Source organism: Muscardinus avellanarius (assembly GCF_963383645.1).
Source record: "Muscardinus avellanarius genome assembly, chromosome: 19".
Taxonomy (NCBI): Eukaryota; Metazoa; Chordata; class Mammalia; order Rodentia; family Gliridae; genus Muscardinus; species Muscardinus avellanarius.
This window is the reverse complement of record NC_137805.1, coordinates 39079438-39151526: the sequence shown is the minus strand read 5'-3', so window position 1 is coordinate 39151526 and position 72089 is coordinate 39079438.

The window sequence follows — 72089 nt, the reverse complement described above, 5'->3', positions numbered from 1 at the left end:
TAATCTCCATACTTGAGAGGCTGAGACAGAAGTATCGCAGGTTCGCGGTCAGCTTCAGCCACTTGGCGAGGCCCTCAACTTAGCGAGACCCCGTTTCAAAATAAAGTATAAAAAATAGGACTAGGGGTGTAGCTCACAGTTAGAGTGCTCCTGAGTTCAATCCCCAGTTCCACCACAAAAACAAATAGACCTTTGAAATTGTGAGTAATCAGAGAAACTCGCCTTCCATATTTAGAATTCTGAGTAAGGCAACAGAAATTTCAAGCACTTATTTATTTATTTATCTTGCCACATAGGGTTCCGGGGATTAAGGCAAGCCATTGAAGGGGCATTGTCCATTCTACCACAGACGCTAAGACAAAATCAGGGGCTGAGTCCAGATGGAGGACAGGAAGGAAGGGAGGCAGAAGGAGAGAGCGGTAGGGTCCTGGTGGAGTGCTTGCTTTGTACCTGACCCTTTACTTTGTTACCACAGATGCCAAGGAAAAAGGGGCAGAAGCGTCCCAATTTTAAGATACAGAGACTGAGACTCAGACACGTAAATGGTATTTTGGAGAGACTTACACAGTTATTCCAAGGAGATCAAAATCTTAGCTCTTTCCACAGCACCATGCCACTGGCTACACCACAAGCATCACACGGCAGATGTGTTTAGTGAGGTTTTATGATTCAGTCAGGGCTGGGCACACATATTAACTTACAGCGGGTGAAGTCTCAAAGCTGAAGGTTGAAATCTTTCATGTTATTCCTCAAAGGTGAAACCTACTTCGTGAAATAGCTTTTCTCTTTAGTGGGGAGAAAGTGAAAACATTCCAACGTTTTTGGCTGAGCCAAAAGAAATGCTGTTTTCAAAGAGTAAGTAGTTTTCACCTGCGCGTACTAGATTACATTTCAGTACTTTAGAGGAGGAGGTTTGTAAGGAATATCCAAAAGAATCAAAAGGTAAAACGTTTTCTATACGGAAAATTATTTTAAATCTCCTAAAATAAGAGGTTAGTCAGGGGTGAGAGAAACGGTGTAGAATTAAATACCAGGTCTCCCTTTCCCCGTGTCTTTGTATTTCTGAGCCAAATTGTATTGAGTTTTAAAAGAAAGAGACTTGGCATTTCCACAAAATTTGGAAGAGAGGAAAACATCTCATAGAAATGCTACGAGAATAAATCATTCTCCAAGACTCCTGGCCAAAGTGTGTGGCCCTCTCCAATCCCCAAATTAGCTAAGAGGTTTTCTTTGAAATAAAATGAACCTTCAAAATTTTGAGTTATTAGAGTAATTCCCATTACATATTTAGAATTTTGAGTAAAGCCAACAATACTTCCAGGCTTTTTTTTTTCCCCTTCTTCATCTTCATTTTTCTATCACACAATATGGTCTTTTACATGGTTCTGGGAAGAGACATGACTGACAGCATCTTATAAAGACTTATTTTGCTCTAAAAAGCTTTACATTTTGTTCTCTGGCCAGATTTAGAGCTGGGCATCTGAGAAAGGCATCTTACTCCTGAAAGTTATTGCCGATTTTTACAAATAAGTCAATAATTCACTGGTTCCAATAATAAGGCTGAAAGCTTAATGGCCACTTGGCCCATTTGCTACACTGACCAGAACATCCAGTCTAGTCAAGGGCCAAATCCCAATTTCAGAAGTAAAGAAAAATGCCTACTTTAGGCAAACTCGTTTAGAATAAATCCAAAGCCAACGTCATATTGAATGGGGAAAAACTGCAAGAATTTCCTTTAAGATCAGCATTAAGACCAGGATACCCATGATCAACGCTCCTTTCCAAGATAGTACTCAAAACTCTAGCCAGAGCAATAAGACAAGAGAAGGATTTCGAAGTTATTCAAATAAGAAAAGAACTAAAATTATCTCCATTTGCACAACAAATTTAGACAGGCATCGGAAAGACCAAGCCTGCGGGGATTATGAGCACTATCTATAATGAGAAGAATAAAAAAAGGTATTAACATTTTTAAAGTATGTATATCTCATCAGTCATGCTTTGAGGAGCGTATCATAACCCTTTTAACAGGTAAAAGAAAAAACTGACGGTCAGAAAGCTTAAGAGACTTTTTCAAGAACGTATTGTATGGAAATAGTTAACTTGAGTGACCCGAGGTCTTTCAAACACAACAGATATTTCCAGTGTCTCTAATAAAAATTTTGCTACATCCTAGGAGAGGCGGAGGCAAATCCGTGAATGTACATAGAGTTTCTACTGAGTTAGTTGCTTTACTTCTTAGAGGGTTATATTGCACTTGAATCATAAACATTTCCAGACTATTCATAAAGGTAATGAATGGTCTGCAGGGAGTCTGCAGGGTCACTTTTTCCTAAGGCTTCCCTTTCAGCTGATTGTTAAATGGCAGTAATTCTCAAATATCACATAGCTTTTTACCTCTAGCGGTGGTCTCTATAATGCTTAGATATTTCATCCCTAGCATTTGAACTTATATGTTCACTTAGTTGGAAATATATGATGTTCAGCTTAATCAATGGATGTTCATGACACCAACTGAAAGATCATTTCAGTCCAAAGCTGGGATATATCTTTGTATATGCTAATAAAAACTGAAAAGGTCTCCTGTGGAGAGAAAAGTAGAGCCCACAATCAGAAGTTAGGAAAAGCCTTCCCAATATCTCTTTAGAGATAAATGCTATTTCCTGCCAGATACGTATTAAACTACAATATATTAATATTAGGCTATGATACACAAAATATACATATTTTGATTACCTTCTTCATATAATCCCCTTACTGAATAAATGAATAGATCATTAGTCTTCTGGAGATACCATAACAAAATATCAGACTGGGTAACTCAAATAATAGAAATTTATTTTTTCCCAGTTCTGGAAGCTAAAAGTCCAAGATCAAGGTGCCATAAAAGTTGGTATTTGGTGAGGTCTCTCTTTCTGGATTATAGATGGCCATTTTCTCCCCGTACACACATATGACTATTTTCTGTGTTCATATGAAGAGAAGCACAACTCTGGTGTCTGTTTCTTCTTTCATAATTCCATCAATCCATCAGATGAGGACCCCTGATAACTGAATTTTGCTGTATCCTAGAAGGAGATGTGATGGTAAAATCCATGAGTATACACAGAGCTTCTACCAAGTTTCTTTACTTCCTCCTGTGTTATATTGCACTTGATTCAAAAACATTTCTAGGTTGGGCATAAAGACAATGACATGGAAGGAGGCACTTTTACAAGGGCTTCACATTCAGCTGAGAGTTAAATTGCTGTAACTCTCAACTTAGCATAAGTTACCCCCTTAAAGACCCTATCTCCAAAGCTCATTGGCAGATGGGCATGGTAGCACAAACCTGTAAGTTCAGTACTTGAGAAACTGACACAGGAGTGCCTCAGGTTCAAGGCCAGCCTTAGCAACTTAACAAGACATTCAGCAACCTAGCAAGACCATGTTTTAAAATAATTAATAATAATAATAATAATAATAATAATAATAATAGTAATAATAATAAACAATAAATTAGGGCTAGGGGTGTAACTCAGAGGTAGAATGACCCATATGATTTCATCTGAGTGTTTTACTTAAAATGTCCCATGAGATATGACTAATAAAATCTATAAAACCTATTTCTTAGAGCTATTATAGCCCTAATAGAAGATCAAGTAATATGATGTATTTAAAATAAACTCTGTTCGCCAGTGCCTACTGCTCTTAGGATTCAGGTCAAGCATCACCTCTTTCGGTAAGTGTCTTTTGTTTGGCCCACTCCCCGGCTCAGCCCTATGAGACAAGACATCTGTTTGTCAGTACTCCCTTCTCCTTGCTCAGACGACAGCATGCTTTAACTCTTGCATCTGTGAGCTCTTTGGAAACAAGAATAATGTGCTATTAATCTCTAGATCTTTAGCAAGCATTACAGTTTCTAACACACAATATTGAATAGATAAATTCAAAATGTATACTCCAGTACCTAGAACATAATATTCATGCCGTTTCATGTCCAGGAAGCATTAAAAACTCAGTGAGCCTTAACTACTAAAATAAGCTGTTTTCGTTACTTCAAGTTATAGAAGGTTTTAAAATGATTAAAACAGTGGGTGTGAAGAATCTTATGTTTCACTTTTATAATGATTTGTTATTTTTGAAATTCACAGCTTGGATAGTAAAAGAAAGGCAAGTTTCAGTTCCAGAACTTTTCACGCTCTACCACAACATTTCCTAACGCAGAATTTATGTCAATTCTCTGTCAAGAGTTTGATGACCTAAAAACAAAGAGGTTACTTTTCCCTATTGTCATTGCTTACTAGTCTTGAAGAAACATTAAGTATTATTTTTGGAAATTCAAATGGGAAAATTTGGTCCACAAAAGCAATGTCCACCGTTCAGCAAAACAGAATCCAGGAGAGGTCCGTGGCTGTATTCAAATAAACAATCAAAGCCCCTGAACATAACAATCCTTTTATTTTCATCAATTTTTTTTCAGACTGGGCATAGTGGAACACACCTGTAATTCCAGTACTTGAGAGTCTGAAACAGAAACATCACAGATTTGAGGCCAGCCTCAGGAATTTATCTAGACTGTCAGTAAATTAGCAAGACCCTGTTTCAATACAAAAAGGTTTGGGGGCGTAGCTTGAAGATAAAATGCCCTTGGGTTCAATCCCCAGTACCAAAAAAGGAAAAAAAAGTTTTCATCATTTTTCCTCTTTCGTGATGTGTCTATTGACTTTTTCTTTCCCCATATAGGGATTTTGAATTCCCTAAATGAATCTGATGAGTCCAACAGATGTATTCCCCACCTTACTTTCCAGAAATTTCCATAGACTCACTCTTAAAACATGCCCCAGGCAGACAAGTACCAAAAAATATTTTTTATGTCTTGGATCCCACATTTACAGAAAAGTTTCTACCACTTAGCAATAAGGAAATTTACCTGTTAGGTTTATGGTAGAATTCTACAGCAGAGAGGATGAAAGGCAGTGATTCCTGCATGTCATCCATAAAGACTTGAAAAATATTGATGCCACCCTCAGAGTAATCCTATGTAACTTGTCTAGCAGCCTGGGCACCAGGACCTTCAAAGTTCCCAGATGTTTGAGGTCCACAGCCTTGTCCTGAGAGCTGCTACACTGAGGTCTGCGTTTGTGGTTCTTATCCTTGGACAACTGTGAAAACAGACATCCAGTCCTTAGCCCCACTCTCTAAGTCAGTGATTCTTAAACTTTAGCCTACACCAGGAACATCTAGAGAACTTTTAAAACACGGATTGCATGTTGGGCGTGGCGGTGAACTCCTGTAATCCCAGTAATTGGGAGGCTGAGACAGGAGGCTCACAGGTTCGAGGACAGCTTCAGCAAGTAGCAAGACTTTCAGAAACCTAGTGAGACTGTTTTTTTTTTTTTACTAATTTTTTATGCTTTTCTAGTGCATTTTACTCTCACATCATAATGTAACTCATAGTGATAGTGACATAGGTGCATACAGGACATGGTGGGCTTTCCTCAGGCTCCCTCCCCACACAGCCTACCTCTCCCATACAGGGTAGAGATTGGCTTGGTATTCTCATGCATGTATATAATGTCAATGGAAGTCAGCCTGTTTCAAATCAAAAAATAAAAAGGGTTAGAGGTGTAGCTCAGAGGTAGAATGCCCCTAGGTTCAAACCATAGTACCACAATACATACATACATATATATGTATGCATACATACATACATACATACATACATTGCTATTCCCATCCCTAAAGGTTTTTTCAGTATATATGGGGTGAGGACTGAGAGTGTACATTTCTAACAAGTTCTTTTGTGCTACTGTGACTAGTCCTTGGTCCCATTTTGAGAGTAACTGCCACAGGTACTAAAATTTATATGGCTCAGGAAATTTTATTTTAATGGACTGAAAATATCTGAAGTCTACACCAAAGCACTATCTCCTAGTCATCATCAATTGGGCCATCTGGTCATTGAAATGGGCAATCTCACCCGTGATTCTAGTTTGAGTAATTCCCATTGCTTTCTGGGTCAGTGTAGTGGAGGGGACAGAGTGCAAGACAAATGTCCTGGAGACACCACTTAGTAGCAGCAACAAAGGGTACATGATGATCCTTTGGTGATCAGCTCAGCCTGATTTTTTTCCAGGACTTCACAGTCTGTAATGTTGAAAGTCTCGTATCCTTGAGCCGGGCGTGGTGGCGCACGCTTGTAATCCTCGCGCTTGGGAGGCTGAGACAGGAGGATCGAAGCCAGCCTCAGCTACTTAGTGAGGCTCTCAGCAACTTAGTGAGACCCTGTTTCCAAATAAAATAGAAAATAGGTCTGGGAGTATAGCCTGGAAGTAGAAAGCCTCTGGGTTCCACCCCCAGTACCACCAAAAATATAAAATAAAATAAAATAAATAAAAAGAAAGTCCTGTATCCTGAGAAACTCCTCAGTCTAGGAAAAACCATGAAGGTTGGTGTTTCGGTAGGCTTTCCCATCACTGTGGCCAAAATACTTGATACATACGACACAGAAGAGGAAAAATTTATTTAGGCTCCGAGTTTCAGAGGTACAGTCCACAGATGGCCAATTCCAAGACAGACTTTACAGCGGCGAGGCACGTGGACAGTGGAGAGCCGTCCACCTCATGGTAGCCAGACTCAGAGAAAGCGACAGTAAGTGACCAGGGACTAGTCGACTCCCCGAGGCCACACCCTGAGGGACCCACCACCTTCAGCCACAGCCTCCTGCCCTGCCCATGATACCAGTAAATCCATTCAAATGATTAAGCCTTCAGTGAACGTATCCATGAGATGAGAGCCCAGATCCAAATATTTCTCCTCTGAATATTGCTGCACTGGGATCATGCTTTCAACATATGAACCTTTTGGAGGACATTCCAAGGTCAAACCACCACAGTTGGTCACCCCCTGTAGACGCCATACTTTACAGCAGAGATAAGAATCTAAGCTTTTAAAGTCCTGTGACACTTTTAAGATAATATGTGAGAGTTAGGGAGAAATGGGTCATAGGAGGAACTCTTGAAAGAGGAAATCCTATAGAGGAGCAAACAAGACAACCTAAAGGAGGAGAAAGGAGGGGGGAAGAGGAAAATCTCTAAAACACACAATGTACTTAAACATATCGAAGCCAACCACTAAGCCGAGCAAGGGAGGGAGGGATGGGAAGGGAATGGGGTGGGAATTGGGTAGGGGCTAAATCAGCAATGAGTACATGTTTGTACACGAGTTTTTTTACCCCAATAAGTTGTATGAATATAATGCACCAATAAAAAATGAAAAAAAAGATAGTACATGTAAGTTGTATGGAGAATTTTTCTTTATAAGAAGTGATGAGATGGTTATGCACCATGTGGACTTTTAGGATGGACTGGGTAAGAGAGGAAAACTCCATGCTTAACCAACCCACCCTTCATAGTGAAGATAAGGCAAGCCTGCTAGTTTGGCCAATCCTTTGAGAACAAAGAGTCTCAGAGTTGTTGCCTATTGGAATGCCCAAAGAAGACTTTACATCCCTTTCCCATACCCAGACCGCAGCCCAGTGGTTAAAGCAGAGGATCTGTCTTTGGAACTCAGACATCAGCATTTCAGCGAGCTTCCTGGGTGATTTCACTTGCAGTTTAAGTGGAATGCCACTGATCCATGTAATGTCGCTCCAAACGTATTCCCCTGACTGGCAGCACTGGTGTGACCTGGGAACTGACTAGACATGCAGATTTTCAGCACTCTCTCCTTCCCTATGGATGTAATTAGAATTTTTGCAGTTGGGGCCCAGAAATCAGTGTTAATCAAGCTCTCTCTTGCATGCTAAAAATCACACTTTGAGTAATACTGTAGCGTTTCCTATTCCTCTATTGATACACTTCTATTTATTATTTTTATTATTGACGAAGAATACCTTTCTAGTAACCCTAGGATAAGTGTTTTTTTTTGGTTTTTTTTTTTGGTTCTTTTGGTGGTACTGGGGTTCCTGGAAGCCCTTCTACCTCCGGGCAACACTCCCAGATCTGTTTTATGGTTTTTTTTTTTTTAATTTGGAAACAGGGTCTTTTAAGCCAGCGCAGCTGGCTTTGAACCTGCGCGATCCTCCTGTCTCTGCCTCCCAAGCGCAGGGTTACAAGCATGTGCCACCACGCCCGGCTAGGATAAGCTTTTTTAATGAGGTGGTATTGTTTTAATATACTGTTAGATTCTATCTGCAAAAGTTTTATTTAGGATTTTTGTATCAATATTTAAAATGAATTTGACCTCTAGTTTTGATTTTGTCCAATCTTTCTCAGATACCAATGTTAGTGATATCCTATCTGGTAAAATTACTTGTAAAGATTATTTTATGTTTTGGATCAATTTTTCTAATACTGAAATTATTTGTTGCCTCAAATACTTGAAATTTAGCCAGGTTTATAATCCCATCTTCTCAGGAGGCTGAGGCAGGAGGATCACAAATTCAAGGCTAGCCTAAAAAACTAGCAGGACCCTGTCTTAAAATTAAAAAAAGAATGATAATGTAGCTCAGTGATACAGTGTTACTGGGTTTGGTCATTAGTCACACACACACACACACACACACACACACACACACACACACTCGCATACACACCACAGATACACATACTCACATACAAACACATACACAATTCATTACCTTTGTCACCATTTGAGGGAGTAGATTTTAAAATATCTATCGCCTATAAGTAGAATTTCTAAAGTTATATTTTTGACCATTTATACTGCCTAAAATATCATCTTGAAATATTTTTTCAAGAGTATGAGATTAGGAAAAATAATGTTTCCTTAAAAGTTTTGTCTCTTAATATAGATATCTTTTATTCCAAACTGCAGAACTAAATGTTTAGTACATTAATCCAAATTTTTATCGGTTAATATGAAATACTTAAGTTCATTAATTTTCTCTGAAAAATAGCTATGGCTGATTCTTACCTTTTTGATAACTTCTATTAATATGGATTTCTAATTATGGAAAGTATTATGATATATAAGCAAATTTTTAAATGTTCTTTGACCATGAAAAATAAGGCATTTTCTTTCTTATTTTTTTTTCTATCTTTTTGTGGTACTAGGGATTGAACCAAGTGGCATTCTACCTTTGAGCTACACTCCCAACCCTATTTTTTTTTTAATGTTGAAACAGGGTCTCACTAAATTGCCGAGGCCTGCCAGGCGTGGTGGCGCACGCTTGTAATCCCCACGCTTGGGAGGCAGAGACAGGAGGATAGCGCAGGTTCGAAGCCAGTCGCGCACGCTGGCTTAGGAGATCCTGTTTCCAAATAAAAATATAAAAATAGGTCTGGGAGTGTAGCCCGGAGGTAGAAGGGCTTCCAGGAACCCCAGTACCACCAAAAATAAAAATAAAAATAAATAAATAAATAAATAAATTGCTGAGGCCTGTCTTGAACCTGTGATCCTCCTGTCTCAGACTCCCAAGTACTGGTATTATAAGATGTACCACCACACCCGGCTAAGGATTTTCTTTTTAAGGCACTGCACAGGACAATATATATATATATATATATATATATATATATATATATATATATATATATGTGTGTGTGTGTGTGTGTGTGTGTGTGTTAGTATATGGATATAAATGTGAATATCAACTTTTAAATGAATATATTTAAATAGATATATATGTAGTACATTGATTGTACATGCTCTAATTTTTATAAATAAAAGAGATTATTAAATTCTTTAGCTGTAATGAATATAAAGTATCATTTTAGTAAAAAAAAGTAATTGGTTATATTAGGGAAACATTCACTTTTAAAATTTTAATTTGCATCTGCCTGGCATAATGAAATAAGATATCTTATTATTTGCTATTTTAAATATTTTTCAAAATTTATGCATGGTAATTGTGGACAAATTTTAGAAGTACTAAAATAAAAGTTCTAACACGCTATGTTGTCCACTCACTGATGCTGTTCTTGTTTGGGATAAAGTCTATATATGTTTTGAGATCTGGATCCTTCATTTTCATTTATTGACTCAAGAAAAATTAAGATATTAAATAAATTTCACTGCATAATCTTAAGTATTTCAGGGAATATCATGTTATAGATATTTATATTTAATACTGCACATATTTTAGATTTTTTAATAAGGTGCATTAAAGCATTGTGCTTCGATTAAAAAGTTAACACTATTTATAACATTTTAATTCATCCTTTTCGATTTCTTTTGCACATGTGTTTATATTATAGTCTATATATTAACTCACAAGTGCATGTACATAGTTCAATTTCAAATAATTAGGTGTATAAAGAAAATGCATAGATGTTTTTAATTTTTTATATTTTAAATAATACTACAATCAATGTGCTTTTATGATGTCCATGTGTATGTACATAAATGATTTTTCTTTAAGCAGAAATGTCTAAAATGAAGCCACACATGGTGGTGGATGTCTATAATCCCAGTACTTGGGAGACTGAGACGGGAGAATTGCAGGTTCCAAGACCAGCTCAGCAACTTAGTGAGGCCCTGAGCAACCTAGCAAAACTCTATTTCAAAATAAAAATAAAAGGGCTGGGGGTATAACTCAGAGGTACAATGAGTTCAATCCCTAGTACCACACACACACACACACACACACACACACACACACACACACACACACACACATCTACAATGGAAAATCACTGGGCTAATTAATGTAAAACAAATTGATAAATTACTGAATATCTTTATTTTAGCTATGTTTCTGTGAAATAGCAGATAGTTGCATTTTTATATTGACCTTAGATAAAGGGCTTAAAAATTCAATAATGATGCTTCGTATGTATTTTTAAGGTTTTTTTCTTCTGTTGTTAATGTTTTAGTTTTTTCTCATTTTGTAGTTTGCTTCCTTTTCTTTGTGGATCTCTGTCATTAATTAACTAAACCTAAACTTATCCCCTAACAATTCCAAAGACATTTTATTTCAAGCATTATACACTCAAACTACGTCAGTCCTTCAGCTCCTAGTCCACACAAAAAGCAAGCAGGCTGCTACCCAAGTTCTCAAAGGGTATCTTGAACCCCTTGCATCAGAATCATTTGGGGCTAATTATTAAAAATGTAGTTTTCATAGATATATTCTGTGGCACATATATGTAATCGAGGCTGAGACAGGAAGATCACAAGTTCAAGGCCAGCCTCAGCAAATTAGTGAGGGCCTCTGAAACTTAGCAAGAGTCTCTCTCACAACAAAATAAATAAAAAGGGCTGGGGGGTGTAGCTCAGAGGTAGAATTCCCCTTTGTTCAATCCTCAGTTCCAAAAACCAATGCAGTTTCCCAAGCCCTACCATCAAATATAATGCACCAGGATTGCTTGTGGTGACAACCTGGGAATTTGTACTTTTATAAGAATCTCAAATAAATCTTGGACATACAGAAATTCTAAAATCTCTGATTTCAATTTTTTTTCCCTATCAGGATATACAAAAAAAAAATTATCCCATAGAGAAATGAAAGCTAAAGCCCACTCTTATCATAAGCAGTACTTTCCACAGTTCCATTGTGCTCTGATTACTTATCTGAATTAAAGTGAGGCAGATATTTGGAGGGTGGCCGGATGGAAACTCTGAGCACTGGTCCTTTAGTGGCTTCTAAAGATACCCTGCGTCTTCTTAAAGAACCTCTGTGAATGACCTCAGTCCTGAGGAGAATGAGGCTGTTTCAAACCAACCACTTTCCTTACTTTTCCTGAAGACTAAGTAACTATTAGAGCAGAAATTAAACCATAACCACCGCTAGCTACACCAGATGACTCAGCTCAGGTTATAATTAGAGGAGAGGGAGCCAGAGGAAAAGTGGGAAGAGACCAGGGCAAGGCAGCTGCTGGAAGGGGGATGTTTCAGGTTTTCCTCCAGAGGAGAGTGAGCTCTCATCAGGGGTCAGCACTGGTCAGCAACTACAGGCTCACCTGACATCCTTCATAAGCCAGCTGGACCCTTGGAATACTCAAGGTTTGGATGGACAAACAGACATAGATCCGGATAGTTAGGTATATTTGAAAACTAGGACCTGTGCATGGTCTCAAATGGGGGGGGGGGCAACGAAAAGCCCCAGGATTTGACAAGAGTCTCAAAGGTTCCATGAATTTTGGAGCTAGAAGAGGTCCGAGCACATAAAGCTCTCCTATCTGACGGGAAGAAGTATGGAGCCAGGAAATAGGGAGAAGAGTTAAACTTCCAAGATAGTCCACCTTAAGTCATGTTAGTTAACTCATTAGAGATGGACAGGTGGGAAGGTGGTGGTGTGTGAGGGACTGCAGAGGAGGAAGACTGGAAAATCTGCAGCAAAGTGATAGGCTTTCGTCCTCTGGACCCTGCGTGCTTCCCCAGCCTGGGCGGTCCTGGGCTCTCTCCTGGAGCTCTCTGCCACATCCTGGCTTTCACAGTCCCTCAGTGTGCCTGCTCCTTCCAGCCTCAAGCCCTTCACTGTTTCTTCAACCTCAACTATTTCAGCTTTGCTTACTCTTGTCTCCACTGTTTCTTGCTGCTGTTTTGAACAGCAGTTCTATTATTTATGAATTTACATAAATACATTTTTTTACCCCATTTGGTGGACACCGATTTCTAACAAAAAAGACGATGTCTCATTCTTTCTTAAAAGGATTCATTTCCTCATTTGTGGCAATATGGGTAGAACTGGAGGACATTATGTTAAGTGAAATAAGCCAAACACAAAAAGACAAATATCAAGTGTTCTCACTTATAAGTAGAAGCTAAAACAATTGATCTTACAGAAGTAGAGATTAAGATAGTGATTCATAAAGGTCAGGGGTAGAGGAAACTTGGGGTAGAAGGAGGTTGTATAACAGATACCAAAGTACAATTAGGTAATAGGAATACATTCCAATGTTCTTCTACAGCACAATAGGGTGATGATAGTTCACAATGATTTATTATACATTTTATGAAGAACTAGAAGAGAGGAATTTGAAGTTTCCCACATTAATAATAATATTTAAGGAAATAGAAATGCTAATTACCCAATTTCTTTATTACGCACAGTATAGATGCATTGAATTATCACTCTATACCTTGTAAAGATGTCTAATTATACTATGGCCAATAAAAAGTATTCATCTTCATAAAGACTTGTGAGACACAACAAAGATTTCTGTTGGTGTCAAGGCAAAAAGTCTAGTTTTTAAATTAGCTAAAGAGGTTTCTTGATCTTCGAACGCTATTTTTAATGGTGTTAGTAAATTCCTGTCCACCTGCAGTGGGGATTGCAGTGAAAATGATCTATTTTCTGCATGAGCTATCCTGGACACTCATGGGTAGAGTCCTGCGCTTCCTGAGGACAATGTCTTCAGGGAAGGCCCAGGGAGTGATGGGAGGTGGTGAGAACACAGAGCCTGCCTGGACTCCAGGCCAAGGCACAGGGCTTTCTTTTGTAAATCTGTCTTTATGCACTTGTGTCAACTGCTCCCTGACCCAGAATCACCCTGTTAAACAAACCAGGGATTACCCTCAAACCTACACAAAGCCAAACCCGCCAGGTCCTTCGTAATCCCTGACACAGCCTCTAAGGATTCACACTCATTAGGCTCTGATAAAACTGCAGTGAAAACTTCCCTTAGGAGACTCTCAGGATGCAGAGATTAGCTCACTTTTCCCTTGAAAATGACACTTTAAAAACCATATGCACAAAGTTTCCTTTGCAGCGGCCCATTGAATTGCAAACGAAACCAGCCAATGGTCCATGTCACTCAGAAGCTATTCTAACCTCAAATGCTTGCCCCAGAAATCATGGCTGGACAAATTTGAAACACCCAAACCTGGATTAAGCCTGTAAGCTTCAATTGACTTCAATTCAAGCCCAGCTCCCTAGTTTTATCATGTATGACATGACATCATTGCATTGAAATGAAACATATAATCAGAAAGCCAGACTTTACTTTCCTCTGGGGCTTTGGAAGCACAATTCCTTTTTAGGGGCAAAAAATGTGAGCTGTGACCTTCTTCTTCATATTGTAGGTCAAGTATCAAACCAAGCATTCGTCCTGTTGAAGAGAGGTTGCCATGTAATCAAGCCAATGTCTGGCTTGTTGATTTATCCTCTACCACCCAAATAACTACTTGGGCAGGGTCATTTTTTTGAGAAGATGGTGGTGAACCACACTTCTCTCATTTGACCTTTTGGAAAGTTTAAGAAGAAAGAGACAGACTTGGAAAGATCGAGTTTCAGGCTTTCTAAAGCTAGACGAGGTGTCAGAGTTTGAGAATATAAGATATCCAGTTGCCCAAGCTCCATGAAAGGGGTATCAGAAACAACCTTTAGGGTATGTAATGTGGGAATAGAGTAGAAGATTAGAGGATAGACACAGAGGAACTTGATGATACAGACAGCAAAACCAAAGTTGGACACAGAACAAGACTGTAATTGGGCCAGAAGCAGCTTGTCTTAGGAAAGGGGTGGACTGCAACAGACCCAGGGAAATCAGAGCTCTTTTGATTAAAAATCTGCCAGCTTCTTCCAGAATTCCAGGTGAGGGCCAAAGCAGAGTGTGCCTGGGCAGGTTCTAGGCCACAGGTCCAAGCATGTAGAACTACATGCAAGTAAGAGAGGATCCCAGGCAGGAGCCAGGCCCCGGACACAAGCTCAGGCAATGATAGCTCTCTTTCTGCAAGTAAGCAACATAAAGCCAGGCAAAGTCTGTTGTCTCAATAATCCTTCAACCATCTGCAAGGAGAGAAGGTGGTTTTGAAGATTTAATATGAAAAAGATGCTTTAAAATATGCAAATCATCCCATTCACAAATAGTTAATAATTTATTATAATCATTATTTGCTGATAATTTAAATATTATGAACTGCAGTATGCCACAAAGCATACCGATACTAGAAGAATGGTATGTGTATTCATCCTAGAGTTTAATTTTTACTTTACTTCTCAGACAAGAAGCAACCTCTCTAAAGGACAAAAAAAAAAAAAAGAAAGAAAGAAAGAAAGAAAGAAAAACTGGCTGCTCTAACTCACACTTCATTCTGGTGGCAGGAGCTGGCAGGGCTCTTTTCATCTGTGAGTCTAGTTTAGGTCAATAATTAAAAGTGTGTTTAATTTAGGCCAGGTACCAAGGGGCTGCTAAGAATATGAGGATGAAACTGACCCAGCTCCCCAAGTGACTTGGGTGAGTCACAGCCATCTGGCTTGGGCAAGTCAATCCTGAACCTCTGTGGCCTCCAATGCACCTGGCCTCCCTTTGAAAAGAGCGGTGTCTTTTCTCACATTGAGACAGAATGATCAGAGGTTCATAGTCAGCCTCAGTGACTTAGCAAAGCTCTCCACAACTTAGTGAGGCCCTGTTACTTTTTTTTTTTTTTTCGGTATTGGGGATAAAACCCAGGGCACTTTACCTCTGAGCTATACCCCCAGCCCTATTTTTATTCTTTATTTTGAAACAGGGTCTCACTGAGTTGCAAAGAGCCTTACTAAGTACCTGAGGCTGGCTGAAAACTCAGATCCTCCTATCTCAGCCTCCCAAATGCTGAAATTATAACGCCACCACGCCTGGCTCCTGTTACACATTTTTAAAAAACAGGGCTGGGAGTGTAATTCAGAGATAAAATGTCTCTGGGTTCAGTCCCTAGCAACACACACACACACACACACACACACACACACACACACACACACCTCAACCAAAATTATAAACATTCTAGACAGCAGGGGAAAATGCCCTTGTTTACTTTTTCTTAGACACAAAAGAATGCAACATAGTGAAGGCCTTGAGGTAGATGACTCTAGGTTGCCATATGAGTTCTTTTTCAATTTATAGGCAGCTCATTTTACTGTTACCTCCTGGGCACTGCTATAAGAACTTGCCACACTTGAGGATAAACTAGTAGTTTTGTCTTCCTTCTATATACCCAGGACCAGAGAGATCTTTTTTTTTTTTTCTCTTTCCTTGAGTCCAAAGCACCCTTTATTAAAACTACCCCAGATAATATTGAAGACATACTTTCTAAAATATGGCCAGGATGCATTGGGAGGGCCCAGTCCTAGCCCACACAATCAGTGGAAGAGGATATAGGCCTACAGCAGAGTGTCCTAGGAAAACATAATTAGTATATGCAGGGCGTAGAAAATAATAGTATGCATTGTGCAGACCAATCAGTGAAATGAAGTGGTATCGGGATGTATCACCAGCCTGTGATTAGGAATGCAGAGTTTGGAGCAGACCTTTGATGAGGGAAGATCAAGAAGACATATAGCGTATGATTGCAGCTATGTTTTATGGAATATAGGAATTACATTTTACCTTAGATCTCAAGACATACATAAATCAACTACAGGACTTTCTTGAACAAGGAAGAGGGCAAAGCCTCTGTATGTAGATGCTTCGAGCCAGGAGATGGCAAAAGCTACCTTTAAACAACATGAATAGGCTAGTCTAGGTTCCTAGAGAACAAACCCAGAGAACATTGATTTTACATGATTTCTAAATGAATATTCAAGGAATCTCCAAATTAAATCGTTTGACAAAATGTCCCAACTCCCGCAGACATTCATATTTGTAATTCTTATACACGGCCAAGAAAGTGACCCATGAATGTATTTGAATGAACTGATGTAAATGAGAGCATAATTAATTTATGTTTCAACAACTGTCCCATGCTAGGTATTGTTTTAGGCACTGCAAGCTTTGGCGAAAGCTAATACTTTTAACTTCCTTATATATTGAGTTTGAGTTTGGAGTACCTGTGGGTTTCCAGATAGAGATTAATTTGCTCTTTAAAAAAATACTAAGAACAAAATATCAACCAGGCACACTGCTAGACACTGGAGAAACAAAGGAAAAAACAGACGCATGTATTATAAGAGCGTGGAGACTAGTGGGGAGAGGGACACAAAAATAATCATAGTAACGTGTAGGAAGCTACTCTATTATAAAAACGGTGATCATAATGAGAATAACAATTTAAAAAATGCTATAATTTCTTCAGCACTTACTCTAAATTTGGCATTTTATATCAACGAGCTCCTCAAATACTATGAACCACTCCATTAAAGTACAGCTTTGTGTCCTCAAGGTATAGGTGGAGAATTCGAAGCTTTTAACCAAGATGAGACACTTGATTAGAAACCTAACAACTTTACAGAAGTAAAGAACTTGGATTTATTAGACCTACAGTGCCATTATGCTATCCACTTACCCCAATATCTTCATCTCCTTTTGAACGCTTGTAGATACAGAGGCAGTGCAAAGGGAGTGCAGAGTGTCTGGGGCCTGGAAGCGTATGAATGCAAAGAGATTTGAGTCAAGGCTTAGAAACGGGTTGACATTTGCTAAGCTGGGAGCCATGGATACTGCGTGGCAATGGAATTTCACGGTAAAGATCTGGAAAGTTTTGGCTATTTTAAGAAACAGAGATTAGTACAGGAGAAAGAAAGGAGATGTTGAAGAAGATGAAAAGAAATGTGACCAGAGGAACGCATTGGGACCAGAGCAACATTGTCCCTGGGGACCAGCAGGTACGCAGAGCTGTGACGATTGGTCTTTTCTAAGCAGTGCAATAATAATAATTCATTACATCTAGAGGATGGGGCCACATCCTTAACGTATCTATTACCCTACTACATGCTTCAGAATCTGCTACAGCGTAGGTGTTTGGTAACTGGTGAGGAACTCATACATAATACATATTCTTTTGGTTTGGGTGTGTGTTTGCGGAACTGGAATTGAACCCAGAGGCATCCTACCTCCAAGCTCTGCCCCCCACCCTTATTTTATTTTTTATTTAGAAACAGGTTCTCACTACGTTGTTGAGGGTCTCACTGTGGTTGAGGCTGCCCCTGAACCTGTGATCCTCTTATCTCAGCCTCACAAGTACTGGGATTATAGGTATGCACCACCCCACCCGGCTAATAAATATTTTCAGTTAATCCATTGACAGCAATGAAGAAGGCATGCTGGAGAAAAAAGAGACAAATAGCAGAAGATAAGGCAGGTGATAGTTGGAAAGATCTAGAAAAAGGCTCCGTGATAGTAAAGGTGATGATGTGGGAGAGCCATGTGAAGTAAAATTACCAGGTCCGAGTAACAGAAGGATCATAAAGTCTCACCGAGAGAGTTTCCAGAGTCAAGAATACAGAAGGAAAAGAGTTGGAATTCTGAGTTTGAGTTGCCTTTGAAGCATTACTGCACAGACAGGGGCCTGATTGGGAGTGACAGGGAAGACAGATTCAAAATGGCTGCCAGCAGGTCACCCTGCCCAGGGTAGTCTCAGACTCTCTGGTCAACCAGGGTGAGAAAGTGTGAACAGAAAACAGGAGCCTAAGGACAGATGAGCTAAGAGTCCACAACCTGAGCCGTCGCAAGCGTGGAGTTATGTGCAGTCGGAGCCCCAGGCAAAGCCAGGGCAGATTTCTTAGCCTTTTCCTGTGGAAAATTTATGAAGCCCAGATTGGAGAAAATGTTCTGATAGTTTTAAGGCTGGCATTTTAAGTTGGAATGCCTTCTCCAAGCAGCGCATAACGGCACAATTCAATAACTCTGACCATTGTGGAAAAATGCCATGTGCCAACAGCGATTTTCCATAATTTTGTTCAGAAAATCTGAAAGAAATGCAGAAAATGGATTTGCAGCCCTGGCAGCAGGCGGAGAAACAGTAGCAGAGGCCTGCAGGCCAGTAATTGATGTTTCAAATATCACTGAGTACTTCGCCTGTAATTTCAGGGGAGAATGATAATAATTAAAAGCACAAACTTACAAGTCATTTCTGAGGGGGGAAAGTGCTGAATGCACTTTTAGTGAAGGGGGTTTGTTGAAATGTTTAACTTTTTCCAGCAAGCTCTCATATGGGCGATGATTAGTTTTATGTTCACAGAGTGACTTTCTCCCCAAATGTTCCGCAGAGCCACAAAATGGTAGAGACTATTAACCCATGGATTCCCTAGCAGGCAATGATAAAGCCTCGTCCCTAGGAGTCTCCAAAGTCCAGACCTGCCTGGGGTGCTGGCTTCTCTCACCAGCAGCATAGTCTCTAAAAATGATGAAGTCAAGCCTTTCTTCTTTCTCGCCAATTATTAAGTCAGCATTATGATAGTCGGCCGTAAGTGAGGTCGGGGTCTCTGCTATGAGACCTACTTGTACTCGGGACCACATCTAGCGTTATTAGCTCTGTGACACTGTGCAGATCACTCAACGTCTCTAAGACTGTTTCTTCACTTGGAAAATGGTTATAACAATAGTATGCACTTCTCAGAGAGTAATTATTGAGGATTACTGGAGAAAGTAAACCGCTACCTACAGCTGTTTTTTTTTCCCCACAGCTTATGAAAAAAATGCTCTCAATAAATATTAGCTATTCCTGAGATTACTGTTGCAGCTAAAATTACAAAGATACAATATTTTATATTTATTATTTATTTTTGCTAACAGAGTGCAATTTCTTCAATTACAGATTGAATAAATCTTTCACATATTGCAATAAAACAACAACAACGACAACAACAACAACAACAACAACAACAACAAAATAGCCCAGGAACTAAACTGAGCCTTGTACCTTTTGCTGCAAGGAATCTCTTTCAGTGATCAAATTCAGGCACTCAGTTTTCCCTATCTCTAACTTTATTGCTGATCATTATCACAGGTCCTGCCATACAGTGAGCATTCTATAAATGCGTATATGTGTATAATATAAATGTGCGCGCGTGCACACACACACACACACACACATATATATATTATATATATAATATATATATATATATAATATATATATATATATATATATATATATATATATATATATATATATTCTAGATAGAAAAATAGCTGTCTCCTCCCTAAAGGATAAAGGACAGGGCCTCTGGTCCCTTACCAGCTTCTGATGGCTGACATCATGCCTCTGCCTACATCAGTAACTGTGACATCTGGCTTTTTTATGTGCAGACTTTCTCTGTCTTCTAAGCCTTGACCAAGGGTGACCTTCTATAGCTTTGTTGACAGATGAGATAATAGGCTTTGTCTGAAAAGACAAAGGCTGTGGACCGTGATTAACAGATGCAGAGAGCACAATGAGCCAATGCCCTAATTGTAGTGGCCCGCCATTAGCACTACAGGAAATGTAGGCATTGTGTATTTTCCATTAGCACCTTCATTCTCTTTCTGGCCTATCAGAAACTGATACTCACTTTCTTTGATTTTCACAGTTGAAATCTGGCCTGTTTGCTCATGATTCTGAATACGGACCAGCAACTGATAGGCGAAGAAACTTAAGAATCCCTCCCACCCACCCACTAGCAGCATCGTTGCTCAAAGCAGCACCTTTTATGCCCCCAGAAAATAATGTACAAGAGGTAGATAGAAAGTGAGATGAGTACATGTTAGGTGGTGGCTTGCATCATCCGGAGAGATGGTGCTGTTTTACTCAGCATGCTTTAGAGGAAGAAGACCCCGATAGTGTTCCCCAGGTCCTCCATAAATAATATATAAGCCATGTGATCCCAGATGGATTTTTGTGCAAGACAAAATTTTATCCAAGTGCAAGACAATTGTTTCTCCAAGTACCTGAGGTATTTTGTAACCTAAAATTTCTCGCCCGGGCCTGGTGGCGCACGCTTGTAATCCCAGCATTCCGGAAGCTAAGACTGGAGGACTGCTGTTTGTAGACAGCCTCAGCTACTAAAGTGAGGCCCTCCCCAACTTAGTGAGACTCTGTTTCAAAATAAGGAATAAAAACAAAAAAGGACTGGGGGTGTAGCTCAGAAGTAGAATGCCCCTTCTATCCCCAGTACCGAAAAAATAAAAATAAAAAGTAAAATCTCTAGACTCGAAGTGAGAGTATAAATGGCTATTTTTTTTCTCCCTGGAAACTACACATTTTGAGGTTCATTAAAGTAAATAACAAATTCAAGGAATGGGAAAAGAGAGCAGGCAGAAGCCACGAGACAATGTAAGTAAGAAGTGATACAATTTCACTGATTTTGATAGGCAAGTTACAGCAAATACAATTAAGTTGGCTCTCCCAAGCCCAATTCTGTGTATTTTAATCATCCTTCAGTGTCAAGATGAAGGTGGCTGAGAACCTGAGATGAGTTAAGAAGGGTGGTACATGAAGTAGGAAAAACTGGGAGAGCAGAGCTGTGAGGGCACTCTCAGCAGGAAGGGAATCCCTGGCCACCCACCCTGGGTGACACGGGACGCTCAGTGAATAGCCAATTTGGTTCCTGTCTCTGCGTCTATGAGGATGACACTTTCATTTAAGAGTCAGGGTCTTTAAAATGTATTCTAGGATCATCCTTGAAATGTGTAACCTTAGAGAAGATTTCATCCGAATTCCCCTTGGTTCACGTCTGGGGCTTAAACAACTCTAAAACACAGAGACTGAGGAAATGGAGGAGATAGATTCTTATTTATATAGAAGATCCCAAAACCTGGTTGGTGTCAAGTCACATCCAGATATTGTTAAGTAGATGTTGAGGCTCCATGTAAGACCATGTGGACACAAGTCTCTGGAGGCAGAGCTTAGTAAAGAATTGCATGGCCGGTCGTGGTGGCACACTCTTGTAATCCCCGCGCTTGGGAGGCAGAGACAGGAGGATCGCGCAGGTTCGAAGCCAGCCTCGTGCGCTGGCTTAGGAGACCCTGTTTCCAAATAAAAATGTAAAAATAGGTCTGGGAGTGTAGCTCGGAGATAGAAGGGCTTCCAGGAACCCCAGTACCACCAAAAAAAAAAAAAAAGAATTGCATGCTTGTAAAGGTTAATTCCAACATGCACTCATACTGCCATGAGTTAGCATATTGGTATTGGGGAAAAAAAATCTTCTTTTTTTTTTTGGTGATAATGGGGTTCCTGGAAGAGCCCTTCTACCTCCGGGCTACACTCCCAGACCTATTTTATTTTTGGAAACAGGGTCTCTTAAGCCAGCGTGGCTGGCTTCGAACCTGCGTGATCCTCCTGTCTCCGCCTCTCAAGCAAGGGGATTACAAGTGTGTAATCCCACCACACCCGGCTTCTTTCCTATCTTTTATAATCATCACCTATTTCTATCACTATACTTTCAGTTTTCTTTCCTTGAATTTTATTCAAGGGGAATGATATGCGCTTGGTCTGGCTGCTTTCATTCAGCATTTCTGTTTTGATACTCACCCATGTCCACAGAGTGTGTTTTAGTAGTTCATTGTTTGTTTATTTATTTATTTATTTATTTATTTATTTATTTATTTATTTTGGTGGTACTAGGGGTGGAACCCAGAGGCTTTCTACCTCTGGGCTATACTTCCAGACCTTTTTTATATTTTACTTGGAAACAGGGTCTCACTAAGTTGCTGAGAGCCTCAATAAGTAGCTGAGGCTGGCTTCGAACCCGTGCAATCCTCCTGTCTCAGCCTCCCAAGCGTGGGGATTATAAGCGTGCGCTACCATGCCCGGCGTTCATTGCTTATGATTGGTGAGTAGTATTCCACATTATGGGTACTATAGTTTGTTTGTCCATTCAAATATTGATGACTATATTGAGTTTCCCCATATTTTGACTGTTATGAATAAACTTCTATTATATTTGTATATAGACCTTTGTTTGAATCTTTAATTTCTCTTGGATGAATATCTGGGAGTGTGATGGCTGAGTCATAGTAGGTATTTATTTAACTTTTTAAGAAACTGCCATATTGCTTTCCCAAAAATTGTTAGACAATATTTCATTCCCTCCAGCAGAGTGTTATAGAGTTCTGGTTTTCCCACGTTCTCACCAGCACAGATATGTTTGGTCTTTTTATTTTAGTCATTCCAATAGGTGTGTGGTTTTTGTTGTTATTATTGTTTTGGTTTGTTTGCTTTTTTCCCGCAAATATATTTTATTTTGAGAGCACTTTTAGTTTCACAGCAAAATTGCGTGGAAGGTACAGAAATTTCTCATATTCTATATGTCCCCGCATATCCACAGCCCCACCCCATCACCATCACTTTCTAGCAGAAACATCTATTTGTCACAAGCAGTGAACCTACAAAGACATATCATTCTCACCCCAAACCCATGGTTTACATGAGCTCACTCTTTGTGTTGTATGTTCTATGGGTTTTGACAAATTTATGATGGCATCTGTCCACAGAGTAATTTCTCTTTCTTAGAAGTCTTATGTACTCTACTGTTCAACCCTATCTTTCCCTTAATCCGAGGAAACCACCGGTCCCTTTTGGTTATAGAATTTTCATTCCCAGAATGACATTTAGTTGGAATGATACAGTGTGTAGCCTCTTCATATTGGGGTTTTTTAAATGTAGGTAATATGAATTTAAGTCTCCTCTGTGCCTTTTTATTTCTTTTTTGTACTGGAGGTTGAACTCAGGGGCATTCTACTTCTGAACCATACTGCCATCTCTATTTACTTTTTTTTTTTTTGGTGGTACTGGGGGTGGAACCCAGAGGCTTTCTACATCCGGGCTATACTCCCAGACCTTTTTTATATTTTATTTGGAAACAGGGTCTCACTAAGTTGCTGAGAGCCTCACTAAGTAGCTGAGGCTGGCTTCGAACCTGTGCGATCCTCCTGTCTCAGCCTCCCAAGCGCGGGGATTACAAGCGTGCGCCACCACGCCCGGCTCTATTTCTTATTTTGAAACAGTGTCTCACTAAGTTGTTGACCATTTTGCTAAATTGCTGATCCCATTCTTGAGTCGGTGATCCTCCTGTCTCAGCCTCCCAACTACTGGGATTGTAGGCTTGCACCACCAGTCCCAGCTCCTCTGTGTATTTGATGGCTCGATAGCTGTGAAATATTCCATTGTCTGACTATGCCACCATTGGTTTTTTCCATTAATCTACTGGGAGATGTCTTGCTTTGCTTCCGAGGTTGTGCAATTATAAATAAAACTGCTATAAACACTCATACACAGACACACAGATTTTTGTGTAAATAAAACTTCTTTGACTCACTTTGGTAAATATGAAGGAATGTAGTAGCTAGATGAACTAGTATGAGGGCGTTTAGTTTTGTAGAAAACTGCTGAACTTCTCTACCTTTCTGCACTCTCTCGGCAATGAATGTGTGTTCCTGTTTTTCCATATCCTGCTGCCATTTGATGCTAGGAGCATTTTGAATTCTGCACATCCTAATAAGTTTGTAGTGAAATCCCATGGTGTTAATTTAATTTGCAATTTTCTTTTTTAATTTGCGATTTTCTAATGACCTATGATGTTGATAACCCTGGAGCTCACCTATTCCCTTCTCTTCCCTGCATGTGATTTGAGACTGCCATTGATGATTCCAGTAATTTCATATAGGTACATAGAGTATCCTTTGAAGTGTTTACTTCATCAAGTCTTCCTCCCCCTTATCTTCCTTGCCTGGATCCCCTCCATTTCTTCACTGAGGTTTCCCCTCCCGTATCTAAAGTCCCGCTGGGCGTGGTGGCGCACGCTTGCGATCCCAGCATTTGGGAGGCTGAGACAGGAGGATGGCAGTTCACAGACAGCCTCAGCTATTTAGTGAGGCCCTTTGCAACTCAGTGAGAGCCTGTTTCAAAATAAAATAGGGCTAGGGGGTGTAGTTTGGAGAGAGAATGCCCTGAGTTCCATCCCCAGTTAAATAAATAAATAAATAAATACATAAATAAATACATAAATAAATAAATAAATAAATAAATAAATAAAATAAAGTTCCTCTTGTATCCTGATTTCTCCCTAGCTTCTGAATATGATAGAAAACAAATAAGCCTTCATTTTCTGTGATTTCTTAATCTATCTTAGCATACTATTCTCTAATTCCATCCACTTTCCTGGAAATGACATCATTTTGTTCTTCTTTATGGCTGAGTAAAATTTACTGTGTGGATATCCCAGAATATCATAATCCACTCATCTGTTGATGGACACCTAGGTTGGTTGAATAATTTGGCTATTGTGAATTGTGCTGCTGTGAACATGGGTATGCATGTATCACTTTAATATTCTTACTTTAATTTTTTTTTGGAAAGATACCCCAAAATGATATGGTTCAATCACAGAGTGGTTCCATTCCAGTCCTCTGAGGAACTTCCACACTGATTACCAAAATGGCTGTGCTCATTTTCAGTCCCACCAACAGTTGATAAGTGTTCCTATTTCCCCACATCCTTACCAGAATTTATTATTTTTTGTCTTCTCAATGATTGCCATTTTCTTAAGTTGGGGTTGAAGTATTGATTTGTGATCTTTCTGATTTTCTAATAAACACTATAAGTTAATCCTAAAAATTTCCCCCAGGTACTTCCAAAATGGCATTCCAAAAAGTCCAATATTTTGTGCTTTCATATTTGATAAATTTAAAAGACATTCTAATTTCTACTTTATTTCTTTATGACTTTTTAAGAAGTGTGTTATTTGATCTAAAAATATTTTATATTCTGCAGGATGTGTTATCAATTACAGATCTTAGCACAGAATTCTATTCTTGATTTTAATATAATTCCATTGTTGCGTGAAAATTTGTTTGGTATGATTTAAACCTTTTATATTTATTGAGATTTGTTTTCTGACCCAGGATGATATGTTCTATAGTGTTAAATAGTGTGTGTGTGTGTGTGTGTGTGTGTGTGTGTGTGTGTCTGGGGACTGAGCCAAGGGCATCTACCTCTGAGCTACACTCTCAGCTCTACTTTTTATTCTTTATTTTAAAACAGGGTCTCACTAAGTTGTGAAGGGCCTCACTAAGTAGCAGAGGCTGGCTGTGAAACTGCGACCCTCCTGTCTCAGCCTTCCAAGTACTGGGATTACAAGTGTGTGCCACCAAGCCCAGGTAGTGGTAAATATTCTAAATGCATTCCTAAAATGTGTACTATAACATTGTTGAGTGCTTTATAAATGCCAATGAAGTAAAGTTGCTTGATATTCCTATTCAAATATTCTTCATATTTGCTGATTCTGATTTACTGATTATGTTTTATCAATTTCTTAGCAAAGAATATTGAAATCTCCAACTACAATTGTGGACTTAACTATTTCTCCTTAATGTTTTTGTTTCATGTATTCTGAAGTTGTTTTAACTGTATAAGCATTTGATATCTTTATATTCTCTTGAAGAATTGGCCTTTTACCATTAAAAATAAAATGTTTATTCATGCTAATATTTAAGCTTAAAACCTACTTTTTCTGATAACATAGCCACTCCATATCTCTCTTGATTAGGATTAATGTATTATATCTTCTCTTTGTGCTCATATTTTAACTTGTGTCATTATATTTTACATGTGCCTTTTATAAGTAGGTTACAATTGGTTCTTCCCTTTTGTATCCAATGTGACAAATGCTTCCTTTTAGTTGGATTATTTAAAAAACTTACTGATGATTTGATTATTGATGTGACAAGATTAAAAACCACCATACTTTTGTACATTTATTCCATGTGCTCTTTCTTTCCGTGTTTTCTTTCCCTGCTTCCTTTGATTAATTGAGTAGTTTATCATTCCATCTTCTTCCCTTGACTGGATTACCATTAGCTACACCTCCTAAAGTGGTTGCTTTAGGGTTTGGTTTACGCTAGGGATCTTCAATGTATCGTAGTCTACCTCCAAGTGATATTATATCAATGTTCTTATGGTAGGAGAATCGTGAAGAGTGTTCCTCTCCTTTTTTTGAGTATTCTTAAACATTTTGCTTTAACATATATAACATATATATACATATACATATACATATATATATATCATATATAACAAGTACCATATTATTTTTTCTTACTATCTTTACACAAATATACTTAAGAGATTTAAGCTAGAAAAAACAAAGTCTTCCATAATTACTCTTTCCAATGTACCTCATTCTTTTGAGTAGATCTGTTAGTTCCATCTAGTATCATGTGTCTTTGACCTCAATGACTTTTTTAGCCTTTCTTGTGATGAAAATGTGCTGGTGATAAACTATTTTAGCTGACACTATTAGATGTGTATCTAGACGTGTCTATAGAAGACACTATTTTGACATCATTTTTTTGTGAAGTTAGTTTCACTGGGTATAAAGTTGTAGACTGACCTTCCCCCGCCCCATACTTTGAATATCTTTCAATGCTTTCTTGTCTCTATTGTATCCTGTGATAAACCTACTCAGAATTTGCACTGTTTCTTTGGATATAGTTCCCTCTCTGTCTGCTTTTCAGATTATACCACCAGTGCTGGATTAATTGATTACAGTGTTCACTGCATGGGGGTTTCTGAAGCTTTTAAATATGTAATTTTATCCAATTTGGAAATGTTTGGGCCATTTTATGTTCACATATATATTCTGCCCTATTTTTTCTTGGTAATTCCAGCTGCATATATATTAGGCTGCTTTAAGATGTCTTACATAGCTGGGTGTGGTGGTGCATGCCTGTAATGCCAGTACTGGGAGGATGAGATAGGAGGATCAAAAATTCACGGCCAGCCTCAGCAACTTAGAAAACTTCTCAGCAACCTATTGAGAACATTTTTCAAAAAAATAAAATAGGAAAGAAGGAGGCCTGTAGCTCAGAGGTGGAATGACCCTTGGTTCAATAACCAGTATAACCAGTATTATCAAGAAAAAAGTCCTACAGATCATGGACTCTATTTTTATCTTATAAGTTAGTACTTTCTTTTTTTTTTTTTGTTTGTGGAAATTTTTTGGTTTGTTTGTTTGTTTTTTAATAGTTTATGTTGATGTGTTTTCAATTTCACTGGTATTTACTCCTGCAAAGTCTAGTTTGCCATGTATTTTATATTATGCTATTTTACATTTAGTTCTATTTGAGTCCTTTTAAAAAATATCTTTCATGTCTCTTCCTAAATTTCAGAAATATCTGAAATACAGTCAAAATAACTGTTTTGCTGCTGTTTCTATGCTAATACTCACATATATATCAGTTCTGGATTAGTTTCAAGTGAAAATTTTATTTTCTCAATATTTTTCTTGCTTCTTGAATTCTTGATAATTTTTTATGAATGCCAGGCATTGTGCATTTTATGTTGTCGAATGCTAGCTAGTTTTGTGTTCTCATAAGCATTCCTGAACTTTGTTCTGGGACGCTTTAATTTACTCAAAAGTTTAATCTTTGAAAGTATGGCTTTTAAGATATATTATATGGGGCCAGAAGAATGCCTAGTATAGAGAGAATTACTCTCCAATCCTGACACAGGACATCACTGTGAACTCCATCTAGTGCCTTGTGAATTTCAAGGTTTTCTGGTCTGGCTGGTAGGAACAGTCAACATTACCAGCTTCTCATCTTTTCACATGGTTCTTTAGCTGACGTCAAGTAGATTTTACACGTGTATACAGGTGTATGCAGATACACACTTCTCATCTGTTTGCAGTTTAATGCTTGAAGGGGACCCTGTGTATGTCTCTGTAATTCTTATTTTTAACACGTTTCTCTCTGTAGTACCGTGTGTGTGTGTGTGTGTGTGTGTGTGTGTGTGTGTGTGTGTGTGTTTTTGCTGGGGTTTGAACCCAGGGGCATTCAACTTCTGATACACGCCCACCCCTATTTTTTTAAAACATTATCTCACTAAATTGCAGAACGTCTCACTACCTTGTTGAGACTGGACTCAAATCTGTGATCCTCCCAAATACTGGTCTACGAGTGTGTGCCACCTACTCAGCTTCTCTCTATGGTGTTTTAGCTCCCTTGGCTTCCTGGGACTTTCAATTCTGTATCCTCATCTCAGGAGCCACATCGCCCTACCTGGGTCCCCTTCATGTGCTTCCAAGCCAAGCACAGAAAAGGGTGCTCAACCTTCGGGGTCTCATCCTTCGGGGTCCAATGTCAAATATCTTGCAAAACCTTTGAAGCTGGGCGTGGCACCTCACACCTGTAATCCCAGCACTTGGGAGGCCGAAGCAGAAGGATTTCAGGTTTACAGCCATCTTTAGCAACGTGGCAAAGTCCTTCACAACTTAGTGAGGCCCTGTTTCAAAATCAAAATAGGTCTGGGGTGTAGTTCAGATGTAGAATAGCCCTGCATTCAGTCTCCAGTACCACAAAAAAGAAAAAAAAATCTTGTTTAATTTCTACTCTACCCCAGTTTTAAAATGTGTTTTTGGTTCTTGAGCCCAGTTTATATCACTGTTTCAGCTGGATGTAGAAATATAGTGTTGCTTTGTTTTGCCCCTGCCTCACACATGACACCAAAGGCTACAACAGCTTGATTTCTCCCAAAGCCGCACAATGCACTTGTGCCAAATGTACCTCAAGACGCCAGAGGAAGTCATAGGGAACATATTATAAACAGCTAACTAAACCACAGGCGCACACGATCATGACCCCACCCTAGCTTGATAGTCCTACAACATAAACTCTTCACCGTTAGCTACAAGCACCCTTACGTTTCTCTTTTGGAGGAATCCAAACTCAGAATTTGGATTCTGGTTCTACAATTGACTAGATCTCTGACCTTGATTATGTTAACTTTGTAAAGGCTTTAATTTACCCACCCCTAAAATGAAAATAATAACACTGCCCGCAAATAGGGTTGATAGAGCTAATGAGATAGATTATGCAAAGCTCTTGGCAGAATGCTATAGACTATTTTTCTCTGTATGTGTTAACCTATATGGTATGTGTGTACTCAATAAAATTTAGTTCTAATCCAAATTCAAATTAAGTTCTTTTTTTCTCTTTATTTTTGTTTGTTTGTTTGTTTGTTTTTTTGGTGTTGGGGATTCTATCTGCTGGCATTAAAACTCAGAGATATACCCTCGTTCTTCATTTATTATTTTTTGTTTTGAAACGGTGTCTCTCTAGGTGGCTGAGTCTTGCTACCCTGCTGAGATTATCCTCTAATCCGTGATCCTCCTGTCTTAGACTCCCAAGTAGTGGGATTACAGGTCTGCACCACTACCCCAGCATGTCCTTGTTGGCATTAAAAAGTTGTATTTTTCCTCTCTAGATTCTTTTTTTTTTTTTTTTTTTTTTTTTTTTTGGTGGTACTAGGGTTACTAGAAGCCCTTCTACCTCCGGGCTACACTCCCAGACCTATTTTATATTTTTGAAACAGGGTCTCTTACGCCAGCGTGGCTGGCTTCGAACCTGCGCGATCCTCCTGTCTCCGCCTCCCAAGCGCGAGGATTACAAGCGTGCGCCACCACGCCCGGCGCCCTCTCTAGATTCTTGAGACATTACACTGACAATGTGCATCCAAAAGCCCTTTAGGAACTCACCCGATCAAGCTGGGCTCCCTTTTGGAAGTTGGCGTGGAGTGTTTCTCTCTTTGCTAGTGAAGTTTCTAGAATTGCTCACCTTCAAAATTTTCTCTACTGATTATTTCACACAGTAGCCATCCCATTGGCTTCCAAAATAAATTGTCCCCAAAATCAATTGTCCCCATTTGTAGTTTGTGAGTTTCTGTTCGCATGCAACAGCTTTATGGGTGTTCAAATGCCTCCTTCCGCTCACCCTCCCCTGGAGCTCCACACGTGGAAATATTCCAGCATCCCTGTGTGTGCGTCACCCCCACCCCGTTACTCACAACCAATGTTAACACAAGAAACCAGAGTGGTGTGATCATTTTCCTCTCTCCAGCCACATGGCGTTAGGGACAAATTTGCATATGACTTTGTTTTTGTGTTTCCATTACATCTATCTTTGGGCTTGATATTAGAAGAAAAAAAATTATTCTTGACCCATATGTATTTGGTAGGTACATACTATTGGTGTGTGTGTGTGTGTGTGTGTGTGTGTGTGTGTGTGTGCATGCACATGTGGTATTGGAGGATTGAACCCTGGGGTATTCTAACTCTGGGTACCCCCAGACCCATTTTTTTTTAAATTTTGAAACCGATCTCTCTAAGTTTCTAAGAGCCTAAGTTGCAGAGGCTGCCTGCAAATTTGTGACCCTCTTGCCTCAGTTTCACAAAGCTGGGTTACAGGCATGTGCCACCACACCAGGTTGACTGGCTGTGGCTTTTTAAAAAGACTTGGAGGGGGAATGAGAAATAGAGGCAAAATGAAGAAATGAGGCGTCTCCGTCTCCTTTGGACCAAGGTATTGTATGTGCTAAGGAAACCAACGGACAAGGGTTAAAGATTTCCACGGTGCACATTACATTTGGGTAAATGATCTCGTTTAACAACCCATCACTGGGGAATCGCACCCTGACTTCACACCTCTCTCTCAACATTCACTGGGACGCTGGACCACATCTTTATTATGTTCCCAGAGAGCAAAGACGTACATGTAAAACTGCAAACAACTCAGCAAAGTTGCTAAAAATAATTGTATTTCAGTAGATGATTCTAAGCAGGAAGAGAGAAAAGAAAAATGCATTTAGCAAAATCAGAAATATCCAATCGACAGTGGAGTAGAACCGAACAAAATCTTATATAAAAATAGCATTTGGGCCCCATCTGAATTTAGCGATAAGGACTGTAACAATACGATACAAATGTACCTTGGGCCGCATTTGTCATCTGACTCTGGCTCTCAGACACTTTATAGCATTAGATAATGCTATTACAGAGAAACCTAATAGCAGAGAGACAGGAAAATTAAAAGACTTAAAGTCAGGTAGGCACAGCGGTGTGTCAAATAAGATTTACCAGCGAATTGGTACGCTGACAAGGAGGCCCAGTGATTCAAAAAGGCACGTAGAAAAAAGAAAACGTTTCAGAAGGAGGAAGACTAGGTTCAAAGAGCATCAGAAAAGAACAAGAGGAAAGATTCAGATCCTGGCCTGGGCAACCGTTGCTGTAATTACTCCCACATACTAGTTTGCCTTTTATCTGCGCTGCGCTCTCAGATATGGACACTGTCGCCTTAACCTTCCATGGGGGTGAGGGGCTGCTCAGAGTGGGAGAGGGGGTGTTTCCATGTCAGATAACAAGCGCCAGAGACAGGACGCTAAGAAAGAAAACCTAACTCATGGTTCTTAAACTTTTTTGCTTTGTTTGTGATACTGGGGTTCCTGGAAACCCTTCTACCTCTAGGCTACGCTCCCAGACCTATTTTTATATTTTTATTTGGAAACAGGGTCTCTTAAGCCAGGGAGGCTGGCTTCGAACCCGTCTCTGCCTCCCAAGTGCGGGGATTACAAGCGTGTACCACCACGCCCATCCACGGTTCTTAAACTTTAATACCCTAGAGACACAGGCAAACACACACACACACACACACACACACACACACACACACACACTCATAATGACCACACATTTCCAGGCAATCTCCGCATATATTTTGACTCAGTAGATCTTGGGTAGAAAATTCAAGGCAGCTGGGGATGGGGGAGAGCGTGGAAACAGGCATGACCATGAAAGGCAGTGCCATGTGACTTGTTTTCTTGGGCAGCACTTGGACAGGGTTGCACAAGAGAAGGAGGTCCTTGTAGTATGAGACTTCCCCAGGAAAGGGGCTGCTGGCGGAAGGGAAGGAAGATGAAGACAAGGGAGGACCTCCGCAGAGAGAGGGATCAAGGAGAGGCAGATGCTTTCAGGTCATCCAGGTGATGTCACTCAGCAGGGAGCCCTGGGGGTCAGAGAATTCCTAAGGGCATTTTGATTATAAAGGCCCAATCTTTGTGCGTGAGGATGGGGTACTGGGGATGGAACCCAAGGGCATTCTACTTCCAAAATACACTTCCAGCCTTTCCTATTTATTTATTTTTGGTTTACGGGTGTGTTTGTTGGTTTTGAAACAGGGTTTCAGTAAGTTACTGAGAGTCTCTTTAAGCTGCTGACACTGTCCGGGAACCTTTGATTCTCCTGTGCCAGGCTCCCAAGTACTGAGATTACAGGTATATATTACCGTATACCACCCTGCTGCAAAGGCCAGTCTTATCAATGGATAACATCTTTTGGATGAGGTTTACTGGGTTCTGTGAAGGAAGTATGCTTTAAATGACTAAAATCTGCTTATTTAATCTTATAAACTAGTCGGATGTATAAAACTTTGCATTTGGTGCTGGCAGGCTTGTGAGCTAATGGTTCTATTCCTACAATGCAGGGCCCATGTGCAGATGTGCCGTTGGCTCCTTCACACGACAGTGGGACCCTATAAGACATAACTTGGTTGCTGTATCACAGACCACACTTCGAGAAAGCAAAACCTGCTCCTGTGCCTGCTCCACCGCACCACAGCCAACTCAAACAACTCAAACAATGAATAAACACGTCCATTGCTGGTTTCCTGGGAGAAGGTGCTGATCTGGGATTCTGAGCGGAATATGCTGAGGAAGGGAGTCTTGATGAGGTGTGCACCTGCTTGATGGGCTTCGGGATCCAGGTTAGGATCTCAGACATATTTTCTTCACCTATTGTGAGTGTATGTATGTTACTGGCGATTGATCCCAGGGGCATTCTACCTCTGAGCTACACGCCCAGCCCTATTTTATTTTTTGTTCGAAACCAGAATCTTGCTAAGTTGCTGAGAGCCTCACTAAATTTCTGAGGCTGGCACCAAACCTGTGACCCTTGTGTCTCAGCTTCCCAAGTACTGGGATGCCAGGCATGTACCACCATGCCTGGCTTGCTTTCTTCATCTTAATGAGAACAAATTGTCTCCTGCAGTCCTGTTTCATGATCAAAGTGAGAGGGAAAAGCTCATGCCAGTGAACTTCCCAAGCCAGTTAGGAGCAAAGAGTGAAATATAGACCACAGAGTACCTTATTTTGTAATTTAGATCAAAGAATGAGTGGAGCCATATACATGGTGGCAGAAACCAGGTTTGTCTGGGCACACTCACACACCTGGTATCTAAAGGGAGTCTTTGCAGAACAGTTAGTAAATAAGAATCACCTAAAGAAAGGACATAGAAATAACTGAGTTAGTGGGCTCTATGTATTCAAGTTGGAGCTCCGGGAAATCTGCCTGGAGCCATGAAACGCCAGTCAATCCTCCCATCAGCCCTGCCAAATAGGGACTTCGGATTCTGCCCACCACGGGGCTGAGTCATAGTAAACCAAGGCTGTCACTGGGGATGTGGCATTTAGGCCAGTGGTACCAAACTTGCAAGAGATGTTGTTGTTGTTGTTTTGTTTTGTTTTGTTTTGGAGAAGGGCAAGAAGGATGTAGAAGAGAAAGAAAAGCAATGTAAAAAAAAAATAAAAAAGACATGAGGGGTCCTCTCCTCTTTTCCTTACAGCTGAAGATGAAGAAAGAAATTTCAACTCTTCCCTTAGTACTTTGCTTTAACTTCCCTTCCCTCACCTCATTCTTTGAGACCCAATGGGAATCTCCCCTCTTTTTAAAAGCTGTTTCCCAGCAGCCTGGAATCACCTGCTGGGAAGCTGTTTTTTTTTGTCTTGACGCAAAATTTGCCACCTCCAGCCCCAAATTGCTCAAACCCACAGATTCCTCCAGGCGCACCTGGACCTCATTTCACATCAAATGTGTTCCAAGCCGGGTGTGGCGGTGCAGGTCTTTAATCCCAGTGCTTGGGCCGCCGGGAGACAGGAGGATAACATGCTCAAAGCCAACCTCCGTAATTTGGTGATACCCTGTTTCAAAATAAAAAGGACTGAGGGTGTAGTTTGGAGGAATAACACCCCGGGATCGATTCCCACTACCCCCTAAAAACAATGTGTTCCAAGTCTCTGGGTTGATGTCAAATACTGTAGCACCTGCCAGTGAGCCCACCCTGATGGCAGAGAAATATAATGATAATTCTAACTGGCCATAAAAGTCCAGTTTTTTCTAAATATGTGGTCTGCCAGCCAATTTTATTTTTTTCCCTGAATTTCCACTTTTGCAAAAAAAAAAAAAAAAAAAAAAGAAAAGAAAAGAAAAAAAAACTCGTGGTTGTTTTACCCTTGTGTCCTACCCGAACACTTGTATGGGTAATTTTTTTTTTTTTTTTTTTTTTTTTTTTTTTGCAGTACAGGGGATAGAACCCAGGGGCATTCTACCTCTGAGCTACACCCCCGGTCCTATTATATTTTAGTCTTTTTTTATTTTTTTATTTTGAAACCAAATCTCACTGAGTTGAGAAGGGCCTTGCTAAGTAGCTGAGGCTGTCTGTGAACCGTGATTCTCCAGTCTCAGCTTCTCAAATGCTGTGATTACAAGCGTGTGCCACCACGCCTGGTTGTATGGGTAATTTTAGAGACAATACTCATTCTTGCTGTTTTTTTCTATAACCCATAGGGGTTTTTACACAGGGAATAATTTTCCTGCCCTTCCCTCTACTAGCATGTCCTTCCTCTCTCCTCCTCTCCCCTGGACAATTCCTGGCCCTTCTTTAGACATCACTACCTCTTTTCCAAAGTGTGGTCCAGGTCCAGCAGTGCTACAGAATATCAGGCCCATCACTCCACTTCCTGAATAAGCATCTGAATTTTAGACAAACCCCGGGATGTTCTATGTTTTATGTTAAGACATGTAGTATCCAAAGGGACGGCCTAGAAGTCTGTTTTCTGCTGCCTGAGGCACACTGGTTATTCTAATTGCCTGAAGAAACTGCCGTGTGATAGCAGGTTTTTCCAATTGTCTGCTCACAATTTATTGTCTTAATTGTAACTCATAACTGGACAGACTGAGGTCCATTTATTAGGTCATTCTAGAGTTTTAATAAAACAGAATAAAATAAACCACTAGAATTGAATGGAAAATACCACCTACTAATTATATTTTCAAAACACTTTGAAGCCTTGATGGCCAGGTGTGGTGGCACACACTTGTCTCAGTATTAGGGAGGCTGAGAAACGAGGATCCCGTTTTGCAGACAGCCTCGGCTGCTTAGTGAGGCCTTTTGCAACTCAGTGAGACCCTGTGTCAAAATAAAGAATTAAAAATAGGGATAGCCGGGCGTGGTGGCACACGCTTGTAATCCCCGTGCTTGGGAGGCGGAGACAGGAGGATCATGCAGGTTCGAAGCCAGCCGTGCTGGCTTAAGAGACCCTGTTTCCAAATAAAAATATAAAAAATAGGTCTGGGAGTGTAGCCCGGAGGTAGAAGGGTTTCCAGGAACCCCAGTACCACAATAATAATAATAATAATAATAATAATAATAATAATAATAAGGCTGGAGGTGTAGCTTGGAGGTAGAATGCCCCTGGGTTCCATGCCTAGTATCACAAAAAAACTTTGTAATTATATACCCATATATCCATATGTGTGTAAATGTATACTGAATTACACACACACACACACACACACACACACACATACACGCACTCACTCATACACACACATATATTTACAGGGGACATTGTCACAAAGCTTGAACTTCTGTCTACTAGTTTTATGCCCTTTGAATTCATGGACTGTCGACTCAGATGCTTTCTATACCCCACCTGTACACAGTACAGAATAGATGCTTAAAAGATGTGGCATGTGGCCTGGGAGGTTGTCAATTACTGATAAGAGGATGGTTGATAGCAGGAAGGGAGGAAGATATTGGCATATCCCAGGAAGTAGCAGAAGGGAGGAAGCTGTCCGCAGATCTAAGTTAGTTTCTTAAGGCAGGTATTAGCCCAATACTTGATGGGGTTCATGCTAACCATTTTTTTCCTTCCTTCCTGCCTGCCTGCCTGCCTCCCTCCCTCCTTTCCTTCCTTCCTAGAGCCTTGCACATGCAAGGTAAGTACCCTGCCACTAAGCTATATTCCCCACTTCTCATGCGCCTTTTTGAAAAATAAAAATTATTTAAGATGTACAACATGGTAACTTAATACACGTTTTCATGATGAGATAATTACTGCAATAAAGCAATTAACATGTGCACCTCACACAGTTCTCTCTCCCTATGTGGCAAGAATGAGCCAGTATCACCAATGAACATAGATGCAAACACTTCAGTAAAAGAAAGAAAATGCCTTATTTTTCACTGGACAAAGGACATTTTAAAATTGTGTATGTATCATAAAACACCAGCAAATAAGTCAACAACACTGAAAAAGATTAGCGTGACCCAGAAGACTTTATCCCTGGGATGCAAGGCTGGTTATACATAGGAAAATCAGTCAGCGCCATGCACCATATCAACAGAATGAAAGATTAAAGCCACGTGACCATCTGCCTAGATGCAGTCCATGTGCTTTTATGGGCCCAGGACTTTGTCTGATTAGAGAAACATCTCTGGGAATGTCATATAAGACACGATAGAGAATGGCCACTGGCCTGGGCAATCCTAAGCAGGAATAGAAACTTGACTACGTGAGGGAGAAATGTAGAGCAGAGTGGGCAAAATTCAAGTTTGAACCCCAGGCAGAAGCTTCCATTGTAGGACGGCAAAACACAGGTGGTGAGGCTTCTCTGGGGACCAGAATCCCTTCATCTGCTCATCCCATGGTCCTTAATGGAGCTCCTCCATGTGCAGATGCTGTTCAAGGCACTAGAGACTCAGAATTGAGCAAAGCTAATGAAATGACACTTCTGTGCTTGAGCCGGCCTTCTAGGGAAGGGAGGAAGAAATAAGGAAGCGGCAGCCTCATATTTAGATTTAGGTGTATGCTGTCTTTCCATCATATTAGCCCAAACTCTGCATTTTATTTATATTACATGCAATTTTGTATACCTTATGCATGTAAGTATATAATATAGTAATTGCAGGTGGTAATGCTGGAGAACTGATGTAAAGTCAAAACACTCGCCCATGAGCTCTTTTCTTAGGCCCTCGTTCATGAGCTAGGAAAGGCCAGGGTGAGATGAGAGCTACCCCAAGAGTATGAGATCTAAGATTTTTTCAAAATTTTACATAGTGTAATTTATTTTTAAAATTTTACTTTTTTACTTAAATCTGGTAAACTGATATCAAAGAAGGGTAGCAATGTAAAGCCCTAGAATGGTCCAGCCCAGTGGTGTTAACACTCTGCCTTATGTAGCCTTCAGCTCTTAGCAGCTGGCCTGTCTAGGAGAAGCCAGCAAGTGCCTGGCTGTGGACCACGATCCATCCACCCAGCACATCACCCTTATCACCTGCTGTATTTATGAATATGTGTGTTTGGCATGGCCATAATGATGACCTGTGTTTGGCATCATTATCTCCTGAGAAAATTCTCCAACACCTTCCGCTTTCAGACTAAGAAATTGAGATTTATCAGGACTGACTTGATCAAGAGCTTGCATTGAAAAAAAGCTAGGCATAGAATTATGAAACATGACTGTTTTTCCTGATCTTGGTCAATGACAAAATAACAGACATTCTAGACTGTCTTACCACAGATAGAAGTTTTCCAGGCTGTTTCCCTTTGTAGGCAGAAGAGCGAGGCCCAGACCAAAGGTCCTATTTGACTCTGGCATCCCAATTCTCTATCGAGCAGTAGAACCTGCATACCTCCACTAGGATTCTTTCTCAGCAAGGATTACCATTAGAGACTTAACCCTCTGGAACTGTCCTTATTCAGATGTTCCCTGCCTTGATTCACAACCGGTATTCTACATCATGTTCTCTTGAAATCAGGGTGTAGCCAGGTGTGGTAGCACACGCTTGTAATCCCCGCGCTTGGGAGGTGGAGGCAGGAGGATTGTGCAGGTTCGAAGCCAGCCGTGCTGGCTTAAGAGACCCTGTTTCCAAATAAAAATATAAAAAAAAATAGGTCTGGGAGTGTAGCCCGGAGGTAGAAGGGCTTCCAGGAACCCCAGTACCATCAAAAAAAAAAAAAAAATCAGCGTGTATATTGCTATTTTGTCTGTTTGCTCTCTCAAAAGGTTTTCAAACTTTTTCTTTATGCTTTTATTGGTGCATTATAGTTATACATCCTACTGAGTTTCAAAGTGATAAGTGATACACACACACACACACACACACACACACACTTGTAGTTGAATTTACTGAGTTATATTCCTCCTTTACCCTGATTCCAGCCACCAAGATGATTTTTATTATCTCTTTACTCTGCCAAGGCCAGGAAAGATTTTTTTTCCTTCTTTGAATTCAGACTTATCTTCCGGATGCCAGTGTTTTCTCTAATGGGCTTCTCAACTGGACCCTGGTTCTCATAAACACGGAGGGTGTATACATCTCAGCAGACCAGCCTTTGGCTGTCTTGCCGGGTCGGGAGGAATCCCAGTGGGAAGCCTCCACGGACTTTCCCAGGATGCTCTTCCCTACGTCCGAGAGCAGTACTTACCCTTCATTGGTGCTGAGCTTATTGGCCAGAGTGTCATTCACTGAGACCAAATTGGATTGAGACAGTCTGTTTCATAAAGGGTCTGATTCTTTTTTTCAATAACTTGTTTTTCCATCTAAGCATTTAAAGTACATATGAACAGCTGGAACTGTTTTTAAACACAGTCGCAGAATTTTTCCTTGTAGACACATGTCCACACGTTCTGGAAACTGGTTGAGTAACCTGGTTACCCAGTCGAAAGGATGTCTGACAGCCATTTTCCAGTCCATCCAGAGCTCAAACGATTACAGCACAGTCTGTCTTCTGGGCATGTTGATTTCTTTCTTTCTGAGACAAGGCATCTTGGCTAAAGCCTGTCCCCCGGCTCCTCCAGTGCCAGCTCCTTAAACAGCTTCTTCTTAGCACTCTCCATCAATCTATGCAACAATACTGGGAATGGCAGCTGACCATTTCACAGCCACTCGGGCTAAAAATCTCTTTAATACCAATCTCCAAATATTGTCCTCAGGCCTTCTGGTATCGGAGCTAGAAGCATCCCATATCCTCAAGGCGGCAGCACCCATGTTTGCTTGAGAATACATCTTGGTAAGTATCCACGTGCTTCAGCTGAAACTGAAGAGTATTTGTGTGAGATAGCAATCGGTAGGGAAGTTTTATGTCTCAGCATAACTCTAGAGAAAAGAAAAGACAAGAAAAGGAAAGAAAAGAAAAGAAAAGAATTTTCTTTCCTGGAAGAAAAGAATAAAGAAAGAGAAAAAATAAAATAGACTAAGAGCTAACATGGTCCACAAACGAGCTAAGGAAATGCCAACAACAGAGACTCTCTGGAAAGAATGGTTCCTCTTGTGTGATCGGGAGCTGAATGCCCTTTTTTTTCCATAGGAGGCAAACCCAAGGAGTGTAAATGCACAAGTTGCTGCTGCTTTTGAGTGGTGCAAGCACCTCAAAATGAGTGTGAAAAGAGTAGGAACAGCTGAAGATTCCAGCCCACAGTTTCAAGTTTTCCAAAGCCTGTTTGCTTTGGCCCGCCTCTGCCATTCCTCTCTCTCTTTTTTCAGAAGTGTGAAATGGGTTGGTTGCTGGTATTTGTTCTGTGGTCTCTGCTAACTCTTCCATCTGTATAAACTTAGCTCTGCCAATTGAGCTGTTTAGCTGCACTTTCTCTTCAGCTGGCTCAAAGGGACACGAAGGTCCTATTAAGTGGTACTTCCAAGGCTTACAAATGTGTGATGCTGATTCTTGGACCAAGAGTGTGAGACTTAACTGTGCTGACCTCACAGTGGCTGGCCCTTCCTTGGGGATTAGTAGCTAAACAACAACAACAAAAAAAGATGAAGTGAATCCAAGTCTGGACTGACCACCTTCCCAGAGCCAGGGAAGTCACCGGAGGGGCTCTCCTGTGCCACTGAAAGACGGAGCATAGATGGAAATATCCAAAAGAGAATCTATATTCACATATTTTCTCATTTCCTTCCATCTTTATCTATATCTTCATTTAGCCTCTTCAGCAAGATACTGTCCTTTATAGACCAACACCCTTGTATCGATTCTCAATGTCATAATTTAGACTATTTAACTTTTTGCTTTTGTTTTTGTTTCTGGTACTGAGAATTGAACCCAAGGGCATTCTAACTCTGAGTTACAACCCCCACCTTTTAAATTTTTCAAACGGGGTCTTACTAAGAAGCTAAGGGTCTCTTTAAATTGCTGAGGCTGGCCTCAGACCCATAATTCTCCTGTCTCAGACTCCCAAGCACTGAGAATAGAGTTATGCACAACCATGCCTCACTCTGAGCCATTCCTCTGTGTGTGTGTACGTGTATGTGTGTGTGTATACATGTATGTGTGTGTACGTGTATGTGTGTGTGTGTGTGTGTGTATTGTGGATTGAATCTCAGTGGCATTCTACCTCCAAGCTATACCCTCAGCCTTTGTTTTTTTATTTTGAAACAAGTTCCCGCTAAGTTACTGAGGGCTTCACTAAATTGCTGAAGATAGCCTCAAAGCTGTGATCTTCCTAACTGAGCCTCCCAAACACTGGAATTACCGGAGTGCTCCACCATGCCCGGCTTAATCCCTATGGAGTGTAAATAGCTACTAATGAAGAGTAGCCACAGTTAAGCAAACCATGAGGTAGAGGACACATGGCCAAGAGAAGAACTCTCTGTTGGCCTGTTGGTGCTGTCTAAGGATGAACCCAGCCCAGAGCGGTCCTCAGCTGGGGTGGAAGGGCAGCAGAAATGAAAAGGATGGCTCAGAGTAAATAAATACTAAGAAGAAGTGGTTTGTGGTTCGAACTAGTGCCCCTTTGTCTGGAATGACATTAGGAGAAATTCAAATTATGGGGCTGGGGTGGAGTTCAGTTTCAGGGCACTTACCTAGTTCACACGGTCACTGGATGGAATCCTCGGCACTGCTAAAATAATAATAATGCTGATAATAAGAAATAAGAAAAAGAAAAACTTTTATTTACACAGACTTGAGAGATAGACAGGAGTACCACAGGTTTAAGGCCAGCCTCAGAAATTTAGCAAGACCCTGTTTCAAAATAAAATAATTTTTATAAGCTGGGCTTGGTAGTGCATATCCTGTGATCCCAGGATTTTTTTTTTTAATTTTTTATTTTTGGTGGTACTGGGGTTCCTGGAAGCCCTTCTACCTCCGGGCTACACTCCCAGACCTATTTTATATTTTTGAAACAGGGTCTCTTACGCCAGCATGGCTGGCCTCGAACCTGCGCGATCCTCCTGTCTCCGCCTCCCAAGCGCGGGGATTACAAGCGTGGGCCACCACGCCCGGCTAGGATTTGGAAGGCTGAGACAACAAGATGGCAGAGTCGCAGCCAGCCTCAACAAGTTAGCGAGGCCCTTCACAACTTCTTGAGACCCTGTTTCAAAATAAAAAGATATTAAAACATAAAAAGATAAGATGCCCCTGGATTCAATCCCTAATACCACAAAACAAAAACAAAAGATAAAAACTTCCCAGGATTGTGTTCAATTAAATGACCTTTACAGGATGAACAATGAATTAGTAGGAACAAAGCAAGTTCCTCAGTGATGATCGCTAACAAATTTTTAAAAGGATACAGACCCTAATCTGGGACCAGTGCAGTACTATAAGAAAACCAAAGCACTGGTATTTCCTGAAGCCACCTTTGTGTTGTGAACATTAACTCCAGAGTGGACAGAAACCTTCAGTACGAGGAGGGCCGTTCTTTCATGGGGAAGTTCCCCACACCCCAAAAGCCTTGGGTGTCAAGTCAAGGGCATGGGCACCTAGGGCGATATTTAGACTTGAGTGTTGGTGGAGTGAGGGTTTACTATGAAGGAATCAGGACAATGGGAGCCATTAGGAAATATTGCAATAAGGCCAAGAGATACATGATGTAAAGCGCACAGAGTTGACTTCTTCAGGCCAGGGACACCAGCGTGCAGGAAGAGGACCAACAAGAATAAATGAGCCCAAATGCTTTTGACTGGACTAACTTAACTCTGAGCTCCTGGAGGGGAGAGATTATGCTCCCCCAATGTGCAATATGACAGCGCAGAGGGAATGCTTAATAAATCAGGGCAAAGGCTGGGGTTCAAATCTTGTCTTCATTTTCTACCTATGGTACTGGAACATTTCTGAGTCTTTATCTCCTTTTTCACTAGATAAGTGAAATAAGTGCTTGTAGGGTGTTAAGAGAATTAAATGACTCTGCAATTGAGGGCTTTAAGAAGTGGCTAACATATAGTAATGATCTGTAATGATACCTGATACTATTATGGCTGGAACATAATCTATTATTGCTTACATTTGCCATTACTCTTCATTCTGAATAACAGATCATAATTTGTTAACATTCAACAAAAAAATTCTACTCCTCTTCCCCTGGAATTATTATTGAAATAGAAAGTGGCCCAGTCTGACAAGGGACATAGCAGAGGTTATCTGGAGAAGGCACCTTAGAAAGATGCTTCTCCTTAGCCAGGCACAGTGGTACACGCCTGTCATCCCAGGACTTGGGAGGCTCATCCAGGAGGGTCCAGTTTGAGGCTGGCCTCATCTACTTAGCAACAATGTTTAAAAATGTAAAAATAAAAAGGGTAGGAAGTGTAGCTAGGAGGTAGAATGCCTCTGGGTTCCATCCTCTGTGCCACAGCGCACACAAGAAAGATTTTTTTTTGGTACTAAGGATTGAATCCAGGATTTCTGAGCTGCACCCCTAGCCCTATTTTTTATTCTTTATTTATTTATTTATTTTTTTTGCAGTACTGAGGATTAAACCCAGGGGACTTCTACCTCTGAGCTGCACCACTAGCCCTATTTTTTATTCTTTATTTTGAAACAGGATCTCACTGAGTTGCAAAGGGCCTCACTAAGTAGCTGAGGTTGTCCGTGAACCGTGATCCTCCTGTCTCAGCCTCCCGTCTGCTGGGATTACAAGTGTGTGCCACCACGCCCAGCTTTCTTTCTCTTAACATGTATATAAAATATATTAAATATGTTAAATATATACACACAAAATATTCTTCTTTAATATCTGTATTAAATACATAATACGCTATATTATGAATATGTATTCATAATATATTACATATTTGTGAATGTGTATTCATAATACAGTATACATTTATAATATGTAACAAATATATAATATATTTATATTTTATAATATGTATGATTATTAATATATACATAATAGGTTACATATTTATAATATATTATACATTTTATATATCATTTGTATATATATTTGCATATATTCATAAAGACATGATGTTAAAGCTATGGTAGCCATCTAAAAGAAATTGACAGCAATGGTTGGCAGATTAAAGTATAAAAAGAGCTGGGCGGCCTGAGACTTGCTGAAACTTGATAACTTTGTGGGCTGCTGCACCAACTCTTGAGTTGTCTAGCTCTGGCCTTCTAATCTTGTGAGCTCTGAGTCTGTTGCTTACTGTGGAACGCAACTTAACTGACACAGTCACTGGGTGTATATCATGTTCATCTGCATAAATATATACATATACATGTGTGTACCATAACATATTGATGTCTACAGGGGCTCATATTGTTCTTTTATTCATTTTTTGTTATTTTTAAATAATCAAGTGTATAAAATTATAGCGAATTATGATAATCACCTATGTACTTATTACCAACATTAAACAGATAATATTTTGCTTCCTTTGCCTTAGAAGAAATCTTTCTATCATTTATAAAACGAGACATTAAAATTAAGCTAATACATGTACAATCATCTTTTTTTTTTTTTTTTTTTTTGGTGGTGGTACTGGGGTTCCTGGAAGCCCTTCTACCTCCGGGCTACACTCCCAAACCTATTTTTTATATTTTTATTTGGAAACAGGGTCTCTTAAGCCAGCGCGGCTGGCTTCAAACCTGCGCGATCCTCCTGTCTCCGCCTCCCAAGTGCGGGGATTACAAGCGTGCGCCACCACGCCCGGCTGTACAACCATCTTTTCCATGAAGAAAATACTAGTGAGAAATAAGCCTCCATTTTTATAGTTTGTACTACTTTATACATACCTGCAGAAAATCATATTTTTTTCATGATTTATAATTTTGCACAATTGATAGTACCCTGTAAATATTGTTGTGACATCTTTGTTTTCTAAGGACGAGGTCTGATCATTTATCCATGATAATATAAGTAACTGCTTTGTCCATTGACACTGCTGCATAGTACTCCCTTCATATGCTCAGGCAGTACATTTATTTATTTTGTTGAGGAACATTTATTTCTTTGACGTTATTTTGCCTTGAGTTTCTTCTTTCACGTTAACTTGCTCGACCTCATCATGGTCTCATTTCTCTGCTGCAATCAGTCACATGGTTCACACGTCGTTACCCCTAGTCTGAGGCATGACTATTCAGTCAATGGCAGCTTTGCCCTTGCTGCCTCCCCCGCCCTTCACTTTAATTATATTTATTAACCCTCCCCTTGTTGGTTTGAGGAAAAAATTTGGCTTAATTTCTTTCCTAGTCTAGTTTTGAAATCTTTTTTTTTCAATATTTTCTTCTAACATTGGATTTTCTTCCCATTTTATTTTATGTATTTATTTATATTTTTGCAGGTCTGAGGATGGAACCCAGGGGCATTCGACCTCCAAGCTACACCACCCCCGCCCTATTTTTTATTCTTTATTTTTGAAACAGGGTCTCACTGAGTTGCAAAGGGCCTCACTAAGTAGCTGAGGCTGTCCACGAACCGCGATCCTCTGGTTTCAGCCTCCCGAATGCTGGATGACAATCGTGTGCCACCACGCCCGGCATATATATATATATATATATATATATATATATATATATATAGGCTAAGTGAGCGATGTGTGCATGTATACTTCTACCATCTTGTACTCGATTAAGATGTATGACCACAAACACAAAATAAAATATTATTATTTTAAAATAAAAATATAGTTAAGTCCTGAAGAATCAATGTCTGCGTTTGATAAGCACAGGGAATCTGACTTCCGTGACTTTCTATAGGAATGCCCTGACGGCTCAGCGCCATCAGTGATGTCTACTTTTCCATTACTGGCTCCTCCTGTCACTTCTTCACATGCCACGCTCCTACACACACGAGGGTGTCTGCGGTAGTCACCAGTGCTCAACACGTGCCTCTATTTCCCCATCTTCCAAGACCATGGTGAAATTCCATTTCCTGGCCCTTTTGTCCCCAGTGCGACCACGGGACTAGTTCCACACTACGTGTATGAACAAAAGTGGCACTAATTCCTTTAATTGCCAGTCTGGATTCCTGGAGAGCTCTCTTCCTCAGTCAGATAGTGAGAGGTGGGACACAAACATCAGCTGGAGCCAGGTGTGGTGGCACACACCTGCAATTCCAATTCTTGAGAGTTAAGACAGAAGAATTGAAGGTTGGAGGTCACCCTCAGCAACTTGGTGAGACACTGTTTCAAAATAAAAATTAAATATAAGGTTAGAGGTGTAGCTTGAAAGTAGAATGTCCCTCAGCTGAATCTTCAGTACCAAAAATAAAAAATATTAAAATTTTAAAAATCATCCTGGGTACCCAAATGACGAAAGAGAGCAAAGTGCCCCTAACACCTGTCAATGAAGTTGTATCCGGAAGAAAAAATAAATATCTTATTTTATGCTTCAGAGACTTGGGGGCTATTTGTTACTAGAGCATACATATTCTTGCCAAGGTTAACTGATGCAAAACCTAATACTACAAGTAGAAAAACACCACAACGAAACAAGGTATTGACCAATGAGATGAGCAACCAGTTCTGGAAAACATGAAATAAAGAAGGTGTTATATGAACAGGAGGGATAGTAATCTGTGTTATGCAGGTATAAAACTTTTGGTGAAAATGATTTTTGAAAAAACTAGAAATTCATAAATGCACTCAATAAACTTCTAGCTCTAATGGAAGAGTTTGAAAAATAGCAAATATAGAAGTAAAGGCTGGTTGACCTTGGCCCTATTTGACAAAGTACCATGAGAGAGAGAGATGAGCTCAGGAAAGAATTGACTGAGATGCAGACAGAAATGAAGGGCCCATAAATACAGGAACATGCAGTGTTGGAAAAGTCAACTAAGGTTTCTCTATATCACGTAAGAAAATACTGAAGTGGCTTTGGAATAAACAGGGCCAATTAAGACTTAGGTTTTGTGCAAAGATCAAATCAAGAGCATGACCTTAGCTGACAGGAAATTATTTCAGTTGTATAAGATGTTCAGATAAAATAGACTGGATGTGAGGTTTCCAACTAAAACATGTTAGATTTGTCTTCAAATAAAATGCCAAACTAGATAGACCACAGTGGGTGTTTTTAGGGTCCCCTGTGCATGACAGATACTAGACCCTGATACTAGACCTATGGTTCCCTTAGTCTCGGCTCCCAGCCTCTTAGAGACCTATTCTGGGAGCTCAAAGGACTACACCTCTCTGAGTTTCTTCCTTCTCTGGAATTTTAGTATTAGTCCAGCTTGAATGTTCCGGCCCACCAATCACAGAAGTCATCTTACTATTCATGAGGACAGCACAAAGACCTTTTATTTTGGTACTAGATATTGAAATCAGGGGTGTTCTACCACCAGGATACTCCCAACCCTTTTTTACTTTATTATTTTAATGTTGAAACAGGGTCTCCCTAAGATTCTGAGGCTGGCCTAGAACCTGTGATCCTCCTGTCTCAATCTCCCAAGTCCTGAAACTATAGACAAATCCCAGCATGCTCAGCTCAAAAACCCTCTTATAAACCTACGATGCTCAGATTTTCTAGAGATGTGTCTACACCACCAATGCAAAAGAAGAGGCTTAGAAATCACTCCATGACTGCTTATTTTTGAGTAACAACTTCACCCTGGGCCAAAGTAACCTAGATTCCTTCTGAGGCCCCATTCCACCTAAACTTCCAGCTCCCCAGCTTTCATGGCCACAACTCAAACGGCACAGGCCTGACAGCAGAGGGGCAGCCCTGCCAGTCCTGGGAAGCTGCCTTCCAGCTTGCCTGCTGGCAGCAAGTCAGAACATTTGGCCCAAGCAAAAGATCCATCCAAGACCTTTAAAATGTATACGCTTCTCTTTTAATTCTGAAAACGAGAAAGCCAAACAGGATCAGATGACTTAGGGAGGATAGCATGTCTTCAAATGCCTCGACAAAAAAAACTGAAACAGTATCTGCCCCCTACCTCCCCTCCAGCCCGCCTCCTCAAGTGGCCATGTCCAGTCTGACTGTGAGGCGACCCCTGAAGGCAGGGTTTTGTGGTTATATATAGTTCCGGTCAGACACCGGAACTCTACAACTGAGTTACTCTCAGGACTAAGATACATCCATTGTGTTTAGAAAGCAGCTTTATTCTTTGGTTACTTTTCTTTCTCTCCCAACAGGGCCAAGTGCAAGGTAGTCCTATCTCAGTGTCATAATTCTGATGCCAAAGTGGCTTCCCTGTGTTGGGTGATGTCTTTGATGTTAAACCATTCATTCTGGGAACAAGGCTGGGTGGGAATAAGAGCAAAGTATGCTAGACTTCTGAAGTGGAGAGTAGCTAGCTTCCTCTGTCTCTGAGCCAAAATTCACATCTTTATAACTTTTCTCTATTTGTGGCAGTTGTTCCCCGTGGACTAATGTCAAGGAAGTTTCCCCATAACGACCTTTCAGTTAATTGAATACAGAGCTCCTGCCCGTTTTTCCTTTTCTTATATTTTCTGTTCCTCAGGTGGAACACTTTCCAATCTCTCAACTATTTCTGATATGGCCTTTGGCAGGAGGAAACATGGGTGGGAAAAAAAAGTGTGAATAAATACTGCTTGTATGCTTCAGTAAATGGCAAATCTCCCCCTGACCTGCAAGCCAAACATTTTGACACCAGATCAGAGTGCACGCTTGGAGTGGCCTGTCAGCCGGCAGCATTCCGACCTCCCGCCTCCAAGGGGAAACAGGAAAGAGTGGCCAAAATATTTGTGTGCATATTAATTAAGAAATGTTTTTCCTTCCTTGATTCTCATATGGAACTGGCTTATTTTTGTCATTTGTTACAACCATTAAAAGTTTTATATTTTAACATCTTAATGAATCTTTGCTTCAGATGCATTTGGAACCTTTTAGCATTTCAAACGTAGCTCTACAAATATGTATTCCAGCCTTGTGATCCTTTTCTTATTTTTATTTGATGAAGTAAAAATAAATAACCACCCTAAACAAATGTCTCCATTTTTGGAAAACGTGGAACCAACACATAACCAAACATCAAAATGAACTCAAAACCAGGAATAAACTGATATTTTCTATTGAATTTCTAGATTCGTAACATAAACCCTGGAATTTTGTAATTCCTATTAGCTATCAATATAATGGCACACCTCCACCAGAAATGACAAGAAATAGATTTACAACTTTTGTCCAATATTAAATGGGTTCTGGAAATAATCTTGTAATCTTAGAACTGTACTCACATATTCATGAAAGATGAGATTAATATAGTTAATAATACTACTAATTATATCAACAACAGAAATAGCTATAATGATCCTGATAGTATGAAAATGATTTTCATGTTTCCTTATTAATTATGATGGCATATCTTACTTAAGATAGATTCGTTAAATTATGTTGAAAATGACCTTCCAACTTTTCTATGAAATTTGATGTCTTTCACTTTTAAAATATCTTTTTACATTTTAAGTTATTAAATATTGCTAATTACTTTATTATCATTAAAATTTTTGGAATTATGTATGCAGCATATTAATTAATAAGATGTTCTAGAAGAGTCTGGGAAGTTAGTGGTAACAGTGGCATAAGCTTGTCTTTATATTTTTGTTTGTTTTTTGTGGTACTGGGGATGAAACCTAGGGTTTTACCTTTAGCCTATACCTCTAGCCCTTTTTTTTAATTTATTTTTTATTTGAAACAGGATCTCACTATGTTACTGAGACCCTCATTAAATTTCTTTTTTTGTGTGTGTGGTACTGGGGGTGGAACCCAGAGGCTTTCTACCTCTGGGCTATACTCCCAGACCTTTTTTATATTTTGTTTGGAAATAGGGTCTCACTAAGTTGCTGAGAGCCTCACTAAGTAGCTGAGGCTGGCTTTGAACCCATGCGATCCTCCTGTCTCAGCCTCTCAAGCGCGGGGATTACAAGCATGCGCCACCACGCCCAGCTGACCCTCATTAAATTTCTGAGGCTGTCCACAACCTGCAGTCCTCCTGTCTCAGCCTCCCAAGTACTGGGATTACAGGTGTGTGCCACCCTGCCTGGCTATAAATTTTTAATTTATCTGAATCCCACGTAAAAACAGACAGTGAAGTTATTTATCAAAAGCTTAAAACCCTGATAGTCATACAATCGATGAGGCAATTGGATCACCTCATGAAACACAAAATAGAAAATGAGCTGATCAAAATGCAGAGAGAAACAGAACCCAAGTGGTTATCAACATCAGTGAGGCTGAAGCAGAGGGGAGAGAGAGAATGTCTGACAACCCAGAGAGGAGAAGATGTCAGACATAACCACCAAGGGCTCATTGCACAGGACCCTGAGCTGATTTAAGAGGACAGGGATTTATAACTTCCATAGTGCAGAAGTACAAGAGGTCTGAGGTTAGAGCTCAAAAATTCTGGGTACTACAGACTCTCAGACCCATCCAGACTCCCTCTGTTGGAGGATACATGTACACAGCAATGCAGAGTGGCTGAGACAGAATCATTACTGAGTGGAACAGAAAACTGAGATTAAGAAAAAGCAAGATCCAGATAGGAGTAGTGAAGGGGAACAGGGCCAAGGGATGCAGGTAAGAAATCAAGATGACAGATTCTTTTAACAACATGAATGGAGCTTTGTGAGATTAGAAAAATTAGCATGAGTCATGGCTTCCTCTAAAAGTTTACGAAAAAATTGAGTTTACAAAGAAGAGAGTAAGAATGCCAAAGCATCACAGAATAACCCTGCAGACAATGGATGTTCACAAAGGGACGCATAGAGGGTAAGCACACAACAAAGACAAATTATTCCTAAGTGAGTTAAATATATTAAGAGCATGATACCTAAAGCAAAACACCAACTACGTCACAAGTAGAAAAAATGAAAGAAAGAAGGTACAATCACTCAGGAAAATTTTAAATAAGAGAAAAATAATCCTTTTCAGAATTCAAATCTAAAGTAGAAGGCATACAACTGGAAATGATCATGATGGATAATGGTTTAAGAAGAATAGAAAGTGTAAATTTAAAATATTAAGAATCAGAGAGAAATTTAAATAAAGAAAAATCGATTTAAGAAAAAGTGCCAAGTATTGTAGATAAGGAAAGAGAATTCAACAGATGTATAATTGCAACCTTTGAAAATCAAAGAAATAGAACAGATATAACAGAAATAGTTGAGAAAAACTTTTCTAAAAATTTTAAACTGTAATAAATTTTATTGTGAATTATATGACATAAAATTAAAACAAAAAGGCATAGCAGGTAGTTGATAAAATTTGACTCCAAAGAAGCAACACTGAAAAATATTAAAACCACTGGGCATCAGAAAAAAAATAAACAATACCTTAATATTTAGGCAGGAATACAAAGGCTTAAACAAAAAGGATATCAGAGTTCTCTCAGACTTTCACTGGAAATGTTTTATACTAGAAACAATGATAGGGAATAACATTCTTAATGTAATGAGGAAAGAATATAGTAAATATTAAAGTTTTTCAGTGGTTGCAGTTATCATGTCGATGGAGTAATGTGAGACATAATATGTGTATCATGGGATAAAGTCCAGGAGTAATATTGAAATACTTTAATTTTGTCATCCCTGTCTTCTTTAGAAATAACATTACTGGCATGAAATAAATGACAAATAAAAATAACCTAGAGATGACAAGCAATGATATAATCCTGAATGTGGTTTATAGTAATTAGTATAAACTCATAAAGCATTTCAAATAAAAAATATTACACAAAATGCAATATGGTCTCTAATTGGCTCTCACTTGTGATGCTCACTCTTGGAAGCCATCCACCATGATGTAAGGAAGCTCAGGCAACCCAGAGGGGATACTTGTAAGTGCTCTGACCATAGTCCTAGTTGAGATCCCACTAATGGCCACCATCAATCAGTAGACATTTGAGTGAAGGAGTCTTCAGGTGACCCAAAAACATTCGTGGAGTGAAGAACAGAGCCAAGGCATCCCTAGAATATCTTCTTCAAATGTTGGTTCTGTGATACACAGATTCAGTGAGTATAATGATATACTACATCAATGAAAATTGAAACTAAGCCGAGCGTGGTGGCACACGCTTGTAATCCCAGCATTCGGGAGGCTGAGACAGGAGGATCGCGGTTCGCAGACAGCCTCAGCTACTTAGTGAGGCCCTCTGCAACTCAGTGAGACCCGGTTTCAAAATAAAGAATAAAAAATAGGGCAGGGGGGTGTAGCTCAGAGGTCGAATGCCCCTGGGCCTGGGTTCCATGCCCGCAAAAAAAAAAAATTGATACATACTTTGATATAGAATTTTACAGTGCTAGTATACAGTATAGTCTTTCCACTGAAAAGACCTAGAAAGTAACCAAACAACTAGCACACTAATAGTCATGTTGTCTGCAAATAAAGCAGTTTTAATTATTCTATTTAAGTCCTTGTGGTATCTTGTTACATAAGGTGGGACCTACACTATAAAAATTAGATAACAGGCATCACTGTCATCTCCATCTTAAGTACAAACTTTAAATACATTACACTAAGTATAACATCTAAGTTTTTTGGTGAGGCACTAATTTTTAATACATTTTTTAATAATATCAATTTTCTTTTTTTGTAAAAATTTATACTACTATATGCTTTGTCCTCTTATTTCTCTAATCTGTGTGTGTGTGTGTGTGTGTGTGTGTGTGTGTGTGTGTGTGTGTGTGTGGTGTGTTACTGGGGATTGAACCCAGAGGCATTCTACTTCTGAGTTATATTCCTAATCCTATTTTAGTTTTTATTTATTTTGAAACAGGGAGCTGGGCCTGGTGGTGTATGCTTGTAATCCCAGTACTTGGGAGGCTGAGATAGGATGATTGCAGGTTCAGGACTAGCCTCAGTAACTTAGTGAGGCCCTCTACAATTTAGTGAGACCCTGTTTCAAAATAAGAAGTAAAATAGGGCTGGAGGTGTAGCTTGTCAGAATCCTTCCGAGTTTAACCTCTAGCACCAAAAGAAAAGAAAAGGTAACAGGTTCTTGCTAAATTTCTGAGAGTCTTGCTAAATTGCTGAGACTGGTCTTGAACATGTGAACTTCCTGTCTCAGCCTACAAGTACTGGTATTGCAGGGGTACACAACCACACCCAGCTCCAATATACCTTTGATGCTTGTATTATTTGAGTAATACCAAAGTCTATCATGTTAAATTGTGTGCCATAAATCCTAATTTTTGTTTTAGTTCTACATTTGACCTAACTCACTTCTAATCACCTTTTATTTTGTTTATAATTCCTTATACTTTGTTTTCAATTCATTTTATAGTCATTTATTTATTTTATTTTTTGTGCTTTTATTGGTGCCTTATAGTCTCACATCATAATGTCAATTATGTTGACAATGACATGCATGTACATGTACATGCTCTCGGTGTTCCCCTCCCCATTTCCCCATTTTCTCCCTCCCAATATGGGGTACCCAGATTGACATTGGTATATATTCACGGGTATACATATAGTTGATGGCAGTGTTTCTACTAATAAATAGAAATCTTCCTCCACCCCTAATTTTATATCAAATTTCTGGCTCCCCTGAGGTTTCTCCTCATCATCTGGAGTCTCTCTTGTATCCCAATTACTCCCTGTCCTGCACATATGAAAGAAAACATATGACCCTTCACTCTCTGTGATGGGCTAATCTCACTTAACATATGTTTTCCAGGTCCTTCCATTTTCTTGCAAATGATGTAATTTTATTTTTCTGTGTTGCTGAGTAGAATTCCATTGTGTGTATTTCCTTTAATTTATCTGTCGATGGAGACCTAGGTTGGTTCCATAGTTTGGCTATTGTGAATTGTGCTGCAGTGAACACGGCAGTGCATATATTATTGTAGTTCTCTGGTTTCAACCACTTTGGAAAGATACTCACTAGTGGTATAGCCAGATCATATGGTGGATCCATTTCCAGTTTTCTAAGGATTCTTCACACTGATCTCCATAGTGGCTGGACTAGATTGCAATACCATTGACAATGTAAAAGAGTACCTATTTCCCCACAGCATCGCCAACTTACTGTTATTTGACGTCTTTATGATTGCCATTCTGATTGGGGTTAGATAGACTCTCAGTGTAGTTTTGATTTTCATCGCCCTGATTGCTAGGAATGTTAAAAAAATATGTATTTATTGGCCATTTGTATCTCCTCTTTTGTGAAATGTCTATTCAATTCAGTCATCCATTTCTTGATTCAATTATTTGTTTTTCTAGTATAAAGTTTGTTAAGCTCTTTGTATATTTTAGATATCAGACCTCTGTCAGAGTGATAGCTGGTTCAGATCTTCTCCTATTCTGTAGGCATTCACCTTAGTCTCTCTATGATTTCCTTTGATGAGCAGAAGCTTTTAAATCTGATGCCATCCCACTTACTGATTGAGTTTTAATTTCCTGAGCTTTAGGGGTCTTGCTGAGAAAGTTTCTGCCTGTGTCCATATGTTGGAGTGTTGAACCTATGCCTTTCTCTAACAACTTCACAGACTCTGGTCTAATTTCCAGGTCTTTGATCCATCCCAAGTTGATTTCTGTGCAGGGTGAGAGGTAAGGATTTAGTTCCATTTCTCTTCAAGTAGATAACCAGTTTTTCCAGCACCATTTATTGAAAAGGCTATATTTTCTACAGCATATGTATTTGGCCCCTTAGTCAAAGATCAGTTGACTCTAAGTGTGTGGGTTAGTTTCTGTGCCTTCTATTCTGTTCCATTGGTCTATGTGTCTGTTTTGTGCCAATACCATGCTGTTTTAATTACTATAGCTCTGTGTATAATTTGAAGTCAGGAATTGTGATTCTTTCTGCATGGTTCTTGTTACTGAGAATTGTTTTGGCTCTTCTGGGTCTTTTGTTTCTCTGTATGAAGCTTATGACTGATTTTTTAGGTCTATGAAGAATGATATTGGTATTTTGATAAAAAACAACATTGATTCTGTAGATCACTTTTGGTAGAATGACCATTTAATGATATTTATTTTGCTTATCCAACATTAAGCTATTTCTATCTTCCAAGGTCTTCTTCAACTTCTTTTTTTAATGTTTTTTTTTAATTTTCAATGTTTTATAATTTTATAAATGTTATTTCATCTTTTATAATTTTCATTGTTTTATAATTTTCATAGAGTGGTCATTTACTTCTTTGGTTAGGATTATTCCTAGGTATTTTATTGTTTTTAGGTTATTGTGAAAGAAATTTTTTTCTGTATTTATTTCTCTATGAATTCATGGCTGGTAAATAGAAAAGCTACTGATTTTTTTAAGTTTCTTTTGTATCCCACTACTTTGCTGTATTGGTTAATCAGCTTGAGTAGTCTTTTGGTTGAGATTTTTGGCTCTTCTATATATAGAATCATGTCATAATTCTTTTTATATTTGAATTATTTTATATCCTTCCATTGTCTTATTGCTCTGGCAAGAGTCTCAAGGATTATATTGGAAAGGAGTGGTGAGAGTGAGCATCCTTGTCTTGAAGTCAGGAATTCCTGCAGTTTTTAGAAGGAATTCCTGCAGTTTTTCCCCATTCAGTATAATGTTGGCTTTGGGTTTATTGTATATTGCCATGATAATGTTGAGATACATTCCTTCAATTCCAATTTTCTGCAATGTTTTTAACATGAATGGGTGTTAGATTTTTTTCAAATGCTTTTTCAGCATCTATTGATATGATCATGTGATTTTTATTTTTAGTTCTATTCATATGGTGAATAACATGTATTTATTTGCATATGTTGAACCAGCCTTGCTTTCCTGGGATGAAACCAACTTGGTCATGGTGTACAATTTTATTGATGTGATTTGGGGTTTTTTATTTTTATGTGGATCATATTGGAAAAGGCATACATTGACAGAGTGCTTGGTGCCCTCCACCCACTTCCCTTTTCCTTCCTCCCATCAATGAGTGTCCAGATTAACCATGTTTTGTTCACACTTTTACACATATTTGTATGTAGCTCCTCCATTAATCAACCTCCACCTTTTTCCTTTCCTGCCCTTCCTTTCTAGCTTTGCTGAGGTTTCCCTACATTATCTGGACTCCCTCTGATATTCCCAATACTCCTTAGTATAGGCATATTAGAGAAAACATAAGACCCTTCTCTTTCTGTGCTTGGCTGATTTTACTTTACATAATGTTTTCCAGGTCTTTCCATCTTCTTGCAAATAACATGATTTTGTTCTTTATTGTTGAGTAAAATTCCACTGTGTGTATTTCCCATAATTTTGCAATCTATTCATATATCGATGGAGATCTAGCAAAACAAATAACCCAATTAAGAAGTGGGCAAATGAATTGAATAGATACTTCACAAAAGAAGAGATACATATGGCAAATAGATACATGAAGAAATGTTCAACATCATTAGCCATCAGTTGGATGCAAATCAAAACTATGCTGAGATTCCATCTAACCCCAACCAGGGTGGCAAGCATAAAGAAGTCAAATAACAACAAATGCTGGCGAGAATGTGGGGAAAGAGGGACTCTTTTAAACTGTTGGTGAGAGTACAAACTAGTTCAGTCACTATAGAGATCAGTGTGGAGATTCCTTAGAAAACTGGGAATGATCTGGCTATACCACTCCTGGGTATCTTTCCAAAGGGATTGAAATCACAGAATTACAGTAACATATGCATACCCATGTTCATAGCAGCACAATTCATAATAGCCAATATATGGAACCAACCTAGGTCTCTTGATGTGATTTTGAATGCACATGGCTAGTATTTTGTTTAGAATTTTTGCATCTATGTTCATCAATGATATTGGTCTGTAACTTTTTTCTTGAGGAATCTTTATTTAGTTTTGGTATTAATGTGATACTGACCTCATAAAAGGAGTTTGGAAGAATTCCATTACTTTCAATTTCATGGAATAACTTGTGAAGTACTGGGTTTATTTATTCTCTTAAAGATTTTAGAATTCAACTGGAAACCCATATAAACCTGGGATTTTCTTTGATGGAAGAATTCTTATTTCTGTTTCTATTTCTTTGCTTGCTATTGGATGGTTTAGGTTTTCTATATTATCTTGGCTCAACTTAGGTAGGGAGTATGTGTTTAGAAATCTGTCAATTTCTTTCATGTTTTCCAGTTCATAATATAAACTGGAAATATATTTTCTTCTTATTTCTATTCTAATCCATTCCTGTTCAAGAGTGTATCATTCAATCTACATATTTTGAATATAAATTTCAAAATAGTTTCTGATGATCCTCTAAATTTCCTCACTGTGGTGATGTCTCCATTTTTCATTTTTGATTTTTATGATTTGGGTTGATTGATTCTCTCTTTCTTTTGGTTAGGTTGGCTAGAGGCTTATCCATCTTGTTAAGAAGGACCAAATATTTTTATTTGTTTATCCTTTGTATTGTTTTTTTATTCTCTATTTTATTTATTTGTGCTCTAAGCTTAATTATTTCCTCTCTCCTGCTGGCTTTGGGATTGGACTGTTTCTACTTTTCAAAGTTCTTAAAGTGTGTCATTAGGTTGTTTATATGGCAACTTTCTTTTTTTCTTATGTGAGAACTCAGTGCTATTAATTTTTCTCTTAAGACTCCCTTTAATGTGTCCCATAAATTTTAGTATGTCATGTCTCTATTTTCACATAATTTCAAATTTTTTTAACTTTTTTCTCCTTATTTCTATTCTAATCCATTCCTGTTCAAGAGTGTATCATTAAATCTACATGTATTTATTGAGTTTCTTTTGGTTTTCCTATTGTTGATTTTTACTTTCATTCTGTTGTGATCTGAAAAGATGCAGGGAATTATATTAAATCTTTTGAATTTGCTGGTACTTGCTTTATGACTCAGGATGTGATCTATTTTGGAGAAGGTTCCATGGGCAGCTGAGAAGAATGTGTATTCAGCTATTGCTGGCTGAAATATTTTGTACAAGTCTATTAGGTCCATTTGGTTTATAGTGTTCTTTAGGTCCAAAAAGTATTTATGCAACTTTTGTCTTGAAGATTGATCTAGGGGTGTGAGTGGTGTGTTGAAGTCTCTCAATATTATAGTATTTGGGTCTATTTGAGATCTGATATCCCAAAAAGTTTGTTTTATAAATGTGGGTGCACCCTCATTTGGGGCATAAATGTTTATTATCATATCTTCTTGCTGGATTCTTCCTTTTATTAATAAGAAGTACCCTGTTTTTTTTTCTCGTCTGATGTTAGCTTAACATCTGTTTTATTAGATATCAGTGTTGTTACTATTTGTTTTTGGTCTCCATTTGCATGGTATATCTTTTTCCATCCTTTCACCTTTAATTATGGATATCTTTTTCTTTTTTTTTTTTTTTTTTGGTGGTACTGGGGATGGAACCCAGGGGCCTTCTACCACTAGGCTACACTCCCAGACCTATTTTATATTTTATTTGGAAACAGGGTCTCTTAAGCCAGCAGAGGCTGGCTTCGAACCTGCGAGATGCTTCTGTCTCAGCCTCCCAAGCGCGGGGATTAGAAGCATGCACTACCATGCCCGGCTTAGCTTGTGGATATCTTTAACTATAAGGTGATTTTCTTACAAGCAGCATATAGTTGAATTATGTGTCTTAATTCACATTGCTAGTCTCTGTCTTTTAATTGAGAAGCCTTTGACATTCAGTGTTATTATTGAATATGATTTTTGTTTTCTGTCATGTTGTTTTCTGTGAACTGTTTGATGTAGTGTTATTTCTTCTTTCCTTAGTTATCCACCTGGTAGAGATTGCCTCTTCTCTGGTTCTGGAATTTGTTTCTTTTTTCTTCTTTATGATTTATTTCTTTAAGTATTTTTTCTAGTTCTGACTTGGTAATCATACATTTTTCAAGATTCTATTTATCTTGAAATGTTTTTTTTTTATCTTTTCACCAATTCTAAATGATACCTTTGCCATATATATCAGTCTTGGTTGAAAATTGTTTTCTTCCGGGATCTATAGTACTTAATACCAGTTTCTCCTGGCATTCAAAACTGGGTTTGTAAAGTTTGGAGTGAATATTACTGTTTTTCCCCTGAATGTCACCTATTATTTTGTTCTGAGTGCCTTTAAGATTCTTTCCTTGGTCTCTGGGTTAGTCATTTTGATTATTGTGTGGCATGGGAGGTAATTTTTTTTATTTTGTCTTAACAGTGTTCTGTATGTCTCCTGTATGTGAATGTCCAGTCTTTTTTATATTTGTTAATTCTCTAAAATTAATTATCTGAAGAGATTACAGATACCCTTGGTCTGTGCCTCTATCCCTTCTTCAATTCCTTTTATCCATAAGTTATGATGTTTCATATTGTCCCATAATTGTTGTATGTTTAGGTTCCATTGTTGTAATGTCTTCTGTATAATGTCGAATGTGCTTTCAGGTTTGAATGAACTGTCTTCTAACAGTGATATTATGTTTTCCATTTCATCTAGTCTTCCAAAATTGTTTGCTATTGCTGTCTTCAACCTACCAAGTTGCAGGCTTCAAAAGCACTGAACTGGCACCTGGTCATGTTTCAGAGCAACAAAGCACCAGCACCTGAGACCAGCTAATCAGCCCCTGGGAGTGGATGTCCAAGTCAGGGGTGGTGTTCCTAGAGCCAAAGAACTGAGCGCTCAAACTCCTGGCTTGGAACCGAATACTCTCTTTTTGCCAGACTTTGGACCTTGGATGGAGTGTGACAAAGGCGCCATAACAGCCAGACTGTACCAAGAGGCCAGGGCACCACTTGATCATAGCCAAAAATTGGGAACTCAATACTCTGACCACCAGCAGACTTTGTACCTGGTGTGCATGACTGAAGGTACCTTATATGAACATTATAAGTAGAACTAGAGCTAGAGTGGTGTCTCAGGGGCTATCAAAGATCAGCAGGCCAGACCATATGTTTGGATTTAGCAATTGCTGGCTTTGCTAAACCAAACCCCACTGGTCATAGAGGCTGAAGGTCAGCACTCTGCAGTATCACAAGCTCACAATCAGCAGAGCAGCAGTGGTCTCTGGAGTACATGAAGTCCCAACCAAAAGGCTACATGTCCTGAATAAAGCATCATAGTCTCTGGCCCTGCAGAGTTTAGGCCAGGCAGCATAGTGATCTGCAGTTAATCAGAGACTACTGTTTACTTGCAGTAAAAACTGTATCTAGTTAAAGAGACTCTGGGGGAAAAAACTCAAAAGTTTGAATATTTGAGTCAAATTGGTAGGGATGAATATTTACTGCAAGTATAGATCTTATTTCTCCCTGGCACCACTAGTTAGCTTGGAATTGCTGGAGTAATTGCTACAGTCCCTATCTCAGCTTTGTGAGATGCCAGCTGTAGTTTCCTGTGTCTCGATGGGTTATTTACTAATTCAAGTTTCCACTATGCCCAATAGTAAGCCCCCAAGTTCTCAGGCCCCTCCCCACTGTGAGTCTATTTCCTTGTCATAGAAGCCCCTGGGGCCGGGCATCACCACCTTTAATCGTGGGAAAAGTTTTTTAACTTACATTGATGAGTGCTGCTCCAGATCACCACCAGAAGAGATGAGTTTGGCTGTTGCTGAGGTGTTTGACTGAATCCTTGATTTCTGTTGGGTCCCTGCCTGCCATGCATAGGGCAGAATGGTGACTGCTTTCACTGATGGTCTGTAGTTGACAGCTCACAGCAATCCAGTTTCTTCCTGGATGTCTCTGGAATGCCAGCAGCTGCCAGCTCCTCCAGCGCAGCCTGTCTTAGGTGAAACTGCCAAGTCTGTGCTCTGTCTTTCCCAGGTGGGTCCCAAGGAGCGCTGTGTAGGTTTCTGCTCTTCATTCTGGTTCTGGTTCCACTGATTTACAACTTTCATTTTTGTTGTTGTTGACTTTTTTTTCACTGCTTTCTTTCCTTATAGAGTAGCAGTCTTTTCAATGGTTGAGTTATAGATCTTAGCACATTAGGATTCTGCTATCTCATTCGAAGTTGCCATCTTGAATCTGCTGTTGTTGAACACTGTTCTGTATCTCTGGAGCATGCAGTAAGCTTGGCCATCACTGCCAAATCAGATCTGGTCTGAGCAGGAAGTGCCAACTGCTTACAATTTCAATGAGCCGTGGCCACTTTCTTTGTTTCAAGTCTTGGCTTTTTTTTTGCTGGGGATCTCTGGCAGTCCGGGCACAGTGAAACAAGATGATGCTGCCTAGGTGCCCTCCACCATATCCATTGGAGGTGGGTGGGGTACTTTTCTGGTTTCTCTTCTGCCTTCTAGTCTTTTTTTTTTCTTTTAAATTTTTTATTGGTGCATTATATTCATACAACATATTGGGTTAAAAATATTGTGTGTACAAACATGTACTCATCGCTGATTTAACCCCTACCCAATTCTCACCCCATTCCCTCCCCGTCCCTCCGTCCCTTGCTTGGCTTAATGATTGACTTCAATATGTTTAAGTACATTTTGTGTTTTAGAGATTTTCCTCTTTCCCCCCTCCTTTCTCCTCCTTTAGATTGTCTTGTTTGCTCCTCTATAGGATTTCCTCTTTCAAGAGTTCCTCCTATGACCCATTTCTCCCTAACTCTCACATATTAGAGAAAGCATCTGATTTCTTATTTTTTGTGACTGACTAATCTCACTTAGCATAATGTCCTCCAGTTCCATCCATTTGCCTGAAAATAATGTAATTGAGTTTTTTTTGATGGCTGAGTAAAATTCCCAATGCCTTCTAGTCTTGTTTCCACTACTTTTCAATTCTCTGTGCCCTGTTTAATAGTCAGTTCTTAGAAAACCAGTACAAGCTGAGTCCAACATATTGGAATACCTTTTTTTCCCTTTATTTTATTTCTAAGATATATCAATGTGCTTTAATTGGTGCATTATTATCTCATATTATAATGTAAATAACATTAACAATTACATACATGCATATATCTTTTTTACTTTAGAACTCTGTTAATAATGTCCTTTTGTTTTCCTTCATTAGATGTTACTGTGGAAATCTCTGAGGCCAACTTCTCACTGCATGAAAACTGAATTTGTGAACTCTGTTCAGCTTCATACTTTAAGCACACAGAAATTCTGGATTAAGTGGCAAATATTACATAAAAAGAAGATAAGAGAAATCTCAATGTTCCATAAAGTAAAAAGGAAATCGCTGCCAGAGGAATGATCTGAGGGCAGTTTAGTGCTCACCTCAGGTGCTTCTAGTTGTTCAGGGCTGAGGAGCCAGTGTCCATCCTAGGACTTCAAGTTTCTCGGATATACAAAGAGGAGCAGCTGGGCTTCAAGTTCCACTTTATTCTCATGGATTAGAACAACTCTGTCCATTAGCTCATGAAGAAATGAATCGTATGTATTAGGCTTCAGATCAAGAGGAAAAAAAGTTACTGGGAAAAAAGAGAAATTCCAGACTCAAACCATAGGCAGACATGAAGTCCAAATTTAAAGTACCTGAACGATGTACTGCCAGTAAACACAGAAATTAACCTAAGTACTACTTCTTATCATTTAAACCACTGAGATTTCTACCAGAGACACTCTTTACAAACAATCTTGAAATTATGTGGCAGCAAGGTTAGACATACAGAACTTCCACAGGATAATCAACCCTTTCTAAAGATGAACACAATTGTCAGAAGGAACAAACCAATAAGAAAAATATCTATGAGATCCAAAAGTTAAAATGATCCAACAAAAAATAAAAATTAGTAACCCAAGAACTAGAAGTAGAGGTTATATTAAAATACTTAAATGACAAAGATAATTAAAAAGTGTTAGATACAACTAAAATAACCAAGCCCGATGAAAAAGGATAGTTGAGTTTGATAAACAACCAATCAGAATTTCTGAAAAAACAGGATAAATAATTTATTAGATAACTTTAAAAATGAATATATTAAAGAGGCTAGTTGCAGCTGAAAAGAAGATTGGTAAGGTGGAAGATAGAGAATATAAACTATTTTCAAAATCACATGAGACCTTTACAAAATATTTTACAATAAACGCTAAAATAATCATTACAATAAGCTCACTGTCTTCCATAACAATATAATTAAATGATGAATGCACTTTAAACTAACAACTAAAATGAGGTTTGCTTGTTTAAAAAAAGGTTTAAATGAAAGAGTGAGAGAAAAATTAATATGAAAGTTATGAAATAGACTTGAATGAAAGTAATGCAAATTGAATCTAAGAAAAGTAACTGGAGCAGTGTTGGAGAAACACAAAAGGTTTTGGATGCCAATATTAGAAGGAAGGATGAAAATGTAATGGACTGAATGTTCAATTCAGTAAGTCACAGAGGAGTATATTAAAAGGAAAGAAAATGGAATACAGGAAGTAAAGATTGAGAGAGAAGCTAATGAATGTATCAATCAGTTTTCTCTAGAGTAACAGAATTCACATAGTATGTATATTATAAAAGGGCATTTATCAAGTCAGTTTATGCTTTGAAGTAGTATAGTCTCAGTGGCCATCTGCACCCGGAGAGCCAGAGGAACGAACCATCAACTGGTGGAGTGACCCAAGACCTGGAGTCTCAGAGTAGGAGTGACCAATGATGCAGCCCCAGCCCAAGACGGAAAAGCCAGAAAACCCCCTGGAAAAAAATGTTGGTGAAAGTACAATTAGAAGAACAAAGGGGCTGAAGTTCAATTTCCCAGGTGAGAGTAGATGCAACTTGTCTGCACACCACTTCCTCTTCTTTCATCCTGCATCTCTTCTGGTGAGACCTGAGTCTATTAGATACTGTGCCCACATTCAAGAGAGGACTGCCCCCTCAATCTGCTTTTCCACATGTTAATCATCTCATCACCACACCCCAAAGTAATATAATCCTAGGTGTCCCTTAATCCAGTCAAGTTGACAATTCAGATTAGCCATCACAAAGAAATAGAAAAACAAAGCAATATCCACAAAACAAAATTAAGGTACAAATTAACACACTGAAAATAAAAGATAAATATATAGCTGAAACTTAAAAAAAATATCAAGAATACTTTACTCCAGTAATCTTGAGACATGAAAAATGAAATTTTTGCAATATAATTACAAGAAATATGAATTGTACATGGTTTATTACATTTGAAACTTTAAAAAGTATTCTTTAAAGATCAAATAATTCATATATTATACAATATGTTCAAGTCTTAGAAAAAGACTTTTTTTTTCAAAAAAATGAGAAAAAGCTTCCTAAAATCCTTTAATTGGACTGATAACTTCAAAACCCAAATTGGAAAAGGGAAACACAAAAATGAACATAAAAGTAATGATATTTTAACTAGTAGTCTAAAGCTTTTCTGTGCCAGACACTCTTAAAGTGATTCTCACCTGTATAAATGCTCTGTATTACAAATCTAAAATGTGGGTGACATATGTGTCCCCATGTTAGAGATGATGAAACTTTGAAAATGGTGATTCACCTTCCTAATGCCACACAGCCCGTAGGTGGTGTATATACCTCCAAGTGAACCTGGACAGTCTGGTGTAGGATCTTCTCCTCTTAACCATTAACTTCAACTTTATTAATAAAATATTAGCAAACCAAGTGCTGCTGTGTATTTTTAGTATTAATGATGGCGTAATTTTGAGAGAGATGTCCAGAGGATTTCTTCTGAGTCTAGCACTCACATTCCAAAAATATGCAATCTCATCTCCTGTCTAGCATTCCGTATTATACAGATTGGCAAAAATACCTTCCTCCTCCAGCAACTGTTTACACTCCTATTTTCCCTTTTCCAGCCCTCTGGTGCACATGAACCTAGATCCTCCAATTGTGCTTGGCTCTGGCTCCCTGGAGAGTTTGTAGAAAATTGGGAAGGCTAGAGCTCTCTCCTGCCCACTCCTGCTAACTAAAGTCCTCCATCTGACATTTTTTTGGCTGGTTCCAAGAGGATATTATTTTTAGCTTGTGAAGGTTAAAGGGCAGGAGAAGTATGCCAGATTCAGGTTGTTAGAGAGGGAGAAGGAACTCAAAGGGATGCGTTGTGATTACAACTTCATTTAATAATAAGGTGGAGAGATCTGGGAGTCTAGGTCTATCTCAGAGTAAGGTTCCTAAACTGTCAGCCTCCCTCACTGCTCTGCCCCCATCAAGGTGGGTGGAATATTTCTCTACCCACACAGTCCCAATAGGAGGGAAACTACAGATATTAGAAGAACCCAGAAGGTTTATTATGGTTTTTTTTTTTATTGGTGCACTGTATTCATACATCATAGTAGGATACATACTTTTGTAGACATACATGCACACTTTTCCCAGTCAGCCCCCACCCAATCCCCACCCCATTCTCTCCCTATCCCTCCCTCCCATATTTGGCTTAGTAGTTGACATCTAGTATTATGGCAATTTATCTAAAATTAAAAATGATAATCTCACATAACAGTTTCATTTGTCTGATACCAAGCTTTTTATGACTTAAAGATAACATTTCAATATTTCTTTTTGCTTTCTTTCTTACCAGAGAATATTTTTTTTCTATTTTTTAGGTGAAACTATCATATATTTATATATTTATTTTTCAGAAAAAAATCTATCCTAATGTGGAATATGGACTCTAGGTACCCAAAACGATCTTGAAAAAGAACAAAGCTAGAAGATATATATTTTCTGATTTCAAACCATATAAAGCTACAATAATTGAAACAGTGTAGTACTATTCTGAAGGCAGTATAAACCATTGGAGTTAAATAAAAGCTTTATTACCATTCACTGGAATGAAGGGAGAGTGATACTTTACAGGCTAGGATGGAGGTAGCTTTCCAACTCCTCTAGCCTTTTTCTTCCACACCAATTTGGCAGCCTCACCCTGGTCTGGCCTGGGAGGTAATAAATGATGTACTAACATGACCTGATTAGGAAGCTGGGAGGTGGATGTGCAGGGCTCCTGCTGATAAAGACCAGGCCAAATCCTGGCCAGCCCCACCAATTGATGAACCTGGGTTTATATGGCCTGACTGAGGGGTACAGTCTGAGGATCTAACCTCCCAGGACTCCATTCATCTTGGTGGGTTTCACTCCTCTACCCACTCCCTTTTTCTTTCTCCCTTCTCTCCTTTTCTACTTCTGCTCCACTGATTAAAGACACAAGGTCTTCAGCTATTTACCAGCAGTCCTATGAGGTGTCAAAGTCCAGACAGCTCAGGCCTGTTAAGCTGAAGCATACAACATTGCAGCCTTGTGATACAAACCATGAAACCCTCAAGACTCAATTCACAGAAGAAAAAAAAAGAGCTTTTTTTTTTCCTTTGCCCATGCTCTTCACGTGATTAATAGATGTCATTGTTTAGTCTGACAGCAAATGCTTCATGGGCACCACAAGCTAACAGTTTTGCTCCTGGATGAAGGAAAGAAGAGAAAGTACTCACAACACTCAGAAGAACATTTTTCTCAGGACTCACTGCCTTGCCATTTTTTAAATATGCCAATGGCATTTTCAACATATGCAATAGACATATGCAGTAGAACCGAGTTAATCTATGTCTTGAAAGACAACTATTGTAAGGGTGATGGGTAACTAAGTGTACTCATAGAGAGTGGGTAAGGGCCAAAGCTGGATTTGACTTTACTGTCTAAAGGACCTTAGACAAGTCATGTCATCCCTTGAGACACAGCTCCACCATAGCAAATGGTTTTAATAGCAGTGACCTCATGGAGTGGTGTGCCGGATGCCATGGGGCTAAACCTCTCCATGCAGGGCTTGGTGTAGGATGAGTCCTCCCCTAGAATTAGCTGTTGTTATTAGGTCATTCAGGAGGAACGGGGAGAGACCTGGGGCAAGACCAAACCCACAGCATCATCTTTGGCAGGAGGCAGGCTTTGCTTTTCAAACCTCAATAAACTGGCTGCCTTCTTATGGTCAAGGAGTACAGAACACATCACAATTGTCATTGGTCCAGAGCAATTGCTCATTGTTGATACCTAACTCTTCCTTCCATGAGCAACTGCTCTTTAAAACATGTTCCCCCTAAAAGTAAATAATGAATTCATTTAAGAGACCATTTATAAAGACTGCAGTAAATTGGATTCTAATGGTGGGTGGTTGGTTAGCATGCAATGTGTTTTATAGTAAATTAAATAATGGTTTTTTATTAGTTCATGTCTCTCATGGGAACAGGAAAAAATGCTATGACTTGAATGTTCTAAATGTTGTTAAGTCAAATGCCCAGTGGTTTTCAATACGGGGTAATTTTCCCACCCACCCATCCCCTCCGCACACTGAGGCAACTTCTAGAGGGTAGAGGCCAGGGATTTTGTTAAATATCTTACAAATGCACAAGACAATACACACACACACACACACACACACACACACACACTCAACAAAGGACCATCCCACCCTAAATGTCACTGTGCTGAGTCTGAGAAACTCTGAACTTTCTGGGCTCATGGAAGCATACTGGATATTGCAATGGAATATTAAATGACCTCTTCTTATGCATGGAAATTTTGCTAAAATTTAAATTCCTAGCATTGAATTGAAGCAAATTTCACTCCCCAACTCATTTGAGAGTGATTTGTAAACATTTCAGTTCTCGATTCATTGTATCTTTCTTTGGAAAATACATATTTACAAATAGGAAGTGCAGTGGCCTGAGCTCTCAGTGTTTCAAAGGTGACTGGAGGTGGTCTTTATGATTTAGTCATTTAAGGAAGGCGTGAGAATCGGAGGCTGAGTTAATGCTGTTTCTACCATCTATAATGAAGTTCCTTCCCACAGACCCCTTCTGTTGTGCCCCCACCCAGAAAAGACAAGAAAATTACTGCTAAGATTTCATTTAACTTAAATTCAGTGTAGAAAAATTTCTAAATTCACTCTGAGTGTGGTTCTTACTCCAAGGGTAGGATTTCCCCAATGGCTGCCAAGGTGGAAATCAAAACATTCAAAAGTACAAGGAACAAGGTATAGATCCCATTTATTGTTTGGTTTTCTTTGCCTTTTATGCCCACAGAAATGAAAGCTTTGCCCATCTGAAAAAGTCATTAGTGAGGCAGGCACTTCCTTGAAAGTGGGACATGTTTGCTGTTTTTGGAAAATATCAGCCTGGAAGAGATCAAATTCAGTAGAGGGCAAAACTACCCAAGTAAAATCACATGCTCTTTGATGTTAGAGGCCCTTAGTTGGAATTGGGCACTGGTTCTACCCCATGCCCACCTTTATTCCCATGGGCCAACCAATAGGGCACTTAGAGGCCTCTAGAGGACCTGAGTTTGTTACTGGAATGTATTAAATGTGAATTATGAGCCAGGAGCTGTGCAAATACTTTAGAGACATTGATTCTTCCAGAGGAATTTTAGAAGCTGCAACTAGGTTAGTGTTAAAACAATGAAAAATGGTTCATGTCGATTCATGTTTAAACTCACATTAGCCCAAATTTGGATTAACAGCATACTTTTTAAAATGTCAATGTCCTCTTGGAATTTCTGTCTTATTTGTATATTATTTGTCAGCCTGTTCCCTTCTTCAGTTTGAAATTTCCTTAGAGGGAGGCCTTCCAAAGGCAAGCAATGTATGTATATCTATTTAAACTATTAGTGAGAGGAGTGCCTGATTTATGATAGATTCTCATAGATTCCTACTGAATTATTATATTTTATTCCCAACATGGGTGAATGTTTCCCATAATCCCTGGAGTACCATAGGAACTTGAATATTTATATTATGCTTCTTAACATATCTACAGTAGAGTGGGATGAACAGAACATTTATGTCATAAGGTGACATAACATAAACATACATGAACCAACTACAGGCACGGCGCCTTCACATGGCACTGAGTGAAGAGCGAGGACTCCCATAATGTTTGCTAGCATGGCACCGGTACAAGGAAGGCCTTTAAGATGCAGAAGCTATATGTTTGCACAGGGATCCAGCCAAGATTTGTTGGCAGTGTCTCTGCTCTGAGAAGCACTCTGGGCTGCAGTATGATGTCTGCTGAGAAGCCCTCCACTTCCCTGAGCTATGTGTGCTTCTTGAACATTACAGGTCAGTACCTTGGGTAAGATGACACCTTTAGGATGTGTACAACTGAGTTTTCTTAATCAGTAGATGCAAGATACGCAACGTTTAATTGAGGGGTGAGTGCCCAGAGACTGGAAATCAATAGTGAATACTAATAAAGAAAAGAGCTAGTATATAACTTCTCAACTTTCTATGAGTAACACTGTGACATTTGGATATTGCTTCAAATAGTTTCCCATTGGAGATTTAAATTGAGTCCCCAAAGGTGTAGTGGCACACTTTGGCCTTTGCTTCTTATCTTTTTTTTATATTTGTGGGTCTGGGGATGGAACCCAGTTGCCTTCTACCTCCAAGATACACCCTCAGTCCTGTTTTTTATTCTTTATTTTATTTTATATTTATTTATTTGTTTATTTTGTGGTACTGGGGTTCCTGGAAGCCCTTCTACCTCCGGGCTACACTCCCAGACCTATTTTTATACTTTTTTATTTGGAAACAGGGTCTCTTAAGCCAGCATGGCTGGCTTCAAACCTGCACGATCCTCCTGTCTCCGCCTCCCAAGCGCAGGGATTACAAGCGTGTGTGCCACCATGCCCAGCTTATTCTTTATTTTAAAACAGAGTCTCACTAAGTTACAGAGGGCCTCACTAAGTAGTTAAGTCTGCCCACAATTCTCTGGTTTCAGCCTCCTGAACGGCAGGATTGCAAGTGTGCACCACTATGCCTGTCTTCTTATCGTGTGTGTGTGTGTGTGTGTGTGTGTGTGTGTGTGTGACTGCTGCAGATTAAACAAGGGACATTCTACTTCTGAGCGGTACCCCCCCCCAGCCCTATTTTATTCCTTATTTTGAAACAGGGTCTCACTGAGTTCGAAAGGGCCTCACAAGTTGCGAACCTATGATCCTCCTGCCTCAGCCTCTCAAGCACTGGGATTATAAGCATGTGTCACCATGCCCAGCTCTCTTCTATCCTTTTTATTTTACTTGTGTGTGTATCATGTTACTGTGTTATTTACTGGGGCAAGACACTACCCCACCATCCCTACCTTGGATGAACCATCTGGGAAAGACAAATATTACTTACTGGTGTGACGTAAAAATGGCCATAATAATTGCAATTACAATAGTAGCTAACATTTGTTGAGTCCTTACCATATGCCAGGCATTGTGGAATAATAGCCCTTTGCAGTTGGACTTCCAGGACAAGGTCTTATACATACTCCATTGGTGGTTCTTTCCAAGATTAGAGGCCACATTTTCCTTATCCTATGCCCACAAGGGAACTATAAGTGAGACTGAACACCAGTAAGGTAGCTAGCATTTCCCTATATACTTTTCCCTATGCACTCCATTTCAAATAAGCTATTCAAATCATAAAGAATCGGTAAGAGCAAGAACAGATCCTTCTAAATCTTATAACTAGAACAAGGGAATGAATACACCATGGCACACTCAATAAATATTTATTGAGCATATAAATTATGTGCAAAACACTAATTTATCCACAGACCTATGCTGCAAACAAGGCACAAGATGGTCCAGTCCTTAGAGCTGGCATCCAAAAGGAATATATCTATATAATATATATTATATATGCATATTATATATACATATAGGAATATAATATATATTCTGACTGATATATATATAAATATAAATATATATATATATCTTATATATAAATATAAATATATATATATTATATATAAATATAAATATATATATATTTTTTTCAGGATTTGGCATCCAAGTAAGAATATATACATATTCTGAATGATATAACAGATAGATAAATGTAGATATATAGATACAGATAAATATATAAATATAGATATATAGATTAGAAAAAGAGAATACATAACTGAGATTACTTCAGATAAAAAGTCCTAGAAAGAAAACAAAACAGAGCCATGTTAGAGAAAGGACTGGAGTTAGTGAAACTGGCAGAGCCAATAAAGAAGGAGAACCAGATGCCCCACCAGGGAAATAATACTCCAGCAGAAGAAGCCAGCCCTGCCGAGATCAGAAGGAAGATTGTCCCAGAAGATGGAATAGATATGTAAACACAGAAGCCCAGAGTCAGGAGCTTTGGTGTTTGAAAAACACAAAAAAGGTCAGTGAAGACTGAGTGTCTTAGGGGACAGTATCAGAGAATGGGGACAGACAGTGAGGGTCAAAGGAGACTAAGTACAGGACCAGGGAAGACATTCAAGGAGCCCAAAAAGCTACTGCTAGATCTAAGTAAGGATGTGTCACGGTCCTATTTATACTTTAAACAGATCACCAGGATGCCATGTGGCTGCCATCCCAATTGGTCAAATAAAGTTAACATCCACCATTTTAAGGACCAGTCTTCATTCGTTTACCTCAAAATCACCAGTTGTGGGTGAGCCTTTTGCCAAACCTTGAGGCTACAAATCTGAATGAAATATTTAGAGGTGCTGCCCTCAGAATGCTTAGAGTCTTCCGGGAGTCTATAACTCCACAAGTAGACAGTTCATTATTGGGTCCCTCCATGGTGGAAGGAGTGAGAGTCAGTGGCTATTGAAGTCATAGCTAGGGATGAAGTGGCGGCGGCTTCTGGGGAGAAAGGACTTCCCATGGAAGACGTGGTGGTTACCAGGAGTCACCAGCGTGGTTGGAGGGAGTTGGAGCCCAAAGGATCTATAACCACGGAAGTGTCATTTCCAAATTCTAGATCAAAGAAAGAAGATAGGTCATTGGAGACAGAAACCATGGTCCAGCAGAGCAGGAGCAAACCTCAGAGTGGTCAGAGAGTAGCCAGAGAGGGAGTGACCACATCTGGAGGGCACCATGATGTAAATGCTGAGAACAGCCATCTGCAAAGCAGGACCCTCACAGGTCCTCATTAGCAAAACTCCAGCACATGAGAAGACAACACTTGAGGTTTCTGTGGCTGGGTGGTCACTCTTGCATCCAAGGTGATGTTCTCCTGGTTGCAGCCACTTCCCACCTTCCAGCATTTTCTTCCAGGCCCTCCAACTCCTTGGCTAATGTGGAGAGCTGCTCCCACCTCTCAGAAGCCCACTGGTAGTTTGCTCCAGGATACTGAATTGAGGGGCCTTCCTGTCAAGCGCTCCAGTGGAGAAAGAGGAGGAGCTGGCTGCTAATCCCCAAGCTACAGGAGAGCTGTTTGCACAACTCAGTAGGGCAAGCTCTATCAGCCTCCTGTAATCATCAACTGAGCTTCCAGGTGTGTGTGAATGCAAGCTGTTGCCCACAAGGCAGGTGAACCAGCCATGAGCTCAAAACAGAGCTGGCTGGACATGATGGTGGACACCTGTAATTCTCATAGTTGGAAAGCTAAGACAGGAGGATGGCAGATTTGAGGCCAGCCTGGGCAACTTCACAAGGCTCTCAGTAACTTAGGGAGATCCTATTTTAAAGTAGAACATTAAGTAGTGCTAGCGGTGTAGCTTGAAAATAGAAAACCCCTGGGTCCAATCCTTAGTACAAAAAAAAAGAAAAAAAGAAAAAAGAGAGAGAAGAAAAGAAAGAAGGAAAGAAAGAAAGAAAGAAAGAAAGAGAGAAAGAAAGAAAGAAGAATTGAAAGCAGGCAGATTA